The sequence below is a fragment of the Lathyrus oleraceus genome, chromosome 4 (assembly GCF_024323335.1).
Source record: "Lathyrus oleraceus cultivar Zhongwan6 chromosome 4, CAAS_Psat_ZW6_1.0, whole genome shotgun sequence".
Taxonomy (NCBI): Eukaryota; Viridiplantae; Streptophyta; class Magnoliopsida; order Fabales; family Fabaceae; genus Lathyrus; species Lathyrus oleraceus.
In genome coordinates, this window is record NC_066582.1 from 465005956 (window position 1) to 465078044 (window position 72089).

General features: G+C 38.5%; 1 protein-coding gene across 1 annotated transcript; it reads left to right on the forward strand.

Moving 5' to 3' along the window:
* Window positions 1-16667: 16667 nt before the first annotated feature.
* On the forward strand, window positions 16668-32834 carry LOC127137980 (sugar transporter ERD6-like 6). The gene is made up of 7 exons (XM_051064386.1): window positions 16668-16868; window positions 31784-31846; window positions 31936-31995; window positions 32212-32277; window positions 32366-32425; window positions 32530-32644; window positions 32722-32834. Exons 1-7 carry the CDS (start codon window positions 16668-16670, stop codon window positions 32832-32834), a joined length of 678 nt encoding a protein of 225 aa, XP_050920343.1.
* The last annotated feature ends 39255 nt before the right edge of the window (window positions 32835-72089 follow it).

Below are 72089 nucleotides of genomic sequence, written 5' to 3' on the forward strand. Positions count from 1 at the left end.
TGATGTTTTGGTGAGTGATGGTTACATTTTTGGAAAGAGGAGGTCAAATGTGACTTGTTGGAAAAAACCCCGCCAAATTTGGCCAAATGGTTTGAGAGATATGGCCTTTTGAAGTTCAAAAATTTCTGAAAATGATTTGATCATAACTTGCCAACCATACATGGGAATTGAGTGTTCTTGGACTTTTTGGAAATGGGAGAACAAGATCTTCAACTTTCATGTTGGGAAAAAATTCATTTGAAGCTTGTATCATGATGTAAGTTTGAGGATCAAGACTTTCCATTTTTGGCGGGTTTCAATTACAGGTCCAGTTTCTATTTTTGGAAATTTCTGATCTGGCTTCAAATTCTTCCATGATGGTGTTTGACATGATATATGAGGCCCATTTGGACATGAATAAGCTCTCTCAAACCAAATCCCATCATCAAAACCATAAAATCAATCACAATTGACCAAGTTTGACTTTTTAGGGTTTCTGACTGACTGTGCATTGAATGATGACTTCTGAACATCCAATCCTTGACCAAAACACTTCAAATGGATCCCCAAGTCATGTGAACATGTTGGACCAACCCTAGGGCCTTGGCTCCTTGAGAAATGCACTTGCTTGCTTGACTGACTGATCTCCTGACCAGTTTGACCTAATTCTCTTGATTGGCTTGCACTTGAGGCAAATAGGACAATGCAATGTTATGCAGTGGACCATGTTATGTTATGACCTAATATGAGAATGTATGTACAATGATAGGTGCAAATTTGAGGTGCTACACCCATAATGCAAGCTTCATATTCAGCCATATTGTTTGTACACTTGAAAGTCAATCTAGCTGTAAATGGAAAATGTGTGCCTTGAGGAGTAATGATCACTTCCCTAATGTCATTTCCATATTGATTAACAACTCCATCAATTACCATGCCCCAACGGGAACCAGGTTCCGACCCTTCTTCAAGCAATGGTTCATCACAATCTTTCATTTTCAAGTACAAGATCTCTTCATCAAGAAAGTCATACTGCACTAACTAGTAAGCTTCAATTGGTTGGTGAGCCAAATGGTCAGCCAAGATACTACCTTTGATTGCTTTCTGAGATCGGTATTCAATATCATACTCTGATAACAACATATTCGAACGGGCAATCCTCCCTGTTAAAGAAGGCTCTCAAATATATACTTGATTGGATCCATTTTGGATATCAACCAAGTGGTATGATTAAACATATATTAACCAAGACGCTTAGCAACCCAAGCCAATGCACAACAAGTCTTCTCAAGCATAGAATACCGAGTCTCACAATCGGTGAACTTCTTACTAAGGTAGTAAATTGCAAATTCTTTCTTTTCAGTATCATCTTGCTGACCAAGAACAACACCCATACTCTCTTTAAGTACAGTCAAATACATGATCAACGGTCGTCCTTTAACAGGTGGAGACAGAATCAGAGGTTCAAGCAGATACTCTTTGATACTATCAAAAGCTTTTTGGCAATATTCGGTCCAATCACAAGACTGATCTTTCCGAAGAAGGTTGAATATAGGCGCACATGTGGCACTCATGTGTGAAATAAATCTTGAGATATAATTCAAGCGGCCGAGAAAACCTCTGACTCGCTTCTCAGTCTTGGGCGCATGCATCTCTTTTATTACTTTGACCTTGGAAAGATCAACTTCAATACCCTTCTCGCTGACAATAAAGCCCAACAACTTACTAGAACGAACACCAAAAGTACAATTATTGGGATTCATGCGGAGTTTATACTTCCTCAAATGCTGGAATAGCTTCAACAAATGCTTAACATGTTCCTCTTCATCAATAGATTTAGCAATAATATCATTAACATAAACTTCAATCTCTTTATGCATCATATCATGAAAAACAGTAGTTAATTCTCTTTGGTAGGTTGCACCAGCATTCTTCAAACCTAAAGGCATCACTCTATAACATAATGTTCCCCAAGGTGTAATGAATATGGTCTTCTCCATATCTTCGGGTGCCATCTTGATCTGATTATATCCAGAAAATCCGTCCATAAACGAAAAGACTTTGAATTCAATTGTATTATCTACCAACATATCAATGTGTGACAAAGGGAAATCATCTTTTGGACTGGCTTTATTCAAATCTCTATAATTAACGCACATGCGGATATTGGTCACCCACTGCGGATACTCAGTAGTTACAAGAAAACCAGCATCAATCTGCTTTTGCACTTCTTCTTTAATATTCACTGCCATATCAGGATGAGTTCTTATCAACTTCTGCTTGACTGGCGGGCATTCTGGCTTCAACGGAAATCTATGCTCTACTATCTCAGAATCCAACCCAGGCATGTCTTGATAGGACCAAGCAAACACATCTGAATACTCTCGGAGAAGATCAATCAACCCCTTCTTAACATCTGGACACAATCGAGACCCAATCTTAACTTCCTTCACATCATCTTCGGAACCCAAGTTGACTAACTAGATCTTCTCTTCAAATGGTGGAATAGAGTTTCCTTCATGCTCAAGAAGATGAGACAATTCATCACTCACGTCTTCATCACTTTCCTCCTCAGCCTCAAACAAAAGGGAATTCAAAATTTGGAGAAGGATAAGGATCATTGCATTCAATGGGGTTAGAAACCAACTTGTATAATGATTTGATATTTTGATTTTAGAGAAGTGAATTGTGACCAAATATTATGTAAATGGACAATTATTATTATTTATTTATGTTTTTTTTATTACCATTTTCAGAATAAAGCAAAAAGTAAAACAAAACATCATAGATGTGGATGAATAGAATTATATTTTATTTATGATCAATTTGAAATGCCCAAACAATGTTCACTTATCCCTTAGGCATAGGAGAAGGATTTTCAAAAACAAATAAAAGCAATTACTTAGATCGATGCATAATAACAAGAATATCAACAACAGTCCAATTGTTGCAAGCTTTTCCATTAGTTACAAAATTGGTGCAGTCTTCCTCTTTATTATCCTCTAGCACAGCAGCTAAGTGTTGTTCATTACCATGAATGAACCCTCCACTATGGAATCTTGGTTGTACATCTTCAGATCTAACTGCTGACGAACCTTGTTAGAACCCTAAATCGGCTCTGCTCTTGTTGTCGGAGACCTCTACCATCTGCCTCCAAAGATCTGACTGACCATCTTCAACAATCTTCCTTGCATCTTTAAATGAGGACATGGGTGCCCCAACTCTCTTTTCAACAGCAATAGATAAGGCTTGGAGCGGAGTTCCAACCTCATCCTCAACTTCAACATAAGAGAAAGATGACAGGTGGATGACCAACAACGCCTTCTCCCCGCCAAAAATAACTAGCTTCCCATTTTTGACAAACTTCAATTTCTGATGCAACGTGGATTTAACAGCTCCTGCCTCATGAATCCACGGGCTTCCCAATAGACAACTGTAGGCCGGGTGGATATCCATTACTTGAAAAGTAGTTTGGAAGTCAGTTGGACTTATCTTCACTGGAAGGTCCACTTCTCCAATTACAGTTTTGCGTGAACAGTCAAAAGCCTTGACGATCACGCCACTATGTCTCATAGGCGCTCCTTGGTATGACAACTTGGAAAGAGTCGACTTCAACAATACATTCAAAGAAGATTAGGTGTCTACCAACACATTTGACAGAGCGTTATCTTTGCAGTTCATGGAGATATGCAAAGCCAAGTTATGATTTCTACCCTCTTCATCACAAAAACTAAGATTGTTGCAGGAAGTGATGTTAGCCACAATATGATTGAACTGATCCACCGTAACATCATGTTCCACGTACGCTTGCTCAAGAACTTTCTGCAGTGCTTCTCTGTGCGCTTCTGAATTCATCAACAGAGACAGTACTGAGATCTTTGAGGGGGTTTGGAGCAACTACTCCACCATGTTGAATTCACTTTTCTTAATTAGCCTGAGTACTTCATCATCGTCATTAGGATTCAAGCCGCTAGATTCACCATACTGACACCTCGGAGCACTAACAGATTCTACGAATGGAACCTCAACCTTCTTATTAACATATATACCCTCCACATTCTTTGGGAACACCTACCCAAACACACGACCATTGTGGGTCACCTTAGTAACATCAGTGATGCTTACAACAAAACTGGTCGTAGGCAAAGGAACCTCTTGACCATCTTTCAACATGGTAGCATTATACTGATACGGGAGAGCTTTATCAGATGCATACGGGATTGGACCCGCCAACCGTATCACTAACGACGATACCGATATATTGTTAATGCTGTTACTGCTGCTGCTGTCATACTGAATAACTACTCTCTCAAAAGTTTTGAAAACTTGTACTATAACATTGACATCGTCATCTATATGAAGGGATTGAACAATCTGAATCAAGCCTTCATCCATCAACTGCTGGATGTCTCTCTTCACAACCATACAACCTCTAGGATTGACACTACAGATAGCACAATCATCATGGTCATGCTCACAATTGCACACCAAGCAAATATCTTTGTGCATCCTCATCAAGGACCTCCTAATGAAGCGTACATCGAATACCTTGAACTCCCCTGGACAACCGTCCACCATATTAACAGATGAATTTCCATTGGCAGGCAGTGGATTGGCTTTGACATTCGGCGCTCGGTCCTCAAAGGACACCATTCCACTATTTACCAGCTTCTGAACTTCATACTTGAGGGGGTAGTAGTTCTCTATATCGTGTCCGGGAGCTCCTTGATGAAAAGCACAACGGAGTTCCAGTTTGTACCACCATGGAAGTGGTTCAGGAATTTGCGGAGGATTTCTTAGTTGTAATAGGTTCTTGAGAACCAAATACGGATATAACTCTACTTATGTCATTGGAATAGGGTCGAAAGAGACCTTCTTCCTCTCAAAATATTGTTGTTGATGATTGTTGGTATTGTTGTTGTTGTAGGTGTTTGTTTATTGATGTGCTTGTTGTTGTTGACGTTGTTGTTGTTGAATTGGTACTGACTGATTTGCCGAAAATATCAGGATTACTGATGATACTTGATGATGATATTGACGGGGTGGTTGATTTCTTCTTACCTGAGGCCTCCTTTGCCTCCCAACTGAAACTGCATTAGCTTCACTCTCCTTCTTCTTGCTGAAACTGTTTCCATACCTCTTGTTTGATGACACCTCCTCTCTAGACAACCGTCCTTCTCGGACACCTTCTTCGAGCCTAATCCCCATGTTTACCATTTCGGTAAAGTCATTGGGGGCACTAGCAATCATCCACTCATAATAAAATGAGCTCAGGGTATTAAGAAAAATATTAGTCATCTCCTTTCCTCTAAAGGAGGGGTAATCTGAGCAGCAAGTTCTCTCCATCACTGAGCATACTCCTTGAATGTCTCCTTATCTTTCTGAGACAATGACCTTAACTGGTCTCTATCTGGATCCATATCAACATTGTACTTGTACTGATTCACAAATGCTTCGCCCAAATCATTGAACGTGCGGATGCTCGCACTATCCAATCCCATGTACCACCTCGAGAGCGGCACTAGTCAAACTGTCTTGAAAATAATGGATCAACAGATAATCATCGGTTTGAGTAGACATCTTTCTGGCGTACATCACCAAATGATTGAGTGGACAGGTATTCCCTTTGTATTTTTCAAAGTCAAGCACTTTGAATTTCACCGGAATCTTGACATTCAGAATCAAAGAAAGTTCCGCAACACTTTTTCCAAAAAAGTCCTTGCCCCTCAAAGTTTTCAATTCCTTGCGCAGCTCAAGAAATTGGTCCTTCATCTCATCCATCTTCTCATACACATCAGGGCCCTCAGACGGCTCAGAATGATAGATGGTGTCTTCTACACGGGGTTGAGTATGCACAACAGGTGGTGGCACAAACATAACCGGGCTAGATGTCGGCTTGGAAGTAAAGGTAGGCACAAAGCCTTCAAGCACAAAGTTGGAAGGCATTCACCACGGGAATCTGGCAGGCATGTTAGGTGCAAAATGAGCAGCAGTTGCAGGAATGGTAGAGGTAGCCACCTCTGAAATGACAGTCCCTTATTCTGTTGTTCAAGATGCTCCATAATCTTCAGATGATTGGCGCGGGTACTGTATCGATGAGTCAGCTTGGCTGAAGCACAGAAGAAACACCAATGAGACATTTGGCGAAAGAGAAATCTGCTTATGCAAATGATGTATGAAATGCAATGCTTGATTATTTTTATTTTCAAGGAACTTACTATATTATTTGCAAGTATATATATATATATATATATATATATATATATATATATATATATATATATATATATATATATATATATATATATATTGAAACAATTTGATATGACCATAAAAATCTCTTTTATTTATCTAATTGGAAGGATTACACTAAGTACAACTTCAGAAACCAAATGAAAATACAAGAGAAAAGGAGACTAGTCATCTTAAGGATCCCTAACAATAATGTCAGAAGATCTGGCTGTAGGCGTGTACTTCCTTCGGATACGTCGGATCTCGGTCTCAAAAGAAGCCTTCATCTGAGTCTTCTCGAGGACAAGCTGATCAACAATCTTCTTCCAAGCGATGGAAGGCTGAGGCATACAAGAGGAAGATGAAACCTCCGCCTCTCTCTATATCTTTGCCACTCGATCTTCAAGTAGCTCAATAAGTGCATCCTTGTCCTTAGACTCAAGTTGTAACTCCTCATGCTTTCGGCTCAAAGCATGGAAACTCTCTTCCCACATATCCTTCTCTTGTTTCATCTTGGCGAGTGCGTCTTCCAACTCCTCTATATCTTGTTTATGGAGAGTTAATGGCTCAACCACAACCATAAACATAGGTCTCTCAAAAGGATAAGGCATCTTCAACTCCAAAGCACTCTTCTTCACCCAAAGAGTGTAAGCTTCCAAGGCTACACAACTGCGCGGACCAATCTCGGATCTTTCTTTCCTATGAACATTATGCCAAGCATGCACAATCTTCTTCTTCAAATGTTGGGGGATCTTTACCCTCTTGATAGAAAAGACCTTCTAACAAAGTGTTCTTAGGTTTTTCTTACAAGGGGAACCCAAGTTGACGACGATCCAAAGTAGGGTTGTAGTTAATTCCTCCTTGTGTACCAATGAGAGGCACATTAGAGAATTCACCATAACAATCAATAATCTACAAACTTCTCAAAGAAGGATTTTAAGACCCCAATTTTGACCCTAAGATCCCTCATGGCATCATAACATTGCATTTACAGTGCCTCAAGGATCATAAGCATCTTGGTTCCTTTACCTTGGGGTGGGATCTCTTGTGAGTTGGTTTGAGATCACCAAGCATGCTTGAATTGTATATTATTTCTTTTCTCATTTTATTTACTAACCAAAAGCACAAAAATATGTCACTAACATCTCTTGTTTGTAGCTTGAGCAGTCACAAGGTCTAAAAGCTTCTAGGAGATCCTATGTGCATTGATAGGGCCAATTGAAGATGAAAGCAAGCATGGCAATGGTTCCAAAAGCTCTCATCCCAAAAATATTCCTCCCAAGTATCTTAATTCATCATTTTGATCAAAGCAAATCAAAGGGCTTGAGGCTTGTTTCCCAAGGAAACCCTAATTCATCTGCTCATCAACTGTGCCTTGCTCATGAAGCAACCTCAACCCATGATAAAATACAATCAAGGGAAGGTATTTCCCTCATCATTTCATGCATATTTGAACCTAATTGAGTGGCCTCAATCATTAATTCATCAAGATATGAGGTTTGGACTTGAGAAGTTGATCAGTCAATTCATCTGACTATTTTGAAATATACTGAGACCTAACTCTTTATGTGTTTGTCAAATGGAGATGACCCCAAGACAAAAAATGTTCTTAAATACAATATTAACAACGTTCATGTTCATCAAAAATTGTTTTGAAGCACGGAAGGTCATCATCCATTCCAAAACATTATAGGTAATTTGACTGAAACCCTAATTTTGGGTCAACTTCCCTAGATCATAACTCATTCATTTTTCATTATTTTGAGGTGGGATCAAAGGCATTGGAAAGCTTAAGATGTCTACTTCAAATTTTATGTTGAGGAAAATGTCAAAATCTCAAAGTCAATACATGTGATAATGCAAAACATTAGAGGTCACTTTGGACCAAATGCATTGAAATGTGAAAAAGTTCAACTTCAAGTGCCCATAACTTCTTCATCAAAAGTCCAAATGATGCAAAATTTAAGTCCAAATTGATTACCTTGAAAAGATATATAACATTTATATTGAAAATTTTGTCATTTGGAGCTTGCATCATTGAGACAGAAAGGCTTGAACTTTGGCCAATTTTGAAAATCTCACATATGCATGTTTTGCACCCTACACTTCATGTCTAATTTTCATCAATTTCCAAGGCCCAAATGGAGTTTTGATCAACATAACAAATGATCCTTATGCAATAAGATTTCCAATCATTACTCATGAGGTGGTGTTTCCATTTTTGGCATAGCATTTTCGAAGGCTTGAACCATATAGTGCAATTTTGAAAAATCATTTAATTTGCCTTGCATGAGCTACTACTATCCAATCTGCACGTCCACTTTGCTTTCATCAGGCCCATGCCTGGAGGCCCTTTCCATTCATGCAAATTTGAAATCATGCATTCAGCATTGCATTGCCTATAAATACAATGCCATAACTTCATAATTCTTCAACCTAAAGGCGCCCCAATTGCTGCTAAACTGAAACCACAACCCTCTCTAAAGGAACTAGCTCATTTTGCTCTCAATTTTTCAAATCTGAACTTTGGTTTCATTGATCAATTTTCAGATCTTAAAGTTCCTAAACCTTCTTCTCCTTGATCTATAGTGTCAACTGTAAGCAATAGCATCCAGGAATTGCGACTCAAAGCCTTGCAAATCAAAGGTTTACTTCAACTGTTATTTTCTTCGAATCAGCTTGCATAGTGCTTAGTTCTCATTGTTGTTGTGCGATCTGAAGTCCTCTGCATAGAGGCAACATTATTGTGCTTTCAATTTTCAAAAAATATGAAGTTCATATGAACACCACATATCTTCCACTTCTGATTTCTCTCAACATAGAGATCTAGAATGGATTTGAGTGGTACAGGGGTGATGTACATCACCCCAGCTCTCGATTGATGCCTGGATCGTGCCTTTTGGTTACCATTTTAATTTCTGCAATTTTGGACTTGGCCGGTAGTTGGCCGGAGAAGACGGTGGCGCTGGTCACCGTCTGGTCTCCAGATTCAATCAGAACCGTCCACTTCATTTCTCAGATTCAATCACATGCGTCCAATGTTATGACTTATTTAATGGCTTAGTGCGCTTCAGTTGACCAAGGCACATGGTAGACGCGCGCTTCTTGGCCTCATGATTTGCCAGCTCAATTAATGAGCTCAAATCAAACGGTCCATGCTTTTTCCTATTTTCTAATTTCTGATTTTTATTCTTTTATTTCTTTTAATTCCATTTCTTTTTAAAAATTCATATCTCCTTCATTATTGGTCCAAAAATTATGAGACCAATTTCATTTTTCTCCTTTTAATTTCTACTTTCTAAAAATGATTTTTAAAATTTTTTATTTTATCATTTGATATTTTTTAGTAATTTTCTCTTTTCTGGTTATTTTTAATTCATTAAAAATAGATTTTAATATTCAAAAAATACAAAAATATTTTTCCAACCTCTTGATGATAGATCTATGAAAAATATTCTCATCAATTTATTACTTGATTTGAGATTTATTTGAGATTTTAGTTCAATTAGGTTATTTTTAAGTATTTTTGATTGATTTAAAATAGTTTCTGACTTCTAAAAATTCTGAATTTTTTGTCAAACTTTGTTTGACCTTGTTGAACTTGGAATAATTCACTTGGACTTTTCAAACTTGATTTGAAGTGAGTTTGAAGTTTGAACTTTCTTTATTATTTTAATTCAAGTTTTATTTTAATATTAAAAAATGCCAAAAATATTTTACTTGTTTCTTGACTTCCAATCTTCATCTTGCTTCTGTTTTATATTGTTTGACCTTGATCTTCTCTATCATTGGTCAATACTTGTCGATGACCTTATTCCATTTCCATTTAATGCACTTTAATTCTCCATCTTCTTCTTCTTATTCTTCTTCTTTTTTCTTTTTGATCAATGAGTTACAGATTGGTGGTTAGTATTGATACATGGAGGTTTAATCTTCCTTGATTCAAATCTAATTCATCTTGATCATGGATCAAGTGAATGGCTTTGCATTAAGGATAGGTTGCTTCCTAAATCATGCAAAGAACCTAAATCAATACAAGTTCATTTCTCATCTTCTTTTTGGCATGGCAAGTTGTTAGAGTTTGATTCACTAATCAAGACCTCTAACTTGTGTTGTTGCCTACATTATTATTGACCGGCCTCAGATAGTTGTGACTTCTACATAAGTTCAATTACGATTGCTTAACATAGCACTAAATTGCCTTATGGCACACTAACTCTAACACTAACTATTAACCATTAACATTTAAGTTTTGCTCTTTACATTTATGCAATTAACTATTCTTGTACATATTATTCATTTGTTTTTCTCTTTGCTCACTTGAGCACGTGTTTATGTTAATGCAATTTTACTTTTGCTCACTTGAGCACATAATTGTGTATATATTATTGTGCTTGTGTTTTGTTTCGATTGTTGTGGACCAAATGCAAAAATGGACAAATGGACTTAGTTTCTAAGACATTCCCTATGCAAAATTGGAGTAAAAGGACCTTAATGTTGAAGATGGATTAGGAGGACCAACTCTCTAAACTCACTCTTGTTCATTCTTGATTTACTTCATAGAACTCTTTGATGTGTGTGCTTTTGTGCTACGGAATCCTATGTGAGCCAAATTGAAGGACCATTGCCATGTTCATCCAAAGTGAAAGATACAAGAGACATTGGGGTCTTCTAAGAGCTTGTTTAATTATGTTGATTGCTTGAGCTTACACTTATTTTGCTTGCATATTCCAGAGGACGGGAGCTACTTGGATCATCAATATGATCTCAAGAGAGGAACTCCATTTGTGGTCTTGTTTCTTATCCTTCATCTCTTGTATGATTAGGACTTTAGTCATTCTTCTTCTTCCCTCCACTCTAACCCAAGCCAAAACTTTTGTGCAAACATTTAACACTTCTTTTCAAACATTAGAAACCCAAGCATTATGCTTTTGATTTTGAAACTTTCTTTTCATAACACTTATTTTGAATTGAATCCTAAAGTCAACTTTGACCATATTTTGTAAATACTTTTCATTGGTAAATATAACTCATTCAAATACTTTTCTGGTTTCAATGGCCACTTTCTTAATCAAAACTTTTCATAACCTTTATCTATTAGGTTTGAGTTATCCTTGAGGTAGATGTAATACTCACCTATATCCTTAGTGATGGACAATGAGTCTTCCATGCTTATTATAGGGTTAACCCCTCACTAGCATGTTGAAGCTATCCTCACATGGTGGATTTATGGTTTTAGGTTGAGTTTTCTCCCTTGGATAACAAAAGACCTTAAGGCTTTTGGACCAATCAATTCACCAACTCATTTTGAGATTTTTACCCCGAACTACGAGGTTTTGGTCCTAATCTTTTTCAAGATGGTACGTAGGCAATGGGTTTATCCATCTAAACACAAAATGTAAATAACTTGTATATTCTCTTCTCATCTCTTCAATCATGTTTGCACAAACAAATTTTCACAAAAAAATACCAACCTTACAACAAGTGTGAAAAGGGCTCCCTAGGAGTACCTAGGATGTTTTGGGTGCTTAAAACCTTCCCATTGCTAACGAACCCCCTTACTCCGATCTCTGACATTTTTACTAGTTTTTGATTCGATAAAACTTTTAGGTTTTTTTTCGCTTTCTAACCATTCCTTTGGATAAATAGGTGGCGACTCGACTTGTATGGTTTACCTTGGATTTAGTCAATATCTCTAATGGTAACGAATACCCCGCTACAGAAAAGTCGCGACTCTGCTGGGGATATTTGCCTAGTGGGTTTTGCCTACTTTTCATATTTGTTGTATTGTATTGTATATTATTTTTGTGATATATTTTGGTGCAATTTGGGATTACTGTATTGTATGTAATGATTGAATTGCTTGAATATTAATTCCTTGTATGCTTGGTGATCTTTTTGAGATGAGTTCTATACCCGAACTCGAGTGCACTTAGGATAGGAGAATGGCATAGTCTTGTTGACTTGTATGGAGTTATTCCTTAGCAAGTTGACTTGCAAGCCCATTCACTTGGTGGAGGTCATGTTGGGATCAATAATGTCACACAAGTAGTTGTGGTTAGACATTACTCTTTCCAATATAGACCTTAGAAGCCAAGGACCTTAGTTTACCAAGCCCATCTTGGCCTATTCTTAGGATGTAGTGCGAAAGTCGTTCAAGTGTAAGATTTGATACGATTGTTACGCGATACTACACTCATAAGAGTCTCTCTTGAGAATATTTTTGGAATACGAGTAGTCGTTTATCCGATAATATCCGAAAGATGGGATGATGACTATGGGAACCTCTTGTAGAACATGTTTGGCAGGTTTAAACCCTAGTACACTCCCTTTGGGTGGTTCTTAACCGAGACTCCATGCTCGCGACTTGCAACAAACCCTTGATTCATGGTTGATCCGTTCTTGTGTCCTTAATATCAATGGAACTTGGGTGTTGATAAGGTGTAAACCATAATCCACCAAAATGGATGGTTGATATTAAGGATGACATGATCCATCCCATGACCTTTGTTTGGTGTGCTTTGCTTGATCCTTGAGTGTGATTGATGCATTCATGCATTCATGCACCCATTTGCATCCATATCATCAATAATGAGAAAATTTTCAAGGAACTTAAGAGGTATATTTGCAAATTTTCAGACATGGAAAGACAAAGAAGGAATACAAAGAAGTACAGTTTCAGACAACCCGACTTGAAAGAGCTAAGGAATTTTACATCCTATGTATTAGATCCCCTGGGTTTCAAGGCTCGTTATGGGAAGCTTCTATCTATTCTGATTACTCAGGTGGACGAAGGATTGATGAGTGTATTGGTGCAGTTCTATGATCCCTTGTACCGTTGCTTCACATTTCCGGATTTTCAGCTTTTGCCCACGCTTGAGGAGTATGCCTACCTTGTGGGTATACCTATTCTAGACCAGTTGCCGTTCAGTGGCTTAGAGAGTGTTCCTACTTCTCAAGAGAGAGTTGATAAGTTGCATATAGATGAATCTCTGGTTGGTGCTCATATGACTACCAAAGGTGGAATTCAAGGTCTCCCTTCTGAGTTCCTCATTGCTCAAGCTACTATGTATGGGAAGGCCATGAGTGAGGACGCCTTTGAGGCCATATTTGTACTTCTCATCTATGGGCTAGTGTTATTCCCCAACATCGACAAGTTTTTGGATGTGAACGCTATTAGGATTTTCTCTACTCTTAATCTCGTTCCTACTCTGTTGGGTGACACTTACTTTTCTTTGTATATGAGGAACGTAAAGGGTGGTGGTACCATTGTGTGTTGTTTGCCTCTGCTGTACAAGTGGTTTATTTCACACTTGCCGCAGACGGTCGCCTTCAAGGAGAAAAAAGGATGTCTACGGTGGTCCACGAGACTCATGTCTCTCACTAATAATGATATCTTTTGGTACAACCGTGTATATGATGGTGTGCAGATTATCGACTCTTGTGGTGAATTCTCCAATGTGCCTCTTCTTGGTACATGTGGTGGGATTAACTACAACCCTATTTTAGCACGTTGTCAGCTTGGGTTCCCCTTAAAGGATAAACCTAATAACATTCTGTTAGAGGGTGTGTTCTTTTAGGAGGGTAAAGATCCCCAAGGCTTGAAGAGCAGGATGGTCCGCGCTTGGCGCAAGATCCATAGGAAGGGAAGGAAGGAGCTGGGTCCGAAGAACAATATCGCTTTGGAACCTTATACCTCTTGGGTTAGGAGAAGAGCTTCCGAGTACCTCATGTCGTATGAGTATTCAAGACCTACACCTTTGGTTGTAGCTGGGCCTTCAACCCTCCCTGACCGAGGAGTAGAGGAGTTGAGAGACGAAGACCGTTCGCGTGCCTGAATCCATGAACGAGAGGAGTTGCTTCAGCAGATTAGGGAGAAGGATGCTTTGATAGAGTTCCTGAGCACCAGGTTATTGATGAGCCTGATGATGCATTGACTTCTCTGCTTCCTCAGTCTTCCAAGTTTTGGAAAAGGAAGTATGATCGACTCGCCAAAGAGAAGGCGGATATGGAGGCAACCTATGAGAGGGAGGTGAAGAGGCTTCATGCAGCTTATCTTCCAGTCTCCAGAGCTTTAGAAGATTGTTTTTAGGGTTCCATAGGATGTTCATTTTCCTTCTCTCTTGTATTCTATTTGGTTACCAAGACTGTACTTCTTTGGTGTAAAAATATTTCCAGATATTATTGATGTGATATTTCATTATATGTCCAAATGATTAATATTTTTTAAATATTTGCAAATAGGACTCTAAAGTTCCTCTGATATAAAAATTAAATCATATGCATTGCATGCATCATGTGCATAAGCAGGTTTTGCTCCAGGCTTCTTGTTCTATGGTCTAAATCTGTGTTCTTCATTTATTTTGAAGATAAGCTGACTCACCGGTATTACACCCGAGCCAATGCATCAAGACTAATGGATCATTTGGAGCAAGAGAACCGTGAAATCAAGGAGGAAGTAGCCAGATTGACTGCCCTGATGGAGTCATTCATGGCTGCCCAGAGCCAGTCGTCTCCGACGCCTTCAACTCCTCCCCAGAGGACAGTCATATCCGAGATTGCCTCTTCAACCGTGCCTGCGGCCAGCGCTCACTTTGCACCAACAACTATGCCAACCGGGTTTCCTTGGGGGATGCCTCCCAACTTCATTCCTGAGGGTCCTGCACCCACCTTCACTTCTCTGTCGGCATCTAGCCTAGTCCTTGCCGTTCCACCTCTTGTCGTGCATGCTATGCCCAGAGTAGACGACACCATCTACCATTCTAAGCCGTCTGAGGGCCCAGATGTCTATGAAAAGATGGATGATATGAATGATCAGTTTCTTGAGCTCCGCAAGGAATTGAAAACTCTCCGAGGAAAGGACCTCTTCGGCAAGTCTGCTGCTGAATTCTGCTTGGTCCCAAACGTCAAAATCCCTGTAAAGTTCAAAGTTCCTGACTTTGAAAAGTACAAGAGAAATGCTTGCCCTCTCAGCCACCTGGTCATGTATTCCAGAAAGATGTCGACTCAGACCGACAATGATCAACTTCTCATTCACTACTTCTAGGACAGTTTGTCCGGTGCTGCCCTAAGATGGTATATGGGCTTGGACAATGCGAACATCCAATCCTTCAATGACCTTGGTGAGGCCTTCGTCAAGCAATATAAATATAACGAGGATATGGACCCGATAGGGATCAATTGAGAGCCATGTCCCAGAAGGACAAGGAAACTTTTAAAGAGTATGCCCAGAGGTGGCGAGAGTTAGCAGCACAGATTATGCCCCCGCTGGAGGAAAAGGAAATGACCAAGATCTTTCTGAAGACCTTGAGTTCTTTTTATTACGAGCGGATGATTTCCAACGCTCCTTCTGATTTCACCGAGATGGTAAACATGGGGATGCGTTTGGAAGAAGGAGTCAGGGAAGGGCGCCTGACCAGAGAAGAAGGCTCTTCTGCCAAACGATATGGGACGTTTGGAAAGAAGAAAGATGGCGAGGCACATGCTGTGACCTCCCATGCTAAACCTAGAAGACCCTCGGTGAGGAGGAAGACCGTGCGGCCTGCCGGTAACCAGCATTAGGTGGCTCACATAGCACCTGTTTTCAGAGATAATCAGCAATATCAGCATCACAATAATAATCAGCAACAGCAACATCCGCAATATCAACAACAACAGCACCGTCCTCAACAGCAGGCCTACCAGCCTCGAAACAATAATCAAGCCAGTACAAGCTATGAGAGGAAGAGGGTCACCTTCGATCCTATTCCCATGACCTATGCCGAATTATATCCCTCTTTGATAGAGAGGAATTGATTACTCTATGAGACCCACCGACTATACCTACCAACCCTCAGTGGTGGTATAAGCCCGAGCTACACTGTGTTTATCATTCCGGTGCTCCCGGACATGACGTGGAAAACTGCTACCCACTGAAGACCAAGGTTCAAGACCTTATGAGATGTGGTATCATGTGTTTCGAGGACGTAGGTCCTAATGTGAAGAAGAACCCATTTCCCGAGCATGGGAAATCCTCTGTCAACATGGTCCAGGGCTGCCCTGGTAAATATAAAGTCAAATATGCCAGCCATATTCGACAATATCTGGTCGAGATGCACAAACTGTTGTGTGAGTACAATCATTACGAGCATGACCACGACAGATGCCGAGTTTGCACTGTCAATCAAAGAGGATGTCGCCAAGTCCGCAAGGACATCCAAGAAATGCTAGATGAATGAGTCATTGAGATACTTCAGAATCGGAATGTTGATGAAGACAATGATGAAGTCAATGTAATATCTTCGGTATTTCGGATCCCCGAGCCTGTTGTTATCAAGTATGATGGTAGCAAGCAGAAGGCTTCTCCCTCTTTGATTATTAAACCAGTTGGCCCTGTGCCATACTCTTCTGATAAGGCGGTTCCCTATCGCTACAATGTTGTGGCATTGGAGGATGGGAAGGAGGTGCCCCTGCCATCTATGTCTGTTGTTAATATTGTCGACGTCAGTGGTCTGACCCGTAGCGGTCGTGTCTTCTCGGCTCCGCCAAAACCCCAAGGTGATGTCAGAAGGGCCGATGTTGCTGATTATGTTGAACGCCCAGTTGGGACTGCTGTGAATACTCCGAATCTAGCACTTGTTGCCAATAAACCCGCCTCTATTGTGAGAGCTCCTGTCTCTGTTGGCCAGAATGGCAATACAAAGGAAGACTGTGATGAGATGCTAAGGCTCATCAAAAGGAGTGAATACAACGTTGTAGATCAGCTTCTACAGACGCCATCAAAGATCTCTGTATTATCTTTGTTGATGAATTCAGAACCACACCGAGAAGCTTTGCAGAAGGTGTTGGATGTGGCATAGAATAATTTGACAGTATTGTTGCAAACATCACCGCTTGTGACAATTTGAGTTTTTGTGATGCTGATCTCCTCGAGGAGGGAAGAGACCACAATTTGGCATTACACATCTCCATGAGCTGTAAGGATGATGGCATGTCCAATGTGTTGGTGGACACTAGATTATTGTTGAATGTGTTGCCAAAGTCCACTCTTGCTAAATTGTCATATCAGGGGCCTCCCATGAGGCAGAGTGGAGTAGTGGTTAAAGCTTTTGATGGGTCTCGTAAAACTGTGATTTGAGAGGTTGAGCTCCCGGTCAAAATTGGACCAAGTGATTTCTAGATCACCTTCCAGGTCATGGATATTCAGCCATTGTATACTTGTCTGTTGGGCAGACCATGGATTCACGAGGCAGGCGCCGTGACATCCACCCTACACCAAAAATTGAAGTTTGTCAAAAACAAGAAGCTGGTGGTGATAGGGGGAGAAAAGGCTCTCCTGGTTAGCCATTTGTCTTCCCTTTCTTACATAGATGTTAAGGATGAAGTTGGAATTCCGTTCCAAGCTTTATATATTGTTGAGCCTACTAAGAAAGGAACTTCTTCATTTGCGTCCTATAGTGATGCTAAGTTGGCCAATGAGCATGGTACAACTACTGGATTGGGGCAAATAATCAAGCTGGAAGACAACAAATCTTGGGCTGGCATAAGGTATTCTTCTGGCGCTTTCAACAAGCATGAGTTGTTCAAGAGTGGTGGATTCATTCACACTGGTCAAAACGAGGAAGCTGCTGCTATTGTGGAAGAGGATGCATAGGAAGATTCTGGTAACTTTGTCATCCCTGAAGGGGTCTGCAATAATTGGGTCGCTGTTGATGTTCCAACAGTTATCCATAAGTCAAAGTAATGTTCATTTTGTTTAAAAAACCCTTCTCCCATGCCTAAAGGAGGAGTGATGACATTATTGGGTCATAAATACAATGATACTTTCATTCAATAAATTCATGTTAAATGTTTGTTTTTCCAATTATTTTCATTTTTCGCTTTTTGTATGAAATTGGTGATCACATAAAACCCTAAAAAAAAAATTAAAAATAAAATAAAATCAATCTTTTCATCTGCATAATGATTTGCCTTGTTTGAATTCTAAAATCTCCTTATATTCAAAATCATTATGCAGGTTGATCAAACCCATTGAACATAATGATCCAACACCATCTCCCAACTTTGAGTTCCCTGTATTTGAGGCGGAAGAAGATGACGTTGAAGAGATTCCTGACGAGATTACCCGTATACTTGAGCATGAAGAAAAGATCATTCAGCCGCATCTCGAGAATCTGGAAACAGGTAACTTGGGGTCTGAAGATTGTGTGCGAGAAGTGAAAATTGGGGAACTCCTGGAAGAATCTGTTAAGAAGGGGTTGATTGAGTTGCTGAGAGAATACGTCAACGTCTTTTCCTGGTCATATGAAGACATGCCTGGTCTGGATACTGATATCGTGCAACATTTTCTGCCTTTGAAGCCTGGGTGTGTGCCTGTAAAGCATAAGCTCGGAAGAACTCATCCCGATATGGCAGTGAAGATCAAAGAGGAAGTTCATAAGCAAATTGATGCGGGGTTCCTGGTGACTTCTACATATCCTCAATGGGTGGTCAATATTGTGCCCGTGCCTAAGAAAGATGGAAAAGTCTGAATGTGTGTGGACTATAGAGACTTGAATAAAGCTAGTCTGAAAGATGATTTCCCTCTACTACATATTGATATGTTGGTAGATAATACAACTAAATTCAATGTCTTCTCATTCATGGACGGATTTTCCGGTTATAACCAGATTAAGATGGCACTCGAGGATATGGAGAAGACAACATTCATCACGCCTTAGGGAACATTCTGTTATCAAGTGATGCCCTTCGGTTTGAAGAATGCCGGAGCCACGTATCAACGAGCTATGACTACCTTGTTTCATGATATGATGCACAAGGAGATTGAGGTGTATGTTGATGACATGATTGCAAAGTCAAGAACGAAAGTTGAACATGTAGAGCACTTGTTGAGAGTTTTTCAGCGTTTGAGGAAGTATAAACTTCGTCTGAATCCTAACAAGTGTACATTTGGAGTTCGTTCCGGTATGTTATTGGGCTTTATTGTCAGCGAGAGAGGTATTGAGGTTGATCCTGCAAAGGTCAAAGCAATACAAGAGATGCCTGCGCCCAAAACTGAGAAGCAAGTCCGAGGTTTTCTTGGACGCTTGAATTATATTTCCAGATTTATATCCCACATGACTGCTACATGTGCGCCGATATTCAAGCTCCTCCAAAAAGATCAGTCTCATGATTGGACCAAGGATTGCCAAAAGGCCTTTGACATTATTAAAGAGTATTTGTCTGAGTCTCCGATTTAGTCTCCACCTGTGGAAGGGAGACCTTTGATTATGTATCTGACAGTTCTTGAAGACTCAATGGGTTGTGTCCTTGGTCAGCAAGATGAAAGAGGGAAGAAAGAATATGCTATCTACTACCTGAGTAAGAAATTCACTGATTGTGAGTCTCGATACTCGATGCTTGAGAAGACATGTTATGCTTTGGCTTGGGTTGCTAAGCGCTTACGCCAGTATATGTTAAATCATACGACTTGGTTGATATCCAAAATGGATCCAATCAAGTATATCTTTGAGAAGCCTGCTTTAACCGGGAGGATTTCCTGTTGGCAGATGTTGTTGTCTGAGTATGATATTGAGTATCGAGCTCAGAAAGCTATTAGAGGTAGTGTCTTGGCTGACCATTTGGCACATCAACCGATTCAGGATTATCAGTCAGTTCAGTATGACTTCCCAGATGAGGAGATTCTAGATTTGAAAATGAAAGATTGCGATGAGCCTACACTCGATGAAGGGCCAGAGCCTGGTTCCCGATGGAGTATGGTGTTTGATGGCGCTGTAAATCAATATGGAAATGGTATTGGGGGCAGTGATTATTACTCCTCAGAGCACATATTTTCCTTTTACAGCAAGGCTAACTTTCAAATACACGAATAATATGGCTGAGTATGAGGCCTGTATTATGGGTTTGGGGGAATGTATTGATCTTAGGATCAAGCATCTTGATGTTTATGGTGATTCAACCCTGGTTGTTAATCAGATTAAGGGTGAATGGGAGACGAATCAGCCTGGCCTCATTCCATATAGAGATTATGCGAGGAGGATTTCAACTTTCTTTACTGAGGTTGATTTCCATCATATTCCTCGAGATGAGAATCAGATGGCAGATGCTCTTGCTACACTTGCTTCAATGATTGTGGTTAGACTCTGGAATGAAGTTCCCAATGTCACTGTGATGCGCTTGGACAGACCAGCTCATGTATTTGCAGTAGAGGAGGTGCAAGATGATAAGCCATGGTATTATGATATCAAGTGCTTTCTTCAAAGCCAGATTTACCCGCCTGGGGCATCCGTGAAAGATAAGAAGACTTTAAAGACATTATCAGGCAGTTTCTACCTCAATGGCGAAGTGCTTTACAAGAGGAGTTTTGACATGGTTCTGCTCAGATGCGTGGATAGACACGAAGCAAACCTATTGATGACTGAGGTTCATGAGGGTTCATTTGGTACTCATTCCAATGGACATGTCATGGCTAGAAAGATGTTGAGAGCAGGCTACTATTGGCTGACAATGGAGTCTGACTGCTGCAAATATGTGAAGAAATGCCATAACTGTCAGGTTTATGCGGATAAGATTCATATTCCCCCGAAACTTCTGAATGTGATTTCATCACCATGGCCTTTCTCTATGTGGGGAATCGACATGATTGGCATGATAGAGCCGAAAGCGTCCAACGATCACAGATTTATTCTCGTAGCGATTGATTACTTCACCAAGTGGGTTGAAGTTGCGTCATATGCAAATGTGACCAGGCAGGTGGTTGTGAAGTTTATCAAAAATCAACTCATATGCCATTATGGTGTGCTAGATAAGATCATTACTGATAATGGATCTAACTTGAACAACAAGATGATGAAAGAGATGTGTAGTGAGTTCAAGATAGCACATCATAATTCTTCTCCTTATAGACCCAAGATGAATGGGGATGTTGAAGCTGCTAATAAGAATATCAAAAAGATTGTCCAGAAGATGGTTATTACGTACAAAGATTGGCATGAGATGCTGCCATTTGCCTTGCATGGGTATCGTACATCTGTCCGCACATCAACAGGGGCAACCCCTTTCTTTCTTGTTTACGGCATGGAGTTTGTGCTCCCAATAGAGGTGGAGATCACATCGATAAGAGTCTTGATGGAAGCCAAGTTGACTGATGCTGAATGGGTTCAGAGTCGTTATGAACAACTGAATTTGATAGAAGAGAAGAGATTGACTGCCATGTGCCATGGTCAGTTATATCAGCAAAGGATGAAGAAATCCTTTGATAAGAAGGTCAAGCCTCGTGTATTTCGAGAAGGTGACCTCGTGCTTAAGAAATTTTTGTCTTTCACGCCCGATTCCAGGGGCAAGTGGACTACAAACTATGAACGTCCATATGTTGTTAAGAGAGCCTTTTCAAGCGGCGCTTTGATACTTACAACTATGGATGGGGAGGATTTCACTCGTCCTGTGAATTCAGATGCAGTCGAGAATTACTTCGCCTAAAAATAAAAACAGAATAGCTCGCTAAGTTGAAAACCCGAAAGGGCGGCTTAGGCAAAAATGAGCGTCTCGGTGGATTGAAAACCTGAAAGGGCGGTCCAGGCAAAAGTTAGAGACATAAAAAATTAATATGTATCCCGCTAGATTGAATACCTCACCCTGGGGAAATCTAGGCAAAAATTAGGGATTTGACAAGTAATTGCATCCTGACAAGACTTTGTTCTTCAAGCTGTCATCCATCAAAGAGTCTCGCTCAGTCATCGTCAACTGAAGCTTCAAGTACATCGGATTCAGAGTTGGTGGAGAAATGGTCATTATGTTCAATGTAGCCCTTTTCCAATATATATCACCAAATTCAAATTTGTAAAGATCTATGGAGTCTTGCCATTTGCGGACTACCATTCCATCAAATAAATTTGAGCATTTATCCAAATCTTTGCACTCTTATCTCTTTCTATTCAACAAGTGTTTTGCATCTTTTAATTGAGAAATGTCATTGTTTTAAAATAGATAAATTTTTCATAAATTGTTTTTAAACAAAGTGAACATTCACAATGACGAAAGGATATTTGGGATGTCTTCAGTGCTCTCCCCAAGGATGGTATAATTCCCAAAAGGGTAAGACATTTTTTCATATTCCCAACATACTTGTATCCTTTTCATTTGCCTTTCAGGTTGTTTCCTCCGTTGGCACAGAAGAAAGTTGTACCCCCACCAAATCCCAGGAGGTTTGGGAGTTCTGGGTGTGATCTCAATCTTCTAGATCCCCATTAAATCTGGATTTTAGCATTTGTGTTATCAATTATATGGTTGTCATCCCTTATGTGGATTGACCTAAAATCCCATATAGATTGATCAATTGAATATGCTAATCTTTCTGAAGGAGTTAATTTTCCCCCCACTTCAAGTGAGAAATTCCCCTTAGGGTGAGTAGGAAATCCCTGACATAAGTGGAGTTTTCATCAAACTTGGTTTGTAGCTTTTCCTCTGTGGACCTGTCTACTTTTGATCTCCAGCAATTTTTCTCCTCGACCATCCTTAGTAGGGTTGATCCCACTTCTACTCCCCAATATGGTCACCATCAGGGTATCTCCAGTAGTTGCCTACGGGTAATCCTTGATTCAGTCGTCAGCAGTGTTTCCGTAGTGGAATTGCCTGATCATATCCTGTTTGTGGTTGCCTCCCGAGAAGAGTGGTTGATGAAGATGTTTATCCTTCCTTCCTCAGCGGAATAGTATCCTGCCCTCCTCAGGAGAGTTGGTTTTCTTTATTAATGCAATATATGTGGTGACATTGGAACATTCTGATTGGTGGTTGTTCCCCACAGAGTTCCATCTTCCTCTTCGATAATTTCCCCAATAGAGTTGCTTCTACGGCGGATTTTATCCGTGTGTGGCTCCTGTCTCTAGCTTGAGTGAATGATTCTCATTTCCCTGCAGAGATCTTTGCTTTCTGGTATTGGTTGCCCCCATCAAATTGGATGTTCTCTAGTGGGCCTGGCTTTCTCTCTCGAGATGTAGTACCAGATGTTTATCCGTTGAATCTTGGACCTGTTTGTGTTAGATATGTTTGTTTTGTCAGCATTCATCATACATAAACCGTGCATATATGCATAATTATAACATTCAAATATTCATGTTGCATTCTTTGCCATAAATACCTTTGTTTGTTGTCTCCTTCTATTCGGTGATACATATTTCCCCAAGCAGATGTTTGTGTCTGATCTCCCCATGTAGAGCCAGACCCATAAGCAGAAAGTGTTTATCCTTTCCTCCATATTCCCCACTGAGTTATGCCCTCGTGGAGGATTGTTGTTTCTGTTTCCTCCCAACATATATATTGGGATGAAGTTCCCCCTGAGTTATATCCTCATGGAGATTGTGAGTCTTGTTTCATTGTGTCTCTCTAGTTTGTTCCTGGACTGACTCCTTTTGATTTTCCCTGCACTTCCCCGTAGTCTAGATGAACGATTGCTCAGTAACCAGTAATTGTCCACTTTTTCCCCGGTGAAGTTGGTCCTCTACCCTTATACTGGTAGTTGTAAACCCCATTTTACCCCCCTTGCAGAGTTAACCTTATTTTGTTCATCCTAACAGATGACGGTTACTCTTCCGTGGTTTTCCACCTAATATTGGTAGATGTAATCCCCTCTTTGACGGTTATCTTTATCCAATATTCGGTATTGATATGCCTTCATCTTTTGAGAATATCTCCCAGTAACCGGTGATATATCTCCTGGATCATTACCTTTGTCAATGTATCCCTAGCGGGTCATCTTTCATTCACCTTTTGTTGGTAATGATTGTTTCTCCTTTTGATTGGTCATCATTTTATACCTAGTATTCGGTATCCCGATGCCCTTTTCTTCCGGTCGATTTATCCTTTATTAACCGAGTAACCGGTTGTGGATAATCTTCCATGCGAGTATGTTATCTACGTTCTGACGGTAATAGATAATATATCTCATGCGCTCTTTGGTCGAAGTCTTTTGGCTCTTCCCCAGTCGAGTAAGATTCGTATCCCCTTTTGCGGAGTCGAATGCCCATCCTATAATTGAGTTTGCTTTTTAGCCCTCCTTTTGGATGATGAATGTCTTGGAAATATTCCCCAATTCACGCTTGGTTGGTCACCTATTATATGCCCAGTAACCGGTATCTCTGGTGTTCCTTCCTTTCTGCTCTCTACTATGACTTTTGTCCCCTGTGGAGTCAAATTTCCTGAGTTGAAATATACCTTTTCAGGTCTTCCTCAGATGTTTTGGATGTTTGATATCTCTCACCCTCATACCGGTCTTAGATATTCATTCTCCCTGAGCGTGTTGTTCTCTCACCCTTATACCGGTGTTTCGATGACATGTCTCCTTGAGCTTATTACCCAATAACCAGTAATACCTCATCCTATTGTTTCCTCAGATGAGTCCTGTTTGGACATCCCCCAGTGAAGTCCCTTAGTGGGTTTTCCCCGTCTGATTCCGGATTTTCATCCGAAGTATCCTTTGTGGATAGTCTTGTTGTATTGGCATATTCCCCAATACATGCACCTTTGAGTCAGCTCGAGTCCTTCCATTAATTTATTTTCATGGAATTCCTCTCGTGTCTCTCAGCAAGTCTCAAGTCGTGACCTGCTCACGCAGTTTATTCCCTTTCTTATCCCCATAAGAATCCCTAGAGTCTCTGTCCTATGGAGTGTATTACTCATATGGATTGGCAGTTTCTCTTGATTTTTTTTCTCTTTGTGGATATATATCCCCACAGAGCATTACCTATTGCATACATACATTTGCATCATGAGGTCTCTTAGGGACCAAAATTCGTCTCTTTGTTATTATTTAAGCCCATTCTACCTTGTCGAGACGAAGATTTTAACCTACATTTCTCCGGCTAGAATGACCTTAAATAGGGGCATCTGTAAGACCCCAATTTTGACCCTAAGATCCCTCATGGCATCATAACATTGCATTTCCAGTGCCTCAAGGATCATAAGCATCTTGGTTCTTTTACCTTGGGGTGGGATCTCTTGTGAGTTGGTTTGAGATCACCAAGCATGATTGAATTGTATATTATTACTTTTCTCATTTTATTTACTAACCAAAATCACAAAAATATGTCACTAACATCTCTTATTTGTAGCTTGAGCAGTCATAAGGTCTAAAAGCTTCTAGGAGATCCTATGTGCATTGATAGGGCCAATTGAAGATGAAAGCAAGCATGGAAATGGTTCCCAAATCTCTAATCCCTCAAATATGCCTCCCAATTATCTTAATTCATCATTTTAATCAAAGCAAATCAAAGGGCTTGAGGCTTGTTTCCCTAGGAAACCCTAATTCATCTGCTCATCAATTGTGCCTTGCTCATGAAGCAACCTCAACCCGTGATCAAATACAATCAAGGGAAGTTATTTCACTCATAATTTAATGCATATTTGAACCTAATTAAGTGTCCTCAATCACCAATTCATCAAGATATGAGGTTTGGACTTGAGAAGTTGATCAGTCAATTCATCTAACTATTTTGAAATACACTAAGACCTAACGTTTTATGTGTTTGTCAAATGGAGATGACCCCAAGATAAAACATGTTCTTAAAGACCATATGAACATCTTTCATGTTCATCAAAAATTTATTTGAAGCTTGGAAGGTCATCATCCATTCCAAAATATTATAGGTCATTTTGACTAAAACCCTAATTTTAGGTCAACTTCCCTAGAACATAACTCATTCATTTTTCATGATTTTGAGGTGTAATCAAATTCATTGGAAAGCTTAAGTTGTCTACTTCAAATTTTCATTTGAGCAAAATGTCAAAATCTCAAAATAAATACATGTGATAATGCAAAAAATTATAGGTCACTTTGGACCAAATGCATTGAAATGTGAAAAAGTCAAACTTCAAGTGCCCATAACATCTTCATCAAAAGTCCAAATTTTGCAAAATATAAGTCCAAATTGATTGCCTTGAAAATACCTACAACTTTGATGTTGAAACGTTTATCATTTGGAGCCTGCATCATTGAGACAGAAAGGCTTGAACTTTGGCCAATTTTGAAAATCTCACATATGCATGTTTTGCACCCTACACTTCATGTCCAATATTCATCAATTTCCAAGGCCCAAATGGAGTTTTGATCAACATAACAAATGATCCTTATGCAATAAGCTTTCCAACCATTACTCATGAGGCGGTGTTTCCATTTTTGGCATAGCATTTTCGAAGGCTTGAACCATATAATGCAATTTTGAAAAATCATTTAATTTAGCTTGCATGAGCTACTACTATCCAATCTGCACGACCATTTTGCTTTCATCGGGCATCAACTTTCAATTCCAGTTGGAATTGGGCCCTCCATGCGCCTGTACAGACCCATGCATGGAGGCCATTTCCATTCATGCAAATTTGAAATCATGCATTCAGCATTGCATTGCCTATAAATACCATGCCATAACTTCATAATAATTCAACCTAAAGGCTCCCCAATTGCTGCTAAACTGAAACCACAACCCTCACTAAAGGAACTAGCTCATTTTACTCCCAATTTTTCAGATATGAACTTTGGTTTCATTGATCAATTTTTCAGATCTTAAAGTTCATAAGCCTTCTTCTCATTGATCTATAGTGTCAACTGTAAGCAATAGCATCCAAGAATTGTGACTCAAAGCCTTGCAAATCAAAGGTTTACTTCAATTGTTATTTTCTTCGAATCAGTTTGCATAATGCTTAATTCTCATTGTAGTTGTGTGATCTGAAGTCCTCTGCATAGAGGCAACATTATTGTGCTTTCAATTTTCAAAAATCATGAAGTTCATATGAACACCACATATCTTCCACTTCTGATTTCTCTCAATATAGAGATCTAGAATGGATTTTTGTGGTACAGGGGTGATGTACATCACCCCAGCTCTCGATTGATGTATGGATCGTGCCTTTTGGTTACCATTTTAATTTCTGCAATTTTGGACTTGGCCGGAAGTTGGCCGGAGAAGACGGTGGTGCTGGTCACCGTCTGGTCTCCAGATTTAATGAGAACCGTCAACTTCATTTCCCATATTCAATCACATACGTCCAATGTTATGACTTATTTAATGGCTTGGTGCGCTTCAGTTGACCAAAGCACATGGTAGGCGCGCGCTTCTTGACCTCATGATTTGCCAGCACAATTATTGAGCTCAGATCAAACGGTCCACGGTTTTTCCTATTTTCTAGTTTCTGATTTTTATTCTTTTATTTCTTTTAATTCCATTTCTTTTTAAAAATTCATATCTCCTTCATTATTGGTCCAAAAATTATGAGACCAATTTCATTTTTCTCCTTTTAATTTCTACTTTCTAAAAATGATTTTTAATATTTTTTTATTTTATCATTTGATATTTTTTAGTAATTTTCTCTTTTCTAGTTATTTTTAATTCATTAAATATAGTTTTTAATATTCAAAAAATACAAAAATATTTTTCCAACCTCTTTGAATGATGATAGATCTATGAAAAATATTCTCATCAATTTATTAATTGATTTGAGATTTATTTGAGATTTTAGTTCAATTAGGTTATTTTTATGCATTTTTAATTAATTTAAAATAGTTTCTGACTTCTAAAAATGCTGAAATTTCTTGTCAAACTCTTTTTGACCTTGTTGAACTTGGGATAATTCACTTGGACTTTTCAAAGTTGATTTGAAGTGAGTTTGAAGTTTGACCTTTCTTTATTATTTTAATTCAAGTTTTATTTTAATATTAAAAAATGCCAAAAATATTTTTTTTTCTTGACTTCCAATCTTCATCTTGCTTCTGTTTTATATAGTTTGACCTTGATCTTCTCTATCTTTGGTCAATACTTGTTGATGACCTTATTCCATTTCCATTTAATGCACTTTAATTCTCCATCTTCTTCTTCTTATTCTACTTCTTTTTTCTTTTTGATCAATGAGTTAAAGATTGGTGGTTAGTATTGATACATGGAGGTTTAATATTCCTTGATTCAAATCTAATTCATCTTGATCATGGATCAAGTGAATGGCTTTTCATTAAGGATATGATGCTTCCTAAATCATGCAAAGAATCTAAATCAATACAAGATCATTTCTCATCTTCTTCTTGGCATGGCAAGTTGTTGGAGTTTGATTCACTAATTAAGACCTCTAACTTGTGTTGTTGTCTAGATTATTATTGACCGGCCTCAGATAGTTGTGACTTCTACATAATCCAATTACGATTGCTTAACATAGCGCTAAGTTGCCTTATGGTACACTAACTCTAACACTAACTATTAACCATTAACATTTAATTTTTGCTCTTTATATTTATGCAATTTACTATTCTTGTACATATTATTCATTTGTTTTGCTCTTTGCTCACTTGAGCACATGTTTATGTTAATGCAATTTGCCTTTTGCTCACTTGGGCATATAATTCTGTATATATTATTGTGCTTGTGTTTTGTTTTGATTGTTGTGGACCAAATGCAAAAATGGACAAATGGACTTAGTTTCTAAGATATTCCCTATTAAAAATTGGAGTAAAAGGACCTTAATGTTGAAGATGGATTAGGAAGACCAACTCTCTAAACTCACTCTTGTTCATTCTTGATTTACTTCATAGAACTCTTTGATGTGTGTGCTTTTGTGCTAGGGAATCCTATGTAAGCCAAATTGAAGGACCATTGCCATGTTCATCCAAAGTGAAAGATATAAGAGACATTGGGGATCTTCTAAGAGCTTGTTTGATTATGTTGATTGCTTGAGCTTACACTTATTTTGCTTGCATATTCCAAAGGATGGAAGCTACTTGGATCATCAATATGATCTCAAGAGAGGAACTCCATTTGTGGTCTTGTTTCTTATCCTTCATCTCTTGTATGATTAGAACTTTAGCCATTCTTCTTCTTCCCTCCACTCTAACCCAAACCAAAACTTTTGTGCAAACATTTAACACTTCTTTTCAAACATTAGAAACCCAAGCATTATGCTTTTGATTTTCAAACTTTCTTTTCATAACACTTATTTTGAATTGAATCCTAAAGTCAACTTTGACCATATTTTGTAAATACTTTTAATTGGTAAATATAACTTATTCAAATACTTTTGTGGTTTCAATGGCCACTTTGTTAATCAAAACTTTTCATAACCTTTAGCTATTAGGTTTGAGTTATCCTTGAGGTAGATGTAATACTCATCTATATCCTTTGTGATGGACAATGAGTCTTCCATGCTTATTATAGGGTTAACCCCTCACTAGCATGTTGAAGCTATCCTCACATGGTGGATTTATGGTTTTAGGTTGAGTTTTCTCCCTTGGATAACAAAAGACCTTAAGGCTTTTGGACCAATCAATTCACCAACTCATTTTGAGATTTTTACCCCGAACTACGAGGTTTTGATCCTAATCTTTTTCAAGATGGTACGTAGGCAATGGGTTTATCCATCCAAACACAAAATGTAAATAACTTGTATATTCTCTTCTCATCTCTTCAATCATGTTTGCACAAATAAATTTTCACAAAAAATACCAACCTTACAACAAGTGTGAAAAGGGCTCCCTAGGAGTACCTAGGATGTTTTGGGTGCTTAAAACCTTCCCATTGCATAACCAACCCCCTTACCCCGATCTCTGACATTTTTACTAGTTTTTGATTCGATAAAACTTTTAGGTTTTTGTTCGCTTTCTCACCATTCCTTTGGATAAATAGAAGTGCGGTGGCGACTCGACTTGTATGGTTTACCTTGGATTTAGTCAATATCTCTAATGGTAACGAATACCCCGCTACAAGGATCATACCAAACTATATCGTCATTAGTGAGAGACATAAGTCTCTGAGACCACCGTAGACATTGTTTGTTCTCCACAAAAGTAGGTGTCTGAGGCAAGTGCAAAATAAACCACTTGTACAGAAGAGGAATACATCATACAATCGTTCCACCATCGTTAGAATTCCTTAGATGCAATGAGAAGTACATATCACCTAATAGAGTAGGCACAGGATTCCCAATCAAGAAAATTCTAATGGCGTTAACATCAACAAGACCGTCAATGTTAGGGAATAAAGCTAATCCATAGATGAGTAACACAAAGATAGCTTCGAAAGCATCCACACTACCGGCTTGAGCAAAAGCAGTAGCTTCCTTGATGTGGAATTCAGAAGTCAACCCAAATAATTCTCCTTTCTTCACCCAATGAGCCTTTATCTCATACTTCTTCAAGTGAAGAGCTTCAACAATAAGATGAGATTTGGGAATCTCTTCCAATCCACTAAAAGGCACTTTGCTAGAAACAGCTATTCCCAAGAGATGGGCATGCTCCTCCAACGTAGGCACAAGCTGATAATCAGGAAAGGTAAAGCATTGGTCGAGAGGGTCATAAATCTGAACCAACACACTCAGGAGTCCTTCAACCACATCCATAGACAAGATAGACCGAAACTTTCCATGATGTTGCTTGAAGTCCAAGGGATCGAATACAAAAGATGCGAGCTTCCTTAACTCTTTCAAATTGGGACATATGAAACTTTACTTCTTAGTATTCCTTCGTCCATAATCCATGGTCTGAAAATATTTGCAAATGATACCTCAGTTCCTTGAAATTTTTGTGTGATGAATGTTATGATGCGCATGAATGCATGAATGCAACAATCACAAATAAGGGATCACACACAAGGAAAACAAACAAAGGTCAAGGGATGAATCAAGTCACTACGCCAAAAACTGGAATAGACAGCGCACCTTAGAGGGCGCTTTATTACAAAAGCGCACTCTAAAGTGAAGCGAAAAAATAAGGAGCGAACAACTGGAATAGACATCGCACTTTAGAGGGCGCTTTTGTAATAAAGCGCCCTCTAAGGTGAAGCGAAAAAATAAGGAGGAGATAGAGGGACAACAATACAAGGCGCTTTTTAGAAAGCGCCCTTTAAGGTTACCCTTAGAGGGCGCTTTTAAAAAAGCGCTCTATAAGTCCATGTGCATTTCCAGTTTATAAAGCGCTTTTGGAAAGCCTTAGAGAGCGCTTTCATAAGCGCCCTCTTAGGCCCTTTTTAGAGGGCGTTTTTTTTCCACAAGCGCCCTCTAAGGTCCCCTTTAGCAAATATTAAAATTATAACATACTGCGCGTTTTGTTATTTCACTCTCTGTTATTTTCGTTCTTTTTCACGTTAGGGTTCTCACTGCTACGATTTTCGCTACTTCTAAGGCGTTCTCCTTCCACCTCTGTTAGATCTACGACGTTTCCTCCTTCTAATCTTCATATTACTTGTTTCTCTTCTGACGTTCACTATTGTTCATTTTTGGTTTCATTTTTCTTGGTTCATACATTTATTGAGTATTCTCAACAATAATTATTGTGTTGCAATGCTAGCAATGCAGACTAGGCATTATGGGTTAAATTTCACCAACTGTTCCATTTGTTTCTCGATGTAGAAAAAGGAGTGTCCTAAATGCGGTGTCTCGCGATATAAGAACAAGTTGTCTCCAGCAAAAGTCTTGTGGTATTTTCCTGTTATTCCGAGATTTAGACGCATGTTTCGAGTGATGTAGCAACATTTGGAGTCGGTGTTGTTCAGGTTCGACCGAAAGGAAACTAAATTTGTAACGTTCCAAATTTATCAGACCATAATCTGAACAATATTTACATGTCATTTAGGTTCTTGCTACGATTTTAACTTTGTGGTTAGCAGACAAATCTGGTCGCCGGCTTTTACTTATTGTGAGTCTGAGCTTTTTCGATAATTTTTGCATTCACATTACTATTTGTTTGGAGGGTAATAAGAGATTAATCAAAATCTCCTATTGCAGGTTTCTTCATCTGCAATGGCTTTGAGTCTTTTGGTTGTTTCAATATCATTCTACTTGAAGGTAATAATAACTTTTTTGTCTGTTATATTTTTTGAACATTTTTTTTTGTTTATTTTTATATATACATAATACATTAACTAGATATTACACATGCATTCATGCATAAATGTTCAGAAATTTGTAACACAGATTCACAGGATTATATATCAGTAAATTCTTCTTTATATTTTTGGTTTTTTATATGGATAATATATTTTATGTTGAATTTGCTCTCAGGAATATATATCACCAGATTCTGATTTATATGCGACATTGAGCCTCGTATCGGTGGCTGGAATTGTGGTGTGTAAATACAACTTTATTACACAAATGATGATTTCTATTGTTTGTTTCCCTAACTTCATTATTATAAACTTTCAATTTCTTTCAGGTCATGGTTATTGCATTCTCTCTGGGATTAGGAGCAATGCCATGGATTATAATGTCTGAGGTACAATTTTCTTCAATAATAATATGCATGACAACCCTATATGAACAAACCTTTGTTGTAATATAATGTGATAGTTGATGTGTTGAATATATTTTACATAATAGATTTTTCCGATTAACATCAAAGGCCTACCTGGAAGTTTTGCAACACTTGCCAATTGGTTCTTTTCCTGGTTGGTTACATTAACAACAAATTTGCTCTTGGATTGGAGTTCGGGAGGTTTGTGTGCATTGCCTATGTTAATTTTCTATAAATATCTATTGTTTCTAACCAGAAGCTTCCTATGTTTTTATCAGGAACCTTCACAATATATACTGCAGTGTGTGTTTTCACAGCAGGATTTGTTGCCATTTGGGTCCCCGAGACAAAGGGAAAAACTCTTGAAGAAATACAACAGTTTTTTAGATGAAGTTTCCTTTCGAGTAGCACTTCAGCTAGTGTTCACTCATGTATTCACATTCATATTTTTTTTCTGAATCAACTCAATTCATTTTTGTGCTTTTTGGTCTTGTTAAATATGAAAAATACCAAAACAGTGTGATTTTCTAATCTAACAGCATACTTGCATTTTTGTTGTAATTGATTGATTATAAACAAATAAATGAAAGAGAGTGGTTATTATACATTTCAATTAGAGTAACAGTGGTTTCGGTTCATGACATTTCAAATAGCAAGAGGATCATATAAACAATAAGCATATATCAGTATTTGTATTTTAATATTATAAAAGCATAAAAAGAACCTTTAGTTGCTCTTGTAAATTATAACAAGCAGCTGTATGCCATTTTCTTCTGGTTACCTCTTGTGGCTACAACATAACCTGAAATGAGAATATGGTCACAGAGACATGTGATGCATGTAAATGTTAAATAACCACCCACTTTAAAGGGCGCTTTCCAAAATAAGTGCCCTCTAAACCCTTTAAATTTCCACTTTAGAGGCCGCTTTCCAGTAAAAGCGCCCTCTAAACCCTTAAAGGTTTCCACTTTAGAGGGCGCTTTCCAGTAAAAGCGCCCTCTAAACCCTTAAAAGTTTCCACTTTAGAGGGCGCTTTCTTTAAAAAGCGCCCTCTAAAGTGGCCCTTAAAGGGCTTAAAGAGCCACCTTAGAGAGCGCTTTCACCAGGAAAAAAAGCGCTGTCTTTACCTATGCCAGCGCCAGATTAGAGGGCGCTTTAAAGCGCTGTTATAGGCCAAAAAAAGCACCCTTTTTTCCCTTATTTGGCGTAGTGAGTCACTGTCAAGATCAATCATCCATTTTGGTGGATTGTGGTTTTAACCTTATCAACACCCAAGTTCCATTGACATTGATAAGACTTAATTGGATCAACCAAGAATCAAGGGTTTGTTGCGAGTCACGAGCATGGAGTCTGGGTAAGAACCATTCCAAAAGAGTGAACTAAGGATAAAAACATGTAGATGATGTTCTAAAAAGTTCCCAGAGTCTTAATTCCATCTATCGGATATTACAGGTTAGGATGACTGACTCATCGACCCATAATATTCTCAAGAGAAACTCGTTTGAGTGTAGTATCGCGTAACAACTATTATCAAGTCTACACTTGAATAGTCTCCGCACTACATCCTAAATAGGCCAAGAGGGGTTAAATGTTCTATGGTCCTCAGCTTCTCGGACCCCAAATCAGAGATAGTAATGCCTAACCATAAATACTTGTGTGACATTCCTAACTCCAAAAGGGTCTCCACTGAGTAGATGGGTCTCAAGCCAACTTGTTAAGGACTACTCCACATAAGTCGAACATGACTATACCATCTTCCTATCTTAATTGCACTCAAGTTCGGGTTAGAACTTATCTCACTACTCAGAGATCACCAAGCAAAACAAGCAGATTATATCATACAAATAAATATACATACATCAAATATACAATTATATACACACAAAAAATTAGGCTAAACCCACTGGAACTACTCCCCAGCAGAGTCGCCACTTAATTTCTGTGGCGTTAAATTCATGACCATCAAGCTATGGATAAGCTAGACGTCAATAAAACTAGAGTCGTCACCACGCTTTTATTGTTTCCAAGGGAAAAGTACAAACAAAACCCAAAAGATAATAAGTTTTCAAATCAAAACTAATAAAATGTTAGAGATTACAGGTAAGGGGGTTGGTTACACAGAGGGAAGGTGCTAGCACCCAAAGTGTCCTAAGTACTCCTAGGGAGCCCTTTCTTGTGTGCATATGTGTTTTTGTACAAATGATGTTTGTAAATAAATAGAATGTGGGAATGAGAAAGGATTCATTAATTATATTTTTGTGTTTGACAAGACCTTCGGACTTATGCCTACGTACCAACATAAAATGAGGGATCAAAACCTCGTAGTTCGTGGTAACAATTTCACAGTGAGTGCATTGCTTTTAACAAAATTTAAGTTTGAAAGGCAAAAAGGGCCTAAAATAGTTTTGATGAGTATTAGTTCTTTTTGGATTTTGAAATTTTAAGTCAAGTATAGTTAGATTGATTTGCAAATTTGATTAACGAAAAGTTTTGAAAATGCAATTGCATAAGGCCAAAGTTTATAGTTTGAAATATGGTCAAAGTTTAGAAAACACAGATTCAAGCAAAGAAGGTTTTAAAAAGGAGGGACAGATTTTGAAATTAACAAAGTGGGAAGGAGATGAAGAGACTAATCCGAAGCACAAATTTAAAAGTTAAGAGTTGAAAAGATCTGACCAATGGACTGCAATCCAATAGAGAAGAGTGTCATATAGAAACCCAAAATTCCCTTAGACTTTAGAATCAAGCAACAGGCAATACACAAATAGCAATTTGAAGAGCAAGTCATCAAATAAAGATAGCCACATCCAAGCTTAGAGACTCCATGATCTTATTCAAAATTTCCCATGTATCAGATGACTTCAATAGATGGCATAAGTCATAAGTTCAAAACAACAGCTTCACAATGATCATGTTTCAGATGAACTCAAATGGATCTTTAATGATGTATCAGATGAAGTTACAATTCATAAGCATTTGGTCTCATGAAAGTTTGTATTTGCCAAGTCCATTGCATAGGGAGAGTTTCCTAAATGCTAAGTCCAATTGTCTCAGATAAAACCAACAGTCCACACAACATATTTTTTAGGTTTTTTGTTCTTATTATGTACATTAAGGTCAAAAGACCATACAAACAATCACAATATACAGAATCACAATATCACAAAATATGGTCCAAGTGGACAAAGTGAAAATGACATTAACAGAAACAACTTGAATGGTATGAATAATGGCAAATGAATAAAGCTTAAAAAAATTAAAGTGCATTAAAATTAAATGACTTGAAATTAAATGTTAGTTGTTAATGAATTATAAGTTAGTATTTCTTTTGCTTCACTTTTTTTTAAGTCATTCTTTGGAGAACACTCAACCCACTTATCAGAAGAATGGATCCTTGAACCAAGACATCTTCCAAAGAAAGAAAAAAAGGCCAAGTTTCCACACAATACAATGAAAGAGGGGAGACTTACAATCTCACTAACTAGAATGATATGCCTTTTGTGTCAAAATTTAGCGCTATGTTAAGCAATCGTAATTGTACTTACGTAGAAGTCACAACTATTTGAGGTCGGACAATAGAATTTTGGTGTTAATGCATGTTAGAGACATAGTATGATTAACTATGCTCATGAAACATACCACACACAAAAAGAATATGCAAAGAGGTGGACCTAATCTCATCCATACTTATGTTGATTTTGCAATCAACTAGCCTTAGGATATAGAGATATCACAGGTCCATGACATGAATGTGTAAAGAAGGGGAATAAGATGAAGAGGAAGGGGGAATGGATCAAACATAAATTGGACAAAGACGGACATTTACCAAGTTAAGATCATTCATTCATTTTGGGAGATGGAATGTACCTTCCATCAACCCCCTAAATCCAATGATCTTAACCTAACAATGTCAAATCAACCTTGACCAACAACACAAGTAAAACTCACAAAGTTAATTAAAATGGATCTACACAATGAATTTGGCATTTAATCAATGAAAAATAATAAAAATAATGCATTAAATTAAATATGGTTCGTCAATTTCCTAAAACCTCATCAAAACACCAAAGAAATGGCCATGAGATTTATCATAGGTCAAACAAGGTCAAAGGACATTGGAGAAAAAATTTAAGAATTTTTGGAAACTTAAAAGTATTTTAAAACAATTAAAAATATTCACAAAATTAATTAAATCATGAAAAATATTAATAATGATCCAAAAAATAATTTTAATTCAGAAAATGAAAGAGGATTTTATTTGAATTTTTTTGGTGAAACTCTCATATTTTTTGGATCAATATTAAATATAATATGAATTAATGAAAATAAAAGAAATAAAATGAAAATCAAATAATCAGAAAAAATATGGACCACTTGATCTGCCTCATTAATTGAGGTGGCAGATCAAGTGATGGAAAATGCGTGTTCCATGGTACACTTGAGTCAGAACGCCACACAGTTGGTAATCAAAAGGAACGCTTAAGATTAAAACGAATTGAACTGATCATGTGGCTCTGGAACACGCCACCTCATTGTCGGAGCAAAGCGTCGGTCGTCTTCTCAGGCGACCTTGGTCGGCCTGGTCCACTCATCACCATCACAAAAATGAAAAAGAAGGACATGATCTTACAGAAAAAATGGTATAGATCATGAATCTGACCTCAATTCAACCTAACTCCAAGTATATTGAAAGATATATGGAGTTGAATTTTGAGGTACATCAACTGAGTTGCTTCGATTTGACCTCAAAGCAACTCAATCTTCTTGCCTACATTGGTAGAACTTAAGACAACCAAGAATCCAAGAGAATTGATGAGAATTGAGAGAGAATTGAAGAGAAGAAAAATCTAGAAAAATACCTTCAATGTTGTGCAGAACTTGATCTCTCTTGCTTCAATTCGTGCTTGATCTTGCTTATGGAGCTTGCAGAAGTAGATTAGGAATGTTACAAGGCTTTGGATCCTAGAGTTTTTGAATCTCCACACAGTGAGATTCAAACTCAAATTTCAAGTGAAACTTATCAGGTTTTCCTTTCAATGGTGAGGGTTTCAAAGGTTGGAGGCAAAGCTGGCACGCAAGGTCCTTCAAAACTGATGCAATGGACCTCTATTTATAGAAAATGCAAGTGATATTTGCACACATGAAAATTCTTCCAAATTTGGCAATGCGAATGGCACGCTTGGATGGGCATGCACAATCCCATGAAGCCACTCAATTAGTTCAAAATGCAAGTGAGATCAAGTCTGAATGAGAATTGGATTGCAAGGAAAGAGTGTATTGATGTTTGAAGAATGATTCTTCCAAACTGATACAACCATGTTCCTGCCATGCGCAGACCCCACAAACCTTGTCCAAAATGGATGAAATTAGACTATTTGTAAAGGTTAGATCAGGAGGAACAAGTCTTATGTTGAACACTTTTCCATTTGGAACTTGTATCATGCTGAATTTTGAGGTAGATGTTTGGAAATTTCAACATGTCAAAATATTTTCTAAGTGTTAAGCCATATGTTCAATTATTCCACCTTGGCTAACTTTTTATGTGAGCTCTAAATGAGAAACGTGTCTTAATCAAAGTTGTATCCATTTCAAAAACCTTGAAAATGGTCACAAATTTGACATCATTTGGATTTGGGATGAATGAGTTATGCATTTTTGAAGTTGAGGAAAATCACTTGTTCAATGGTATTGGTCCAAAATGACCTATAATGTATCCTCATATCACATGCTCATAAAAGTTGAATAAGCTCTTCCTCCATGCATCAAAGTTTAAGTAGACACCTTGAATTTGATTGTGCAACTTGTAAATCTTTCATCTCATAAAAATTGGGCAAGTTATGGCCTTAAGAAGTTGACTTTCAAATTAGGGATTAGACAAAATGACCTATACTGTTTCAACATAAAAAATGACTTTCCAAGAAACACTAGCTCTATACCTCAACATTAAAGTTGTTTGGAATGTTATTTAGAGTAACTTGTCTCTTTGAGCCATTTTCATATGATGAAAATTGTAGAAGATAGGGTGTAGGGGAACCCAGTTTTGATTAGATGAATTCCTCTGGTCAACCACCATCAACCACCTTGCTAACTTGAAATTCTCTTGACTTTTTGGAATCATGGGAGATCCTATATGCATAAGATGATGAATTTTTAAGTGTCCCTTGAAGTATTTGATCAATTGGTGAAGAAGCTTGTTGAAGAAATTACTCAAGATACCCAGATGAACTAGGGTTTCCAAGGCAAACCAATTCCAAACTCTTGAAGAATTATTGATCAAAATAAGATGTAAAGATCATGGGGACTCATATATGATTATTAGAGCCATTATGGATCATTCCTTGGTTGAGCTCTTAGCAATGAAGGTCTTAAACCCTAGATGTGAACTTGATGGATCAAAGGTGATCATGTGCCCTACCTAAAAAAGAGTTAGACAAATGCAAAGACATATTTTTGGTATTTTATTTAGTAAAGATGATAAAATACAAAGTATGATACAATCACATGGTGCTTGGTGATCTCTCCCAATACAAACCTAATGAAAGAGGGGTAAGGAGGATGACAAGTTATGATCCCAATGTTAATGCATATGATGAGATAACATGAGGGATCTTAGGGTCAAAATTGGAGTCTGACAAATACATTCACTTATATGGTATCCGTAGTTTACTAAGCTTTATAGCAAATCCGATCCACAATCTCACCATGCCTTCCTCAACAACATCAGAATTTTCAATTACCCCAAATGTCAACTCTGTTATTATCCTAAACACTCTCTCATCAATGAAATTGAGCAACAACAATTTTCCTGTTTGGTACGTGCAGTTCAACGCACTCCTTGTAGGGTATGATCTCATTGGCTATGTTGATGGCACCATTGCCAGTCCAGCCCAAACTAATCCAGCATACTAACGCTGCAAAAGACAGATCAACTGATTTTGCATACAATCATATCATCTATCGATCCAAGCATCATTACTACACTTTAAATGGCTTTATCTGATGAATTAGCCATCATCAACTCCCCGATGGACAATGTGGACCTTGTCATCCACACTTTGAATGGCCTTGACTCTAAGTATCGTGAAGTGAATGCTTATCTAAGAACCATAGAAAATCCTATCGGATTTCATAATCTTCATGATCTCCTTTCTGATTTTGAAAGTCTTTTAAAGAGGGATAAAATTATGCAAGAAACTCCTCTCATTTCCATTGCAAACACTGCACACAAAGGGAAACAATTCTACAACAAAACACCAAAACAGTATCACAATCACACAATTCCCATATCAATATCACTGGGCTTCTCGAAGCAGGTAGTGTGTTAATTTTGTGACAAATCAGGCCATACATCCAAGGTCTGCTACAAATTGCATGGCTACCCTCCAAAGAATCAACCTCCTACTGCTCTTCATACTAGGGTCATGCCTTCAGGTGCATCAGATTGGATCTTAGACTCGGGAGATTCCCATCATATAACAAATTAGTTAAACAACCCACACTTGTCTCAACCTTACAGAGGTTCAAATCATCTTCTGATTGGTGATGTATTTGGACACACCATCTCCAACATTGGTAAAATTATTTTAAAAAGTCCCTCTCAGTCATTTCATCTCTCAAATGTTTTACATGTGCCTAAAATTACTCAAAAACTATTTCCTGTTTCATCTCTATGTCACACCAATCCAATTTCCATTGAATTTTTTTCTGATCATTTCTTGATAAAGGATTTGAAGACAAGGGAGCCTCTTCTAAAAGGGCAACATAGTAATGGACTCTACCACATGCCCCATCCATCATCTCTACCATAGGAACTTTCCACAACTACATACATTCCTCCACCATGGCATCACATATTGGGGCATCCATCTGATCGCATACTTAGACATATCCTACCATCTCACAAAATAAATAGCCAACAACAACCTTGTCAATAGTGTTAAGAGTCAGAAGTTACCTTTTTCAATTTCCAGTATCAAAACACAAAAACCATTAGAACTTATATATACTGATGTATGGGGTCCAGCCCACATCAAGTCTTTAGATGGTTTCTCATATTATTTACTTTTTGTTGATCACTTCACCAAATATTTATGGCTCTATCCATTAAGAAATAAATCATATGTCTCTAGTTTATTTCCCACATTCAAAAATCTTGTTGAGAACTGCTTCAAAGAAAAAGTCATTTCATTGCACTCTGATAATGGAGGAGAATTCATCAAACTAAAATCATTTCTCCACACACATGGCATGTCGCATCTCACCACACCACCACATACACATGAACTTAATGCTCCAACTGAGACGAGACACAAACATGTAGTTGAAACTAGAAGATCCTTATTACATATGTCAAACTTACCACCCGAATATTGGTCTTTTGCATTCATGTCAGCAGTGTATATAATCAATAGGTTACCAACCCCTATCCTCAACATGAAATCACCATATCAAGTCTTACATCAGAAAAACCCAACAACTTCACATCTTCATTCTTTTGGATGCCTTTGTTTTCCTTGGTTGCGACTGTATGTCTCAAACAAACTGCAATCCCGGTCTCAACCATGCATATTCCTAGGATATGCAAAATCACAATACAGTTATATATGTCTTGATCCAATAAATCACAAAATATACACCTCTCGACATGTCAATTTTTTACCACATCTTTCCATACAACCAACATGTCAAACCTACACCACCACCATCTCTAACCATACCCAACATGCCACAACCCCCTCATACCATCATACCTATCCTTCAACAATCACCAATCAAGTCAGAAGCTATGCCCCATGAAGATGAGGATCTTTTGACTTCAAATACAATGTCAGGTAATGATACTCATCAACCTAATCTTGTTACTACACCTATTGTCACCCCTAATACCTCTACAACCCCCACTACTGAAATAAACCAAATCACCACAAGGTCCAAGAATAATATATTCAAGCCAAAAAGTATGTACACTGCATCAAAACATCCTCTACCTTAGAATTTGGAACCTTCAAACTTTCGTGAGGCAATGAAACACGCTCATTGGTGTAAGGAAATTGCCGATGAATTTGAAGCATTAATAAGAAATGGTAAAATCTCCCTTGTACCACCTAAGGCAGGGCAAAACATTATTGGATGTAAATGGTTATTTCGTATCAAGAGAAATAGTGATGGTTTCATAGCTCTCTACAAGGTACTTCTTGTTGTCAAGGGTTTGACACAATGTCCTGGCATTGACTTCAAGAAGACATTCACACCAGTTGTTTGCCCACAAACAATTAAGATTATTCTTACCCTTGCAATCTCTCATCAGTGGTCAATCCATTAGCTTGATATGAACAATGCATTCTTACAAGGAGCTCTTACTGAAGAAGTCTTCATGGACCAACCTCCAGGTATGAAAGATGCAACACACCCCAACTATGTATTAAACTTCACAAGGCCATCTATGGCCTACGTCAAGCACCAAGAGCATGGCATGACTCTCTGAAGGATTGTATTATTGTGTATGGATTCCAAACAACCAAAAGTGATCCATCCTTGTTCATTTATCACTCGGGTGACATTAAGGATTATTTTCTAGTCTATGTAGATGACCTGCTGCTCACCGGTAACAACTCTACATTCCTTCAAAGCTTCATTAAGGCATTATCTCAACGATTTTCGTTGAATAATATGGGACAACCTCACTACTTTTTTGTGTATTGAAATAATACCCACAAGCTCTGGAATTTTTCTTTCTCAACACCGGTACATTCGTGACCTGTTACAAACGTTTGACATAGAGGGGGCGAAACCATCTCCCACACCACTTTCTTCCACAGTCGTGCTACAACTTCACAATGGTACATAATCCACCGATGCCACGGAGTTATCATAGAATTATTGGTGGACTTCAGTACCTTAATCTAACTCGTCCAGATTTGTCATATTGTATCAATAAAATGTCCCAATTTATGCATAAACCAACCTCCATTCACTTGAATCACTTGAAACGCATCCTTCAATATGTCAAACAAACCATTAATCATGGTTTCATGCTACGAAAACTTCCGGAAACAACTTGTTAGCATACTCTGATGCAGATTGGGGTGGGAACAATGATGATCACACATCTACCTCAGCTTACATCGTTCTCTTTGGAGGCAACCCAATTTGGTGGCTCTCAAGAAAGCAAAGAACTGTTGCACGGTCATCTAATGAGGTTGAATATCATTCAGTTGCTACCACTACCACTGAGCTCATGTGGCTACAAAACTTACTTCATGAGCTAAGAATACCAATACATGAACCTCCACGACTACTGTGTAACAATGTGGGTGCCACATACCTTTGTTCCAATCTTGTACTTCATTCAAGAATGAAACATATATCATTAGATTATCATTTTGTCAGGGAACAGGTTCAAACCAAAAAGATCATCGTAACACATGTGTCTACCAAGGATCAGCTGGCAAACTTACTTACTAAACCACTTCCCATAACCAAGTTCACTGAACTCATGTCCAAGATAAAGGTCATTGATGCAACCTTCATCTTGAGGGGGCGTAATGGACCAACAAAATCAAATTGAATAATCAAGTAATAAAATAATATTTGAATTGGTCATCGAATATTAAAGGAGAGTTATTTGATTATTATTAGCATTTAGAGGCATATAAATTTTTCAAGAAATAACAGCTAGCTAGCTAAAGTTTAGGCTTATTTCAAACATTTCCTATTTAATTCTCACTATGTAATATATGTATACATACTGATGTATATGTCTGTAAAACATTCATTCAGAAATACATTCACTTATAATGACTTTCTTGTGGAATAAAGATACCATATTTGAAATTTTCAACCTGCAAATCCCACAACACAAATAAAAGTTCATATTTACCAAATTGAATTAAGTAAAAAAACTAATGTTGATAAAAGTATCTACTTACCATCTTTTTAGCAACTTCGCATGTAACCTCTAATGTGAAATCGTTTTCTGGTCTTTGATGCGCTCTCTTCCATTTCTCATGGCAAGATGGTGAATATTGGTTTTGATCAAGGCTTCTATAAGGGTCTCCCAGCTCTAGTTCTTTTTGTTTTCTTTCATCTTTAATCATTATATGTTCTATTTTATCATGTCCTCCATGGGACAATCTATGTGGATATATATTTCTTGCCCTATTATTCTTTCCTTTTTGTGTAATTCATCATATATGGAGGCTCTAAGTTAAAATATGAATTTGTAATATAATATAATCACTTATGAGTTGTATTTTAAATCCCCTCCAACACTCACCAACATATGAAATCCATTTCTTTTTTCAGCTTATCGTTGTTTGGAACAATAAAAACTTCCTACATTTACATAATAAAGTTGATATTAGTACTAAGCCAAAAAAATAAAATGATTGTATATACTTGTAAAAAAACATAAATTTAAAATTTATACTGTAATATTGCTCCATATTTGATCTTTCAATTCACTAGAAACGGTGTTCCAATTATATATCAAAATGTTGACTTTGCTTCTATCTTGTACTGCCATGTAACTCTTAAAATTGTCAGCATTTTCACCTTAAACCTTACCACTTCTTGGACAGACAACAACCAGGTAGCTAATACCTCTTCTGTTGGATTTTGACAACTTGGTCATCATCGTGGCACCTCTAGAATTTATTTTACTTTTGGTCTTAGCAGAGGTTGTATGAGAGGTGCTGGTCAAATTGCCCATCTTTGTTTAAACAAGAATGCAAATAAACATTTTACTTAACATAAATCAACTAAGGCACCTAAGGCATGTGAACTATACTAATCATGGTACAAATGAACTTTTGTCAACAACAACACTAAAGAGGAAAACTCATTTTTATCAACATAGTTAGAATAACTTCTCTCAATATAATATATAAACAATAAGAAATTAACGAAAAAAGTAACATTTCTAAGGTATGTGCATGGATAAACTGAGTTATGTATCAAAAATATGGTGTCATATCCTAATTTTTAACCCTAAGATCCCACATATCATTTGCATCCTTGCATATAAACAAGGTCACATCTTTGTCCTCTCCCTCTCATTTTTGGGTTTGCCTTTTGTAGGGATCATCAAGCACCTTTTTGTTGGTGTTTTACCTTTGTGTTTATCTGTTCATTGCTTATCTAACCACTAATTAAAATATAAAAAATATGTTTTGTTTTCTTTAAGTTTATTGTGCAAGGCAAGGCTTTTCATCAAGAGCATCAATCATGGTTCCTCAGCTAGGTTTTTTTGGATTCCTCGAGTCAAAGTGTGTTCAACCATTGATTATCTCTAAAAACACGATATCTAAAAACATGATCTCTAAGGTTCTCAAGCATCTTTAAATCTCATTTTGATCAAGAGTATCTAAAAGTTTTGTTGCTTATTTCTCGAGAAAAGTCAAAGGTTCATGTGTTTATTTTCATGCCTTCTTCAACAATTTACTTCAAAATTTGAGAAAATTAATCAAACTACATTAAAGGACACCTTATTTTGAGTTCATATGATCACCCATGTACCTTGAAGTGCAAGAAAAGTCCAAGTACACAAGTTTATTCCAAGAGGTTTGACCAAAAACTCAAAGTTCAAAGGACCACAACTCCTTCAATCCTCAACATTTTTGAATGCTTATTTTTGCATATGACTCTTATCAATATTCTCTACAACGTTTATTTACATGACAAGACCCAATTATGCTTGGAGGATCATCAAAAGTTTGAAGACATTATTGGTCATTTGTGGACTTGGTGAAATTTGACCTATTTTCAAGTGACTTTTTCTCAACTTTCAAGGTTCATAACTTCTTCAAATTTCATCATTTGAGGCTGATTCTTTTTTGATAATATCATTTGGGATTCCCTCTACAAGTTTTCTTCAAGGATCGGAGTCAAAACATGCTTGAAAGGCCATGGAATTCTTTGAGACATTATAGGTAATTTTCAGCCATTTTGGGACTTAGAATTTTCCAAGTTGCATTACCATATTTTTGTGTCAACTTCAACATGCCATAACTTTGTGCTCAAGCATCCAAATACAACCTTTCTTGGAATATTATGATCTTTGATATGATGTCAACAAATTGAAAGAAGAATGAGATAAAAAAGTCTACTGGGCAAGATGCATCATTGAGTTAAACATGGTGACTTGGAACTGAAGAAATCATCATGATCATAATTTTGAACTTCACTAATCCTTAATTATAAGCCAATTTACCATGCGTTTTGGACCTAAACATGATCAATCAAGTCTCCAGAAGTTAAATGACTCATAAAACACATGATTTGGCTGAGCTTTGATGGTTTTGCAAGTCACACTTTTCTCATATCATGAGCAAATTCGTTTTGAATGAATTGAGCATAATTTGGCACGTATGAGATCACCAATCTGAAATTCTCCATGCTCAGTTTAGATAAATGAATTTTGAGCATGATGTTGAATTCGTGATGAGGAGACGATCACATTGGTGGTAGTGTCATATTATTACTTTGCCAAACGATGAAACTCCGACAAGGGATCATCGGAGAAGATGACCGAATTTGTTTCATGCCATATGATTTGGCTATCCACGTTAGCGTTTTGAAATTGTTTGATTGGTCCATTTTGAATGTGATTCCATGTTTTATTCTGGCTATTTTCCACCATGGGCCTTAGCCTGATAGTTGTTGGATCTGCCACTCAATTAATGAGGCCAGATCCAACGCCTCCGTTTTTTTTCCTGTTTTTTATTTCTTTTTCTTTTTTATTTTAAATTGCATTTTCTTTTAAAATTAATAGAATATTCATCTTTTATCCAAAAAATCCCAGAATAATTTCTAAAATTTTCTTTTATTTTTCTTCATCTGATTTTTATTTTTCCATATTTTATTTTCTTGATTTTCTATTTTACTTGGATTTCCTCTTTTTTTCCTTTATTTTAATTGGTTTAAAAACACTTTTATGCATTTCAAAATTCTGAAAATTTTATCTCTAACTTTACATAATTTTCTTGGCCACTTTATTTGGTGTTTTGAAGGGCTTTATGGATTTTCTATTTTATTTACCTTTTAAAATATATTTTAAAAATATTTTTGATGCATTATTTTATTTTATTACATTTTATGTTTGTTTGTTGACTTCTGTTGGCCTTGTACCTTGGCTATTTTGATCATAGATCTCATCAAACTCAATGGATCTTGGGTGTTGATGGGGTGAAAACCCTAATCCACCAAAATGGATGATTGATTTTGATGATGACTTGATCAATTCTTTGATCCAATTTGGGTTTGGTTTCTCTTGTCTTCTTCTTCTTCATCTCTTTCTCTTCCTTTTTTTCTCTTGATCAATTGTATAGTTTATGTCCATCTTGTTCATAATGTGTGAATTGGTACTTAATGAACTTTCATCATTTCAAATCTACCTCTTAACTGATCATGTATCATTTAAGCTACTTTGGATTGATGCATAAGTTTGTCATAGGTATCATGAAGTATTGATTGATGTAATGGACCACTCTCTTAGCCTTTGTGTTTGATCCATCCTCTTTTCTTTTTTGTGTGGCATAACTTTAGGAGAATTACTCACATATCATTTCTATAGCATGTATTAACACAAATATTATTATTGACCGACCTCCGATAGTTGCGACTTCTACATAAGTCCAATTACGATTGCTTAACATAGCGCTAAATTTGTCCCGAATCAGAAAGCAAGTCATTTTCATAAGTGAGATTGTAAGTCTCCCACTCCCCATGGTATTGTGTAAAAAAATATTATTTCCTTTTCACATAAGAGAGGTAGTGGCATAATTGTTGATTTTATCCAAGTTGGAGCCCTTCTCATGGTGATGTACAGGTCCATATTTTTATACTTATGGGTGAATAGTTGAGTGTTCTCCCAAAAATGACAAATTGTCTTTCTATTTTTTCTTACTAACATAACTTACTAACATATTATTGTATTATCTTCATTTTAATGTCATTTATCTTATGCTCTTTAGTTTCTGTCATTTATTTCTTGCTATACACTTTATGCTTTTATTTTAACATCTCATATCATATTGTTCATGCTTATGTTATTGCTTTTTATCCACTTGGACCTTTGTTTATGTTTATGCTCTTTTTTCCTTTATCCATTTGGACTTATTTTTCTTTTAAAAACATTAATAAAGGAAAAAAAACCCCTAAAAAGTTGGTTCACTTGATTCATGGACTTGAGTCTACTATCATTAGCATTGTTTTGGAGTTATGGACTTAGAACTAGGATCTTGACCCTTTCTTTGGGAGTTGGTGATTTGAGACCTTGGGATTGATCTGGTACCTTTGACTTTGGGCTTCTTTTGAAGACTTGGCTTGGTTACTTTGGTTTCATCTGACACATGGATTATTCTTTACTTATTTGGCTTGCTTGAGGCTTAATCCAAAGGAGGGATTTCTTGCTTGACTCATGTCATAAATGCTGTTATCTCTTGGTTAGATCTTTCCTCCCTATCTTTTACTTTATGTACTATGATAGTCTCTTCATCTTTTCCCCTTCTTTAATTTTCAAAATTTTCTCCTTTTTTCAAAAACCTTATTGTTTTCAAAATGTAACCACTTTCTCAATAAACCTTGACTTTTGTCAAGTGATTTTAAAAATATTTTCTTAATAAATGCCAATACATCTTAAGCATATTCAAACCAATTTCAAAAGACTTAAAAAAATATATAACTCATTCAAACTATTGTGTGCCCTTTGTGCACTTTTTCTTTAAAACTTTTTCTCAAAGTTTAGAAATAAGTTATTTCCATAGTCGAGATGTAATTCTCCTACCCCAATAGTATTGACGATAATTCTTTTCCACCTAAGAGAGCTACTGGAATACTTATTGATCTTTATCCAAGTAGGAGCCCTTCTCCATGGTGATGCAAAGTTCTCATACTTGTGGGTGGATAGTTGAGTGTTCTCCTTAAAATGACAAGATGTCTTTTCATTTAAAGTGAATCAAAACAAACATATTTTTATTTTACCACGAACTATGAGGTTTTGGTCCTCCATTTCACTTTATAAGTACGTAGGCAAGAGGCTCAGGAAGTCTTGGCGAACAGAAAATTATGAAAAACCATTTCTCTTTGCATATCCCTAATCTTTTGCAAATAACACCATTTCTAAGACAAAATACACATATTTTCAAAGAGGTTCCTATAGATTACTATACATGTTTAGGGTGTTAGTACCATGCCTTTGCATAACCAACCCACAAACCCTTATCTCTATTTTTATTAGTTTTGTTTTAAAACATCTTTGGGCTTTCTTCGTTCTTTTTCCCTTTCCTTTGAAAATAATAAAAGTGCGGTGGCGACTCTTACTTTATGAGTTAAGTTAATCAATAGCTTAATCTTAAATATTTTACCGCTACACATGGTAAAGAATTGAGAGAGAATCGAAGAGAGAAAGTTTTTGAAAAATCACCTTCGAGGAGCTTGAATTTGGATTGATCTTGCTTCCAATTGGCCTTGGCTTGACTTCAGAAGCTTGTAGGATGTGAATTAGATCAAAGAATGGCTTGGATTCTTGGAGTTTCAACTTCAAAACATAAGTGAAATTGAAACTCGATTTTCAATTGAAAACATTCAAGTTTATCCTCTAATGGTGAAGGGAAAGTTGCAGGATTAAAGCTTGGTCAAGGTGTTCTCAATTCTGAGCATGAGGCAATGTATTTATAAGCTAGGCAAATGATTTCCACACAATTTCATTCAAATGTCAAAAATAGAAATTCTCACTTGCATGGATGCATGGGCATGTGATAGGCCCATGAAGTGATGTCAAAAGGTAAAAAGTTGATCATGAGTGATGCTGAAAGTGTGACGTGAAGCCATGCATTTGAAATTGAAAAGTGATCATGAGATTCATCCAAATGGAACCTTGAAGAAAAGCCATGCGTACGTCATTCAAACCTTGGCCAAATAAGGTGGTCTTGGACTTTTTGGAATGGTGAGATCAAGGGGAACAACTTTCATGTTGAACACGTTTCCATTTGAAGTTTGGATCATGATGAATTTTGAGGTGGAAGTTTGGAAAATCAAACATAATTGAAATTTTTTCTAAGTATTAAGTCAAATGTTCACTTCTTCCACCTTGAATAACTTTTACCTTGGGCTTCAAATGGAAAATGTTCCTTCATAAAAGTTTTAGATATTCCAAAACTATTCAATTTGGTCACAAATTTACCCTCATTTGGATTTGGCATGAAGGAGTTATGCAATTTAGAAGTTGAAGAAAATGTCGTGTTCAATGGTAATGGCCCAAAATGACCTATAATGTTTCCTCTTCGAATATTCCCTTGCAAGTTGAATTTGAAGTTTCTCAAATAATAAAAGTTGGAGAATACCTATTGAATTTGATCATGAAACTTGTATGGCCTTTATATCATAAACATTGAGCAAGTTATGGTCCTTGGAAGTTGACCTTCTAACTAGAGCACATACAAAATGACCTATAATTTTTCACCATAAAAAATGACTTTCCAATGAAAATTAAGTTTTGACCTCAAAATGAAAGTTTTTTCGAATGTCATAAGGAATAAAGTTTCTCTTGGAATCATTTTCATATGACAAAAGTTGTAGGATATAGGGTCTAGGAAACCCTAGTTTTGACCAGTTGACTTTCTCTGCTGAACCATCATGAACCAACTTGCAAACTTGAAGTTCTCTTGATCTCTTGGACTTATGGAGGATCATATATGCATAAGCTGATTTATAATGAAGTATCCCTTGATATATTTGATCAAATGTTGAAGAAACTTGCTAGGAAGTCACACAAGATACCTAGATGAATTAGGGCTTCCAAGACAAAGAAGCTTCAAACTCTTGATAAATTCTTGATCAAAATGATAAATAAAGATCATGTGGACCCATATATGATGTCCAGAACCAATGTGAACCATATCTTGATTGATTTCCTTGCATTTAGGGTCTCAAACTCTAGATGTGAGCTTGGTGAGGCATTGGTAGATGCACACACTACCTACAAAAGAAACAAAGCTATACATAGACATATTTTTGATTTTTTGGTTAGTAAATAATGAAAAATAAAGTATGATACAATCAAACATGCTTGGTGATCTCTCCCAATGCAAACCCAATGAATGAGGGGGTAAGGAGGATGCCAAGGTGTGATCCCAAAGTCAATGCAAAAGATGAGATATCATGAGGGATCTTAGGGTCAAAATTGGGGTCTTACAGCTGCCCCTATTTAAGGACATTCTAATTGGGGATGTGAAGGTTAAAATCTTCATATCAACTCAGTAGAATGGACTTAAATAACAACATATATAAACAAATTTTAGTCCCTAAGAGACCTCATGATGCATATGATATGAATGTTGAAATAATCTTTGTGGGGAATATTTTTCCACAAAGGAAAAAATCCGGAGAGACTGAAAATCCACAGGAGCATAATCCATTCCATAAGGAAAACAAACTAGGGAGGACAAAGACTCTGGGGGGATAAAGGGCTATGCGTATGACAGACTACGACTGAAAACTGCTGGAGACACATGAGTTTTTCCATGAAAATAAATCAATGGAAGGACTCGACCTGGGGAACCAAGAAAATCTGTAGGGAAAACATGTAGATCAGAACAAAGCTGAAATACCCGAATCAAATAGGAAAAGGCGAATCCACTGAATAAATACGCACTCAAACTCAACTGGGGAAGAATGAACTTCAACACAGGAGTACTGGAGATATATTATCTATTACCGGCAACTGGGTAGAAAGGTAATATATTCTGACAGAGGAACATCGATTACCAGTTAGGGTAAACATGTCAAGGATGACTCGCTGAGGAGAAAGAGGTGTAGTCATTACCTATTACTAGGTAAGAATAACCTACTAGGGAGAGAAATCAAATAGGATTTACAACTACCGGTTACTTGACAGAAGACCAAGGAGAGAGTATTTGTCATTGGTTAAACTGAACATATCAAGGATAAACTCAAAGGAAGAATATTTGTCATCGGTTGGGATGAACATATCAAGGATAGACCACCATGGGAAAAAGAAAGAATATTTGTTATCGGTTAGGATAAACAAATCAAGGATAGACTGCCGGGGAGAAGTAGGAACTATATTTATCAGTTACTGGATAAAATACCAAAGAGAGAATATTCATGACCGGTTAGGATGAACATATCAAGGATAGACTCAGTAGGGGAAAGTAGGAATTATAATTGTCGGTTACTGGGTAGAATACCAAAAGCGGGAGAAAATTTGTCACCGGTTAAAGTGAACATATCAAGTATAGACTCTCATGGGAAAAATAGGAATTATAACTACCGGTTACTAGGTAGAAAACCATAAAAGGAAGAATATCTGTCACCGGTTAGGATGAACATATCAAGGATAGACTACCGGGGGAAACGTGAAAATGAATCCACTAGGGAAAACAAAGGGAAGTAAATTACATTTTGCCGGGTATTAGGCAAAAGTAATGTACTCAACAATCGAAAAGAACATTACCAGTTATTGGGTAATAAATTCTCAGGGGACCAAAAAGTCTATCTAGGTAATAACTAGAAAGAAATAGTTAAACAAGGATTCAACCCAATGAGAATATAACTTAAGAGGAATGGTTCCATCCAGATAATCAACTGGGGAAGAAACTAAAATAATAATCATCCACGAGGAAATAACTCAGTGGGGAATTAGAAAGGTTAAACTCTTTCTGCTTAAGGGATTGACACACTACAATTGAAGAAGGACATGCACATCATATCTTCATAGGTAAATGACATTACCAGAGTAGGGGATCATAATAAAGAATAAAAAATATGATAAGATGCATAATGAAATATCTGATGTTTAGTTTTTTGAATATGTATGTATATGATTATGATTATGATTATGCTGACAAAGTAATACTAAGGATATAAATAACAAAGATTTGAATCATTGCTGCAACATTCAGCTGATCTCAACAAGATGGCAACACCAATTGGAGAAAAAGCTAGGGATGAAAATAAATCAACTAGCTCTGGATGAATCAACTATGGCTGAGAAATTCATGGAGAACATGCTTCCAATATATCCCGACAAACCCTACGGGGAGAAAGCACTGCTGAAGAATGATCAACCAAACATGTCAAGGATAGAGAAAGGATCTGTTGAGGATACAAATCGTCAACACTACGGGGAATTTTAAGTCAACACCATCAAATGGGAGGCAACCCTGCAGGGGAAAAATCAAACATTGCTCAAAATCCAATACAACCGGGAATAAGGGATCTTCATATCAGAAGATGAACTCCGCTAGGGAATACAAGAGGTAAAACTCAGCATGAGGATTTAAGCAAATTGTTGGGGATGATATGACCATGATCATCATGTTCCTCAGTAATCATCGAATTCTTCTTGGAATTTGTGAAATAAACCACTTCCAAGGTAAAGATAACCGGATCAGATTCACACAAAGGAGAAATTGTCAGAGTTATGTAACATAATTTAAGGCAAAACGGAAACCAAATAAAGGTTTCGGATCTCAAACCACAAAACATGAGCGCCTCAGCTGGGGGATATGAATTTGCAAAAGGGATCGATCACCAGCTCAACTTGAGATGAGACCCACCGTCTCCACTAGGGGTGATGAAATATTCGGGGAGAGACTCATCAACCAAGCTGGAGACACATGACGAACTGTTGGGAAAAAAGAGTTACCAAACCAATTGCTTGGGGAAGACCAACAATGCTTCACACTTCACGACTTACCTGTTCTCGGATTGTTGTTGACATTCCTTACTAAAATTGATTATTCTTAAAGTGATTGTTTTTATTATTTTAAGAAAAAAAATATTATTCGTTAATTTATTTTAAAATTATCATCATACAAATTAAATTTTATTTAGCATAAGTAAATAAGAATATAAACAATTGGATAAAAGCTCAGTTTATTTAAGAGAATGGTAGTCCGTAAATTACGAGACTCCATAGATCTTTACAAATTTGAAAATGGTAATTTACATGGAAAAGGGATACATTAAATACAATGATCACTACTCTCCCTACCAAGTTCAAAATACATTGTGCTTGTCTTTAGTTGAGAAGGATGAATCATAATCAAATGACTTGCTTAAAACTGCTTCCATGCTCCGGACCATCCGAATGTAGTTACTTGCCATAATCGCTAATTTTTGCATAGATTTCCCCAAGGTGGGGTACTTAATCTACCAGGATAAATTTTCTGTTTTATGTCTCTAATTTTTTTGCTTGGATCTCCCTTTCAGGTTTTCAATCCACCGAGACGCTCATTTTTGCCTAAGTCTCCCTTTCGAGTTTTCAACTTAACGAGTTGTTCTTTTCTTTTTAGGAGAAGTATTTCTTGACTACATCAGTGTTCATAGGACGGGTGAACTCTTCACCATCCATAGTTGTAAGAATCAAAGCACCGCTTGAAAAGTCTCTCTTCACAAACTATGGACCTTCACAATTTGGGGTCCATTTTCCCCTGGCATCGGGTTTGAAAGATAAAATCTTCTTGAGCACGAGGTCACCTTCTCTAAACACACGAGGCTTGACCTTCTTATCAAAAGCTTTTTGGCAATCTCCACTGATATAACTGACCATGACACATGGCAGTTAATCTCTTCTCTTCAATTAAATTCAGCTAGTCATATCTAGTCTGACACCATTCAGCTTCTGTCAACTTGGCTCCATTATCGCACGCAGTGATGAGATCTCAACCTCTACGAGGAGCACAACTTCCATGCCATAAACAAGAGAGAAATTGGTTGCCCCTAATGAAGTGTGGATGGATATACGGTACCCATGCAAAGCAAATGGGAGCATCTCATGCCAATCATTATATGTCACAACCATCTTCTGAATGATCTTCTTGATGTTCTTATTTGCAGCTTCAACAACCCCATTAGACTTAGGTCTATAGGGATAAGAATCATGATGTACAATCTTGAAGTCTGTGCAAAGAGCTTCCACCATATTATTGTTCAAGTTTGATCCATTAGCAGTAAGGATTTTGTTTGGCACACCATAACGACATATAATTTGATTCTTGATATACCTGACCACGACTTGCTTGGTCACATTTGCATATGATGCCGCTTCAACCCACTTTGTGAAGTAATCAATAGCCACCAGAATGAAAGGATGTCCGTTTAAAGCTTTGGGCTCAATCATACCAATCATATTAATTCGCCACATGGAGAAGAGCCATGGAGAGGAAATGACATTCAACAGTGTCGGAGGAACATGAATCTTATTTGCATAGATTTGACACTTGTGGCATTTCTTCACAAACTTGCAACAATCATATTCCATTGTCATCCAATAGTAACCTACTCTCAACATATTCTTTGCCATAGCATGTCCATTGAAATGAGTACCAAAGGAACCTTCATGGACTTCAGTCATCAACATGTCTGCTTCGTGTGTATCCATACATCTGAGCAGAACCATATGAAATTTCTCTTTTAAAGCACATCACTATTTAGGTAGAAGTTTCCAGCTAATCTCCTCAAAGTCTTCTTATCTTTCAAAGATGCCCTAGGAGGGTGAATCTGACTTTAGAGGAAGCACTTGATGTCACAATACCATGGATTTTTATCTTTAACTTCTTCAACAACAAATACATAAGCTGGCCTGTCAAGAGGCATTACGGTCAAATTGGGAACTTCATTCCAAAATTTCACCATGATCATTGAAGCTAACATTGCAAGAGCATCTGCCATCCGGTTTTCATCTCGAGGGATATGATGAAAGTCAACCTTTGTAAAGAAAGTTGAAATCCTCCTCGCATAGTCTCTATATGGTACCAAACTGGGTTGATTCGTCTCTCATTCACCTTTGATTTGGTTAACCACCAAAGTTGAATCTCCATAGACGTTAAGATATTTGATTCTGAGATCAAGGGCCTCTTCAAGCCCCATATTGCAAGCTTCATACTCATCCATATTGTTTGTACGCTTGAAAGTTAATCTAGCTGTAAACGGAAAATGAGTGCCTTGAGGAGTAATAATCACTGCCACAATGCCATTACCGTATGAATTAACAACTCCATCAAATACCATGCCCCAATGGTTCATCACAATCTTTCATCTTCAAGTACAAAATCTCTTCGTTAGGAAAATCATATTGCACTGATTGATAATATTCAATCGGTCGGTGAGACAAATGGTCATCCCAGACACTACCCTTGATAGATTTCTGAGATCGGTATTCAATATCATACTCAGACAATAACATCTGCCAACGGGCAATCCTCCCAATTAGAGCAGACTTGTCAAAAATTTACTTCATTGGATCCATTTTGGATATCAACCAAGTAGTATGATTCAACATATACTGGCGCAGACGCTTAGCAGCCCAAGCCAATGCACAACATGTCTTCTCAAGCATAGAATACCGATTCTTACAGTCCGTAAACTTCTTACTGAGGTAGTAAATTGCATATTATTTCTTTCCAGATTCATCTTGCTGACCAAGAATACAACCCATACTATTATCAAGCACAGTTAAATACATGGTCAACAGTCTTTCTTCAACAGGCGGAGACAGAATCAGAGGCTCAAGCAGATACTCTTTGTAACTATTAAAAGCTTTCTGGAAATCTTCGGTCCAATCGCAAGACTGATCTTCCCGAAGAAGCTTGAAAATTTGCGCACATGTGGAAGTCATATGCGATGTGAATCTTGAGATATAATTCAAGTGGCCGGGAAAACCTCTGACTTGCTTCTCAGTTTTAGGCGCAGGCATTTCTTTTATTGCTTTGACCTTGGCAGGATCAACTTCAATACCCTTCTCACTGAAAATGAAACCCAACAACTTACCAGAATGGCCACCATAAGTACACTTATTGGGATTCAAGCGGAGCTTGTATTTTCTCAAACGCTTAAATAAATTCAACAAATGCTCAACATGTTCTTCTTCATCACTTGATTTGGCAATCATATCATTAACATAAACTTCAATCTCTTTATGCACCATATCATGAAAAAGAGTGGTCATAGCTCTCTGGTATGTTGCACAAGCATTCTTTAAACCGAAAGGCATCACTCCATAATAGAATGTTCCCCAGGGTGTAATGAATGCCGTCTTCTCCATATCTTCAGGTGCCATCTTTATTTGATTATACCCGGAAAATCCATTCATAAATGAAAATACTTTGAATTTAGTTGTATTGTCTACCAACATATCAATGTCTGGCAGAGGAAAATCAACTTTTGGACTAGCTTTGTTCAAATCTCTATAGTCAACACACATGCATACTTTTCCATCCTTCTTAGGAACAGGCACAATATTGGCCACCCATTGCGGATACTCGGACTTAACAAGAAAACCAACATCAATTTATTTATGCACTTCCTCTTTGATCTTTACTGCCATATCAGGATAAGTTCTTCTCAATTTCTGCTTGACCGGCGGGCATTCTGTCTTTAACGACAGTCTATGCTCCACAATCTCAGAATCCAAACCAGGCATATCTTGATAGGACCAAGCAAACACATCAGAATAACCTCGAAGAAGATCAACCAACCCCTTCTTAGCTTCTGGGCACAGTTGAGACCCAACTTGACTTCCTTCACATCATCCTCGGAACCCAAGTTGACTAGCTCAATCTGCTCTTCAAACGGCTGAATGGCTTTTTCTTCGTAATCAAGCAAACAGGATAATTCATCAGATACTTCTTCATCATCAATCTCTTCCTCAACTTCAAACACAGGGAAATCAAAGTTTGGAGAGGGAGTAAGATCATTGTATTCAATGGGTTTGAGAACCAACTTGCATAATGATTTGATATTTTGAGTTTAGAGAAGTGGAGTGCGATCAAATATTATGCAGATGGAAGATTATTATTTATTTATATTTTTTGTGATTACCATCTTCAGAAAAAGCAAAAAGTAAAAATAAAACATCATAAATATGGATGAATGAAATTGTATTTTATTTGATGATAATAATAAAAATTCCCAACAATATTCACTTCTCCCTTAGGCATAGGAGAAGGATTTTTATTTAAATAATGAAACCAAATTACTTAGAACGGTGAATGACAACAGGAACATCAACAGCAACCCAACTGTTGCAAGTCTAGCCACGCGTCACAAAGTTGGCGCAAGCTTCGTCTTCATCACCACTGTCTTTAGTAATGGCACCTCAGTGTTGATCATTCTCATGAATGAACCCTCCACTGTGGAAAATTGGTTGCATAACTTTGACTTTGGCGTTGAATAACCCTGGTTAAAATCCTAGTATGGCTTTGTTCTTGTTCTTGGCGGCCTCTACAACATGACCCCACTTGTCAATGCTGCCAGCTTGAATAGCCTTTTATGCATCTTTCAAAGAAGACATGGGTGCCCTAGTTTTCTTTAACTCATTAGCAATAGATAAGGCTTGGAATGGAGTTCCAACCTCCTCTTCAGCATCAACGTACGTCAAATACTACAAGTGGCTCACTAACAATGCCTTCCCTCCACCAACAACGACAAGTTTGTCGTTCTTCACAAATTTTAGCTTCTATTGAAGAGTAGACGTCACTGCTCCAACTTCACGAATCCATGGCCTTCTCAATAAGCAACTGTAGGCTGGATGGATATCCATTACCTGGAAAGTCATTTGGAAATCACTCGGACTTATCTTCACTGGAAGGTCCACTTCTCCAATGACAATTTTACGAGAACCTTCGAACGCTTTGACAATTACCCCACTATAACTCATCGGGGCGTCTTGGTAAGTGAGTCTTGACAAAGTTGATTTTGACAGCACATTCAAAGATGACCCTGTATCAACCAACACATTGGACATAGCGTCCTCTTTGCAATTCATAGAAATATGTAGCGCCAAATTGTTATTTCTACCTTCCTCAAGAAGCTTTTCATCACAAAAGCTTAAATTGTTGCAAGAAGTTATGTTGGAAACTATGTGGTCAAACTGATCCACTATCACATTATGCTTGATATAAGCCTGCTCTAGCACTTTCTGCAATGCCTCTTTGTATGCTTTAGAATTCATCAGCAGTGAAAGCACGGAGATCTTTAACGAAGTTTGGAGCAGCTTCTCTACAACATTGAATTCACTCCTCATGATTAGTCTTAACACCTCATCATCATAGTTATCCTTCGACTTGTTGGACTCACCAGACTGACACATTGAAGGACTAATCGGATTCGCTACTGGAATCTTTGCCTTCTTACTTGCGGACATATCTTCTACTGCTTTTGGAAATACTGGACTGAATCCACGACCACTACGGGTCACCTTTGCTATATCTGAAAAATTCACCACTAAATCTGCAACTGGTAAAGGAACCACTTCACCATTTTCTATCATAGTGGCATTGTATTGATATGGCACAAATTTATCAGATGCATAAGGGACAGGACCTTCCAACCGTATAAACAATGACGATACCGATCTATTGACATTGTTCATCCTACTACTATCAAACTGAATAATTACCCGCTCAGGGGTCTTAAACACTGGTACAATAACATTCACATCATCTCCCATATCCCTTGACTGTTGAATCTGGATTACATTCTCGTCTATCAACTTCTGGATATCCCTCTTGACAATCATACACCCACAGGTGTTCACGCTACAGATGACACAACTATCATGGTCATGTTGACAGTCACGGATTAAACATAAGGTCTTATGCATCTACACCAGATATCTTCGGATACGTCTTACATCAAAAACTTGGAAATTCCCTGGACAACCATCCACCATGTTGAGAGAAGTGTTACCATGAGCGGGCAACAAATTGGCTTTTACATTAGGCATTTTGTCCTCAAAGGACACCATACCACTCTTCACGAGCTTCTGAACCTCATATTTTAGAGGATAGCAATTCTCTATGTAATGGCCAGGGGATCCCTGGTGAAAAGCACAATGAAAGTCAGGTTTGAACCACCATGGTAGTGGCTCAGGGATTTGCAGAGGATTTCTTGGCTGAGTTAGATTTTTTAGGACCAATGAGGGGTATAACTCTGCATAAGTCATAGTGTCGCAACCTAAAAAATAGAAATGCGAAAAAACAACCGGCGAAAAAGAATGACAGAAGAGTCGCCACCGTGCGTTATTTATCCCAAAGGAGGGAAAGGAAACGCTCGAAATAAACCTAAAAAGAGGAAAGGAAAAGATAAGGTCTCGCAACCAAATCTTGGGATCGGGAGCCGATTATGCGAAAGGAAGGTATTAGCACCCCTACGCATCCGTAGTACTCTACGGGATCCACTTTTGTTGTTCTTGTCTAAAGGGTGTAAGTTTATCTAATGTACTATTTACTAAAAGGGGGGTCAAAAGAAAATGAGTCGCACGGATGTCGCATCCATTGCATACGTATCTCATCTGAATATGAGAATCAGAGTCTTCGTAGCTCGGCTACCTATGGGCTAAGGGGAAGTGTGCTCGGTAAGACATCGCGTCTTATGCCTACGTATCTCATCTGGAATTAGAATCAGAGCAAGTCGTAGTTCGGCTAACTACGGGGTAAGGGTTGAACGACGTTACTACGCAATCTACCGGATGCTCGACCTTTGGAGACTTACTCGTCTGTAGTAGAAGGAGTAAACGTGTTCTTAGGAGAAGAAAAATCAATGAGTTGCTGGGTTTTAGGAATGCTCATTCAAAAAGGAAGTCCTAGACGAAGGAACAGTGCTACCTTAATTGACATGCAAACGAGAGACTATACGAAGCCTAGCAATCCTGTGGGGAGACGACCACACCATACAAAACATGTATCACAAAGTAAACCTGCCAACAAGGGGCTCAAACACACAAAAAAACATTGCCTCCTATTGAGGTCTTCCAGCTAAGAAAGCGGTAAAATGCGGGAAAGGGGTAAAAGTACCACACGGATAAAGATCCGAAGCAACAACAACTAAAGAAATCAGAAACACAGAGATCTCTCAAGCTAGCACCATCAAAGAAAGTGAATCAGTACAGGTAATCGGAATAAACCTCCAGGTGGTATCCCACAAATAAAGTGGAACACCAAGCCATCTCTGCAAGAGTCAGGTGAGCCCTCACAAAAACTCAACAAACAGGTTAGGAAGCAATGCATGGATGCAATAGAAAAACATGTCACAACAGAACACAAAACAAATTAGAGCAAACAGAAAAACAACTATTGTCGCGATCGCTGCTGCATCGCCTAGCGAAATCTTAGCGTTTGTAGAACAATCTCAGGGTTTGTACGAGGTAGAGTTGGTTCTTTGCCGATGAGTTCCCTTCAGTGTCTGGAGGTTACTCTGAACTCTGTTAGCTTCCTCTCTGGCTCTGTTAGGTTAGGTTTCAAATCAGGTTAGCTCAGGTCTTTTCAGGTCAGGTCTTTTTGGGAGATGGGAGTCTAGTATATATAGCCTAATTTTCGTGGCTTTGTGGGCTCAAATAAGAGCAACTCAAGCCCAAGACTTTCTGTTATTTTTCTCAAACGCGTGAGCTTCGCCTAGCGAAGGATCTGCTCGCTTAGCGAACATGACAGTTCAGTTTGCTTAGCGAACCATGTTGCTCGCCTAGCGAGCATGACAGCTCAGGCTCTACTTTTCCAAACTTGGTAACCTGTGTCCTGGACCTTTGTTCCTTTAAGATTAATGCTTTGAATGATGAATAAGCTTCATTTGAACATGTTGGAAGTAACCCAAGTCATTCCCTTGTGTTGACTGATCACCCAGATAGGATCCACAAAGTGTCTTGGATGATATTCAGGCTTCTTGGAGCTAATTCTGATTGACATGATGAAATGCAATATGAAAATGCAAAATGACCTAAAAATGAATGCATGAATGAGGAGGGCAAATTTTGAGGTGCTACACATAGTAATAGGGTCAAAAGAGAACTTCTTCCTCTCAAAACTTTGTTGGTGATGATTGTTGTTGGTTCTTTGTTGTGGTTGTTGCTGATGTTGTTGTTGTTGGACTAGAACTGGTTGATTAGAATTATTGGAAAATAACAGAATTACTGATGAAACATGATGTTGATGTTGACAAGGTTGAGAACTTTTACTGACATGAGGCCTGCTCTGCCTCCCCACTGATACTGAGTTAGTTTCTCCGTCATTCCTCTTGGGGAAACTCCTTCCATACTTCTTGTTGGTTGATGCTTCTTCTTTAGACAAACGTCCTTCACGGACTCCTTCTTCTAGCCTCATCCCCATGTTTACCATTTCGGTAAAATCATTAGGGGAACTTTCAATCATACGTTCGTTATAAAACGAACTCAGTGTCTTTAAGAAGATCTTCGTCATTTCTTTCTCTTTCAAAGGTGGACTAATCTGGGCAGCTAACTCCCTATATCTTTGAGCATACTCTTTGAATGTCCCTTTATGCTTCTGAGACATACACGTCAATTGGTCTCTATTAGACGCCATATCCACATTGTACTTATACTGCTTGATAAAGGCTTCACCCAAGTCATTGAAAGTACGGATGCTTGCACTTTACAGACCCATATACCACCTCAAGGCAGCTCCAGTTAAACTTTCTTGGAAATAGTAAATCAGCAACTGATCATTATCAGTCTGAGTAGACATTTTTCTGGCGTAAATCACAAGATGGCTTAGCGGGCATGAATTCCCTTTGTGCTTTTCAAAGTCTGGGACCTTGAACTTCACCAGGATCTTAACATTGGGGACCAAGCAGAGTTCAACATCACTCTTCGCAAACAAATATTTCCCTCTCATAGTCCTCAACTCTTTTCGCAACTCGAGGAATTGATCTTTCATTTCATCTATTTTCTCATACATATCCGGACCCTTAGACGGCTCAGAGTGGTAGATAGTGTCCTCAACACGAGGCAGAGTGTGAACAACCGGAGGTGGCACTGATGAAATTCTAGTTAGCAGACTTTCGATGTCATATGGGATGTTATGACATCCAATTCTGCGCAGACAAGAATTATGCAGAACTTAAAAAGTAAGTGCAGTAAATAACACAAGGAATTGTTTACCCAGTTCGGTGTCACACACACCTACGTCTGGGGGCTACCAAGCCAGGGAGGAAATCCACTATTAGTAGTATTAATTTAGACCTTAAACCAACTGATTAATCCTATCACTTAATACCTACCCAATGCAATTTAAATCTTACACTAAGATCAGAGTTCCTACTCACTCCCCCTCAATCACCTCAGTGATTACAACCTTTAATTAGATTAAAGTTAATGGTGAACTCACACTTCAAACAACTCTTGATTGTGCTTAACAGCCTTAATCAAGATACACAGCACTCACGCTTAAAAGCTTAGAGTGACACAACACTTACAACTCAATGAACACCCTTGTCCAATGCAATCATCTAGGTGATAATTGCTTGGCTCACAAGATACACCTATTACAAGACACACACAAAAATACAGCAGTGAAGTATGATGGACCAATAAAATCTTCACGCCTAAAAACCCACGAGTTCTGAAAGAAGGATTGCCATCCTTTTATATTGCAGCACTTGGGCCTTGTACTTGTATTTCCTAAAATTAAGGTTAAGCAAGTTAACCTAATTTCCACATATTAGGGTACTAACAAATAGGCTATTTGTTAGGTTCATTAATTGTAGCTCAGTTGTTAGTTTCTTGGATTTTAGCTCAGCTGTTGGACTCCTGAAGAATAGCCTGAGAAAAATACTGAAACAGAAAAACTAACCATCCTACACTTTAGCATACGCTGTCAGGGATGAATGTCACAACATTCAGTTTGACGACCAGAACATATACCATATGCTAAGTCTGTTATTTTCTTGAAAACAGACTGTGCTAAATGTTGTATTGTAGCAGACCAACAAGTCTATACTTCAATATCAGCTTACAGTAATAAATCTCAAAACATCCAGTTTGACATTTACACAATGGCCTTATGCCAGGTCTGTTATTCCCTTGATAAACAGACTGAGAGACATACTGAACTGAAGCAGAAAAACCAACCTGCCTATTATTCAGTATATGCTGTCACTGATGAATGTCATAACATCCAGCTTGACATTCAGACAGTAGGCCTTATGCCAGGTCTGTTATTCTCCTAAATAAACAGACTGAGATAAATAATGAGTTATAACAAACAACCAACTATTTTAAACCTCAGTATCTGCTGTCAGGGATGAATGTCATAACAACTAGTTTGACATTCAGTAAATCCTGTATTAGCTAAACCTGCAGCATACTACTCAAGTATGTCATGACATCAGTTAAGATATCATAGTATAGTTAGATGTTTTAACACAAAATGCAGCCAATCAAACATCTACAAACTCCTCCTTTGGCAAATTTTTGGCTAAAACAACTTGGCATCCCAACAGAGTTCACAGCAGCGGAAAACACACATCTAGCAGGGGAATTTACCTAGCTAATACACTCAGAGCAGCAACACACTCAACACACATAGAAGTTAAATAAAAACTTCTAACAGCAACACACATACAAATAACACACTCACACTCATCACACATAGGAGTGGAACATCACGCTGCAGCACAACCTCTAGATTAGAGGATCTTCAATATTTGTTTAATCACATAGCAAATAATTTGTTGTCCTGGGGCATCACAGGTGTTACTCCCCCTTTTTGTCAAAAATGTTGCCAAAGCAACACCATAAATTACAGTTCAAAATAAAACAGAATTACACATAGTTGTCAGAAACACAATCTTGATTTTACTTCACAGTTACAATCAAGAATGCCCCCTCTTGATCTTGCTTTACAGCTTTGATCAAGACACCACCCACTTGATCTTGCTTCACAGCTTTGATCAAGTAGTCACACACTCTTGCTTTACAACAGGTACACCCATATCAGATGCCATGTCTTTGAGCCCGACATCTTGAACCACTTCTGCATGAACACTTTCTTGAAGTCCAGCAGGCACATAGGCTGTCTCATGTTAGGATATCCCCTTAACATCTTGTTACCACACTTGCAGCAAGTAACATAGTTGTGATTTGTTGTCCAGTCATAGCACACTTTCAATTGTTTAATAGGTTGAAATATTAAACAATACATCCCAAACATCATTGGTTGCTATAAATCCTCAAAAAGGCATATTCCCAATTTGCCCCTTACATTTTCAAACTCAGTAGCATCCAGAGCCTTTGTGAATATGTCAGCAAGTTGTAGTTCAGTGGCTACATGTTTCTGTCGCAACCTAAAAAATATTGGGGTATTACAGCTGTGAATATGGGAAAAATAGTGGCCTTTGTGAATATGGGAAAAATATTCCGATTGCCATGATGAAATGCAAATGCTAAATGACCTAAAAATGAATGCATGCATGAGGTGTAAAGCGTAAGCTTCCAGGGAAAATGAAGGGTAAATTTTGGGGTATTACAGCTGCCCCTATTCAATCAACTGGAGACCTGGAAAGAAGATAACAGCGACTTTCGTGCTTTCGAGGTATCAAGGGATTGAATACAATAAAAGCCCGAAAATTTGCACTGAAGTGAAGTGAAGTAACAATGCCTGTAGGAATCGGCAAAGAGGTGGTCTTGAAAGAAGAATCCGTCTGGTACGGTGAGAGGTAGTCTGAATACCGAAAAACAATGTTACCCTGGATACCAAAATAAATGGTAACACAGAAATAACCATGGCCTGAATGCCGCTCGTCAGTCTGAATACTGGAAATGACTTCGATCTGAACATCCAGAGATATGAGATTATTAATATCGGTCTGAACACCGAGGGGCTGGCCTGATTGCCACAAGTTGCGTCGACCTGAACGTCAGGAACTTCTTTGATCTGAACATCGGAAAATTGGCCTGAGCGTCACAAGTTGCATCGACCTGAACGTCGAAAACTTCTTCGATCTGAACATCGGAAAATTGGCCTGGATGCCACAAGTTGCATCGACCTGAACGTCGGAAACTTCTTCGATCTGAACATCGGAAAACTGGCCTGAATGCCACAAGTTGCATCGACCTGAACGTCGGAAACTTCTTTGATCTGAACATCGGAAAACTGGCCTGAGCGCCACTTCAGTCTGAATACCGGAAACTTCATGCCTGTCAGCGTCGGCAGAAATAGGGAACGATAATAGAGGCGGCGCATGGGCCAATGACACTTGCTGGGGATAACAAAGGTAAGTCATGAACAATCTTCAGTCTGAGTACTGGAAACAACTTCTGGCTTATGACTTGGGATACTGAGAATGTTTTATGCTTACATGCGTATGTTTGAATTTTTCAATGGCGTAATGCTCCATGAAAATGGAAATGCTACGCGATTTGGGAGGATGCAATATGATTCTACATGCAGGGATGCGAAATGCTGGGTAGAATGCCAAGTTGAGGCAAGGGGATCTGCTGGGGAAATGATCACCATCTTCTGGACCCTGGCAAGGCTGCTGGAGATGGACAGCGCAAAGAATTCTGTGGGAAAATGACCCGCCACACGGTGTTCTAGCAATGACGAAATACCGAGATTCTGACTGGGGAGAGAACGACACTGAAAACCTGCTGTTGGGGAAAGCGATAGTGGTTCTGGCAACCACGATCTGCGAGAGATGACTCAGCAGGGGAAGCAAACACCGATACGGTACCGAGGTTCTGCTTCAAGGAAAGAGACCATGGATCCAGCGTCGAGATCATCGATCTGGCATCGAACCCTAAGAAGCAACCGCTTCTGCTGGGAAGATACAGTCTGGCACTGTCAACTCCGCTGGGGGTATATAGTCTGACATTGTCAACTCTACTGGGGAGTGTATAATCTGAAACCACCGCTTGGGGGGAGGTACAGTGGTGAGAACCTGCTGGGGATTGAAGAATCCAACGCTCTGATCAGCCCTGCAGGGATAAGATACCGAATTCGTCTGTTGGTGGAAAACATTCACGATCATCTGCAGGGGATTTTAAGGAAATGCCCTGAGGGTACCTGTTCTGAATAGACGATCCAAAGCACTTAAAATTTACAGCAATTTTAAATGTTTATTAAGCATGTACCTGTGAAGCTCTTATGTGTCATGATGCAATGTTTATCAAAAAATTCGGACGTCATTTTTGGAAACAAAATAGAAAAATGAAAATGAAAACAGAGATATACTGAATAACATGATTTTATTGATTGAACGGCCTCTGAATAGGCATTTACATCAGGAAGCAATCCCTAGAAAGAGGTAATCGCACAACAGATAAAAACAGACATTAATCTAATGGCAATTTGAAATGGATTTCTATTGGGTTCCAATTCTGCTATGACTTGCTCGTCTTTAAGATCCTCCAGATGATCAACTTTCTGAAAGAGTGATTAGACAGTTTCCTATCCTTCAAAAGTTTCCAGTCATTGACACGAGATGAGATTCAGAACTACTCAGAACGCAGTCATTCGCTTAATCCCTAACTTTTGCCTGGATCGCCCTTTTCGGGTTTTCAATCCACCGGGATACCCATTTTTACCTAAGTTGCCTTTTCAGGTTTTCAACTTACCGGGTGTATAATATTTTCACTTTTAATCCCTAATTTTTTTCCCGAACCTTTTTCATTTTCTTGGTTCGCCGGGATGCCCATTTTTTCCTGGACTACTCTTTTTATTGTCCAGCGGGTCTATTTCATGCGAAGTATTTTTTAACTACGTCTGAGTTCACCGGGGAAGTGAAGTTTTCACCATCCATCGTTGCAAGCATTAAGGCCCCACCATCAAAAACCTTGGTGACAATATACGGTCCATCATAGTTAGGAGTCCACTTGCCCCTGTGATCTGTCTGAGGAGGAAGGATCCTTTTCAACACCAAATCTCCGACCTGGAAGCATCGAGGATGCACTTTCTGATCAAAGGCTCTCTTCATCCGACTTTGATACAACTGCCCATGACAAATGGCTGCCATTCGCTTCTCTTCGATAAGACTCAACTCATTAAACCTTGTCTGAATCCATTCAGCTTCGTCTAACTTGACATCCAACAGGACTCTTAGAGAAGGAATCTCCACTTCAACAGGTAGGACTGCTTCCATACCATACACAAGGGAGTAAGGGGTTGCCCCAGTCGATGTACGTACTGAAGTACGGTACCCATGCAAGGCGAAGGGTAGCATCTCATGCCAATCTCTGTACGTAACGACCATCTTCTGCACAATCTTCTTTATGTTCTTATTTGCCGCTTCAACAACACCGTTCATCTTAGGGCGGTAAGGGGAAGAATTGTGATGCTGAATGTTGAAGTTCTGGCACAACTCCTTCATCATTTTGTTGTTGATATTAGAACCATTATCAGTAATGATTCTTTCGGGAATCCCATAGCGACAAATGATTTCTTTCTTGATGAATCGGGCAACCACATGTTTGGTGACCTTCGCAAATGACGCTGCTTCGACTCACTTGGTGAAATAGTCAATGGCAACAAGGATGAAGTGATGCCCATTGGAAGCGGTCAACTCAATATTTCCAATCATATCGATGCCCCACATAGCAAAAGGCCACGGCGAAGACATCACATTCAAAGGATTCGGCGGCACATGCACCTTATCAGCATAAATTTGGCATTTATGGCACTTCCGAGCATATTTGAAACAATCAGATTCTATGGTCATCCAGTAATAACCTGCTCTCAACAATTTCTTAGCCATTGCATGTCCGCCGGCATGAGTACCGAAGGAGCCTTCATGAACTTCCTGCATTAACATGTCTGCTTCGTGTCTGTCCACGCATCTGAGCAAAACCATGTCGAAGTTCCTCATATACAGAACATCGTCTTTGTTCAAGAAGAAACTGCCTGCCAATCTTCTCAAAGTCTTTCTATCATTGTTGGATGCCCCTGCAGGGTACTCTTGATTCTTCAGAAAGCACTTGATGTCATGATACCAGGGCTTGTCATCAACTACCACTTCAGCAGCAAACACATACGCGGCCCTGTCAAGGCGCATCACATCGATCCTGGGAGCGTGGTTCCACCGAATCACGTTGATCATGGAGGATAGAGTAGCAAGAGCATCTGCCATCTGGTTCTCATCATGAGGTCTATGGTACAACTTTACTGTTGAGAAGAAAGTCAACAGTCTTCTCGTGTAATCTCTGTAGGGGACCAGAGTAGGCTGAAGAGTGTTCCAATCACCATTCACTTGATTGATTACCAGAGCTGAATCTCCGAAGATGTCCAAAGTCTTGATTCTCAAATCAATGGCTTGCTCAATACCCAAGATACAGGCTTCATACTCAGCTTCATTATTGGTGCACTCGAAAGTCAGACGAGCGGTGAAAGGCATGTGGGCACCTTTCGGAGTTGTAATGACAGCACCAATTCCACTTCCTCTGGCGTTGACGGCCCCATCAAACATTAAAGTCCACTTTTCATCTGGATCAGGTCCCTCTTCAACATTTGGCTCTTCAGAGTCTTTCATCTTGAGGAACATGATGTCTTCATCTGGAAAATCAAACTTCATCGGCTCATAATCTTCAACCGACTGTTGAGCAATATAGTCTGACAGAATACTCCCCTTGATGGCTTTCTGGGAAGTATACTGGATGTCGTACTTTGTCAGTACCATTTTCCAACGAGCAACTCTTCTGGTTAGAGCTGGCTTCTCAAATATATACTTGACTGGATCCATTTTGGAGATCAGTAAGGTTGTGTGAGACAGCATGTATTATCTCAATCGCTTAGCAGCCCATGCAAGTGCACAACATGTTTTTTCAAGCATTGAGTATCTCGACTCAAAATCTTTGAATTTCTTACTCAGGTAGTAGATGGCCTGCTCTTTCCTACCAGTCTCGTCGTGTTGACCGAGAACACAACCCATGGAATTGTCTAGTACTGTCAAATACATAATCAGCGGTCTCCTTGGGACCGGAGGCACAAGGATAGGAGGATTCTGCAAATACTCTTTTATCTTCTCGAACGCCCTTTGACAATCATCATTCCACCTGATAGCCTGATCTTTTCTCAACAATTTGAATATTGGCTCACACGTGGCTTTTAGGTGAGAGATGAACCTTGCAATGTAGTTCAACCTCCCTAAGAAACCACGGACTTGTTTCTCTGTTCTTGGCTCAGGCGTTTCCTGTATCGCTTTCATTTTGGCCGGATCCACCTCAATCCCTTTTCCGCTAACAACAAAACCCAGTAGTTTTCCAGATCTCACCCCAAAAGTACACTTGTTCGGGTTAAGCCTCAGTTTGAATTTCCTCAAACGCTCAAACAATTTCTTCAAATTCAACAAATGTTCTTCTTCTGTCTGAGATTTGGCAATCATATCGTCAACATAAACCTCGATTTCATGGTGAATCATATCATGGAAAAGAGTCACCATCGATCGTTGATATGTTGCTCCGGCATTTTTTAGACCAAACGGCATCACCTTGTAGCAGAAGGTGCCCCATGGGGTTATGAATGTTGTCTTCTCCATGTCTTATGGTGCCATCTTAATTTGATTATAGCCAGAAAAGCCATCCATGAAGGAGAATACCGAGAACTGAGCCGTGTTATCCACCAAAACGTCAATGTGAGGTAAGGGGAAATCATCTTTAGGACTAGCCCTATTCAGATCCCGGTAGTCAACACACATCCGTACCTTTCCATCCTTCTTAGGTACCGGAACGATATTTGCAACCCATGGCGGATAATTTGTGACTGCTAGAAACCTTGCATCCAACTGTTTTTGCACTTCTTCCTTTATCTTGACAGCCATCTCTGGTCTTGTTCTTCTGAGCTTCTGCTTGACCGGAGGACAACCTTCTTTGAGCGGCAAGCGATGTACCATGATGTTTGTGTCAAGCCCTGGCATATCCTGATAAGACCAAGCGAAGATGTCAACATACTCTTGCAGCAATTCAATCAACCCCTTCTTCATATTGTCTTCCAAAGCAGCCCCTATCTTGATTTCTCTCTTGGCGTCCTCGGTGCCGAGATTAATCACTTCAACAGACTCTTGATGCGGTTGAATGACCCTTCCCTCTTGTTTTAATAACCTGGTAAGTTCTTCAGGGAGTTCACAGTCTTCATCGCCCTCTTCTTCAGCTTGAAAGATTGGATTTTCAAAGTCGAAGCGAGCCGTAGCAGAATCGTTATCAATAGGATCCGGTGATGTGCATCTGCATGAGTGATGGTATGTGCTTGTGAGTGTGAAAAAAAAGTGGAAACTAAACAAAACATTGCCATTTTTTTTTGAAAAACTGCAAAAATAGAAAGACAGGGAACGAAATATTTGAATGCAAAAAGACATCCTTTATTTATGATAAAAAATGCAAGTGTCACATAGATGAGCCCTACAATGAGTCATTACGCCCTGGCGAAACGTAAGACTTGGATATGCATGAATAAACAAAGAAAATTACTCCTCCAGACAAGTGGCTTGGACAATCTCCTCAGAAGACCAATTATTGAGAACTTCACTCGGGATCCTCGGACGCACCCAATTATCGATGTCGCAATCACTATCCCCATCATCATTGTTGACCGCAGAGACTAATTTGACTTCTCCTTCAACCATGTTAACGTTGGCTCCACCATGCTGGGGCATGGGATTGTTGACGACATTAGGAGCTGGTGCAAAGTTAACGGCCTTTGAATCAATGAGGTCCTGAACTACGTGCTTAAAAGCTTTGCAGTTCTCAATATTGTGGCCAGGTGCCCCAGAGTGGAAGCTACACCTAGCGTTGGCGTCATAACCCACCGGAAGCCTACCAACGGGAGGAGCCAGAGTGCGCAACTGCATAAGTTGTAGTTGTTGAAGACTAGAAAGCAACTGAGCGTACGACATTGGAAGAGTGTCGAAACGCCGGTCCATCATCCTTGGCCTCGGTTGATAGGCGGGTCTGTTACCCGGTTGTTGTGGTTGGTACTGAGCTGATTGACGCTGTGGTTGTTGTTGTTGTAGTGGTGCTGCAGCTGGAATGGTCACAACAGCAACATACGGTTGCTGATGATAGTTCTGAAAGTTATTCCTCCGGTTATCCCTGTTCTGATAAGAAGATATGGCACTTGCATCCCTTTCTCTCCTCTTCTGTCCCTGAATGAACGACTTCTTCACCCCTGATGAGGATTCACCTCCACTCTGGGTCTTGTATGTCCTCAGGTAATTCTCCACCCTCTCTCCGGTAGAGACTACATCAGCAAAATTGGAGGCATTGCAACCCACCAGGCGCTCCAAATAAGGTCCTGGAAGAGTGTTCATGAACATGTTAGCCATTTCCTTCTCCAACATAGGAGGTTGAACACGGGAAGCTGTTTCTCTCCAGTGTTGAGCGTATTCTCTGAAGCACTCATTACTTTTAAGAGACAGATTTTGAAGTTGAGTTCTGTCCGGAGCCATGTCTGTATTATACTGATACTGCTTCACGAAAGCCTCAGCCAAATCCTTCCAGCAACAGATGTGGGCTCTGTCCAGCCTCATATACCATTCCAGGGATGCCCCAGCTAGGTTGTCCTGGAAAAAGTACATAAGCAACTTTTCGTCATTGGAGTATGCAACCATTTTACGGAAATAGGCTTGCACATGGGTCTTCGGGCAAGAGTTGCCATTGTACTTGTCAAATATCGGGACCTTGAATTTCGGTGGCACTCTCACACCTGGGACCAGCCCCAAGTCAGCAACATCTACTCCCAGAGGATTCTGTCCTTCCACTACCTTCAACCTTTCTTCCAATCTTCTAAACATGGGGTCCACACCATGACCCATACCAAAGTCTTCCTGCAGCAGGGGGAACTGATCGTCCTGATCATCATGAACGGGCTGTTGACCGGAGGTGACATGTAGGATTGGGATAGGCCCC

Excerpts from the sequence above, each read along its gene's own strand:
- LOC127137980 (XM_051064386.1), top strand. The coding sequence starts at position 16,668 with ATGTCTGTTGTTAATATTGTCGACGTCAGTGGTCTGACCCGTAGCGGT. Across the intron at positions 16,869-31,783 it reads TTGTGAGAGCTCCTGTCTCT|GTTCTTGCTACGATTTTAAC; the intron begins GTTGGCCAGAAT and ends CATGTCATTTAG. Across the intron at positions 32,645-32,721 it reads CTTGGATTGGAGTTCGGGAG|GAACCTTCACAATATATACT; the intron begins GTTTGTGTGCAT and ends TGTTTTTATCAG.